We start from the raw sequence: 72,089 nt of genomic DNA on the forward strand, positions 1-72,089 counted from the left end.
AATCTGGCCTTTTTCAAATGAGGATAAAATCGCCCATTGCCATTCGTCTAAACTGAGATTTCATAAACCAAATATATTGTATTTCATGAATACACTAATGGTGGGTAACGAATCGTAATCAATGCCTTTCGTTTTCTTTGATAAAGGAAACTAACAATTGGCGAATAAGGGGTTCCAATTACAATTCACCCGAAATCAGCTCTAAATTTACTTATTTCATTGTGGCCCCTCACGCTAGGAGCACATTCCCAGTGGGGCTCACTGTAGTGAGGTACCGAGGTGATCACTGTCACCTAGCTGTGACATTTTCCAAGTATTCTCCTTACAAATCCTATTTAAGGTTGGCTTTCCCGCATCATTCACGTACGTGACCACTCCACGAAAGATCCCGAGTACTATCGACCCCTTAGTATATTGCGAATTCAGCATTCCATTGTAGGATACCATTATCGGAGTAACCTCTTCCTGAAGAGGTATCCTTTTACCAAAAATTCATCACCATACACTTTTCAAGATTGAATTATAAATACCAAGCACTGAACAATTCAATCGTGGCAGCCAGATCCTTCTCCTAATTGCAATGGCCATCAATTTCTCTACATATACAATCACATAATCTGAGAAGAGGTGGATTTAGCTCGTGACCGCGGTGGTAATGTCATTAATGTAAAGTAGGAAAAAAAGAGAACCCATATCACTTCCTTCCGATATAACTGATGCAATATGTACAGTCTCCGAGCTAATTCTATCCATAACAACACTCTGCTAGCGATCGTTTATGATACCCCGGTCCCGGTATAATTTAAACTAATCGTTTATGATATTCTTGAACAAACCAATCACGTGTTTACCTTTACCGTATGCTTCCAACTTTAGAATCGGCTTTGACTGCGGAGCTTAATATATTACCTTTCATAGTCTTTAAATATAGCGTGAAATTGACCATACCTGTCACTCTCGCATAATTTATCATGAACATGGGCATAGTGTTTAATGGTGGCTGGTGTGCTTACTTTCTACTACGTGGACTCGGGTTGTAATGCCATCGGTTGCGGAGAATTATCAGAGACTGCCCGATTACTGCTTGCGTGGGTTGTGAAGGCCAATAGGGTAGTTTCCTTCACCAAAGAAAACGAAAGGCATCGATTGCGATTCGTTACCCACCATCAGTTTATTCATAACATACAATAAGTATATTTGGTATTAGAAATCTCAGTTTAGACGAATGGCAATGGTCAATTTTATCCTCATTTGAAAAAGGCCAGATTGGCGCTCATGCGATGCCACACCACGTGACGTCACAGGGACCTAGTTTCTATACGAGTGGATAGGAGTTTTACATCGTCTGTGATAACCAATGCATGCATGAGGCACAGAGCTCAGGGAAACATCTCTTAATAATCACCTATTAAAACTGCCTGTTGTCGGAAGGTTTCGCTCGTTTAATAAGGTATTAATAATCATAATTAAAGCTAAGCGCTACCCGCTAGCAGGGTACTCTGCTACCTGCTAGCAGCCTGCATCGCAGCAATTCACATACCCTCGCCATAAGGTCACCTCACGCGTCGACTGCGGGAACCAGAATGACGTCACGCGGGGTTTTCCCGGAATTCATACTAAGCCGTCGCGTTTTCGCGCGCATGAAAATTTTCACTTTTCATTTTATCGCGAAAAATAGATTTCGTCATTTAAAATCTAAAGCCGTGAAATACGTACTCCAGGAGTAATAATCTTTCAATTTAGGCATTAAAAAATAATAGGAAACCACCCTATTCCAGCCCAATGCTCCTTCCGTTGAATGGGACGGAATGCCGGCCTCGGTAGCGGTGGGGTTAAGTCCTCGCCTGCCAAACCGTATGTCGTGGGTTCAAATCCCGCCTGGGTAGGTGATCCCTATCCAGGGCATGGATGTTTGTGTTGTAATTTGTTAATATTCTAAATCCTCGTTGTAAAAGGACGTCATGTGCTGTTTATGGGAAATTTGATAATAAATAATAAGCCATGGTTCCCTTGGCGAAATTCAATTTCAATTGCCAATGTCGGATTCTTCTCTATCCCGTATTCCTTACTATTTATTCATGGCACAAATTACCTCGGCTGTCAGTCGCCTCTTTCGAATACAATATACGAAAAAAAAGTATCCTGAGTTTCACAACACCTCTCTTTTCTAAATTCGAGTTGTTCTTTCACCAAAACACTTTGGCTACCTAAATGACCCATTATATAGATCGAACTGAAAATAATATTTAGCAGAAAATGAAAATGATTGATGTAGGCCTGCAATCACTAGGCTTATTCGATAAGAATATTTTATATGTTTTGTTTTCGTAGTAGTTTCAAGGAAAAATTCACTAAATATATAATAGAGCCGTAATATACTATAAAATTTAATGAGCAATAGAATTCTCATTCTTCATAGAATTTATTACTACGAAATTTATATTTTTATTTACTTTTATCAGGTATTTTATGAGCCCAAACGTCGTCGAAATCCATTTCCGGGAATGAAATTTCCTAAATTTTTTCTGAAGAGGCCCCCTGAACTTCGTAGTTGTGAGCTGATCATCATGAGATCCAGCCGAGGGCCCCTAATTATCCCAGACCCTGGGTGGCATAATAATTTTTAATCCGTACACAATAGAAATCGGAAGAATTGTAACACCATATTTATTTTTCTTCCTCGTGTTACCTTTCAAAGTAATACACATAGCATGCATTACGTTTTGAAATGAAAATGGAATCATTTTAGATTAATATGTATTTCAAAGATAAAAAACTTGTTAAACCCAATTTGCAAACTGTAGGATTTACAAAAATACTATCAATATAAAAATGTATGTGGTTTTTGAATGTAAACAATCTCAGGATTGATTTTTTCATTGGTCCCATGGGCTTCTTTCGAACTTTTCTCTTTCCTTTGATCACAGTGGTTGTAGATCTGCTATCTCGTAGAAAAGCCTACAACGCTTCACTTTTCGGAAGTATTTAACGTCCATATATAAGTAAGACAGTTGTTAATTTTCGCAATATATAAAGTGGGCAATTTGAAAAATGTGTTGCTTAATAATAGACTCTGCATTCCCGAGCTGCTTCAGGTGGAATTGTAGCATATTGTAAACGAAAACGTACTGTCAAATTTCCACGAATAATAGTAGTTCAGTGTCATAAAGTTTCAATTTGTATTATATGGTGATGTACATAAAATGTGAACAGAAAGAAAGGATTCTTAATTGACTTACGTAAGAACTTTTACCGTCTCGAGACGACATTTCAACTGTATTTTAATGTATTTATTTATTTGTGATACTAAGAGTCCTTTTCGGGCCACACATTGAATATATTTCGTCGTCCGACTAACTCCTCGACTCCTTGAGGACAAACTCCTTGAGGGATCCTCCTTCCGGAATCGGAGATTTTTCTACTTTTTATTGCTTGTAGCTGCTAAGTTATCCCATCGCGTTCGATAGGTTTTTCTTCCATCGGTCCCTAAGTGAATAGGATGTCTAAATTACATTCAGTATCGTCTATAGTGCGTATATTTATGAGGTGGGGATTTAGTACGTTGGCTCTGTCAATATTTTCGGCGTCAATAGCACCGCCTTTTCCAAATTGCGTATCTGCCGTTGAACACTTTCCCTGAATCCCTCTCGTAAACAAGCAAAAAGATTTCGGATTTTTTTCGAGACGAAAAGCCAACGAAAGGAAAAATTTTTTAGAACTTTTGGCAGTCAGCCATTCTAAGATGATCCAAAAAAAATGGATATACATCACGGTGTTATGGTCCCAGAGTAATTTATGCAATGTTAATAATGGAAGTAAAGTCAGCTGTAAAACAAGAAGGCAGCATTTACGTTTTTGATATATAGAAATTCGTATTTCGCCTTTTTACGAATCATTCACTATCTCACCAAATGTAATGAATTTCTATTTATCAAATATGTAAATGCTGCGTCCTTGTTTTACAGCTGACTTTACTTAAATTATTAACGCACAAAGGTTAAGAAAAAGACTTCGCTGTTTCACAAAATAAAATATATTTGCGACCGGTTTCGATACAGCGTATCATCATCTGGCCATATGATGATACGCTGTATTGAAACCGGTCGCAAATATATTTTATTCTCTGAAAAAGCGAAGTCTTTTTCTTAACCTTTGTGCATCATGAAGGAGTTTCACCATGTTACGCCAACAACCATCGCATTTATCAATTATTAACAATGCAAAAATTACTCGGGGATCATTTACACCGTGAATAACATCAATTTGTTTGATCATCATAGGATGGCTAACTGCCGAAAGGTCTAAAAATGTTTTCCTTTCGCTGGCTTGTCAACTACTAGGGCAAATGATTGAGTTTGCAAGTGCGTTGGGTAAGATGTCGCCGATTTCTCTGTTCCTAGAATTCGCCTTTAACGTGTAAGTATCTCAATTTTTAGAATTGGAGATTAAGGTTTCCCCCAATAACTTTCACACTTCTACTGTCTCTCAGAGTAAATGCGGAAATATATTATCCAGTTGGTAAATAATATCAACTTAGGAGGATCGAGGTCTAAAATGAGCAAATATGAATACTCCTCTTGTTTCGTTGTTCAATGGTACACCTTACGCTTATATTTCAATGTCGGTTATGTCGTGGGTGGACGTGCTATAAGATTTTTGTGCGATAAAAACTCTAATAATTACACCAAATCCGATTTTTATGGCTATAAAAACCCCGCCAGTTGCCCTATCGCGTCGATCGCATCTGTAGATTTATATCCTGAAGAAAAACTTCGCAGTCGCTTCCCATACAGCACAGGGAGAAATTTACTCGTGTATATTGAGTCGAAATTTGGTGTAAGGGGGGTCACTCCTGGGCAATAGAGCCCGACCCTCGCACTCGTTTATCACTGCAGAATTCCGATGCATAGTAGTTACGTTTTCAATAGATTTTTCAATAATGTGTTATTGCATACTACTATGGTTTTATATTTTGAAATGAATTCTTTGTTTTGTTCTGTGCCCAAGAAATTTTTAAACGGAATTTTAGCGTTAAAAATAACATTCTCCGGGACTTATAGTCTTGCTACCTTATATTTTGTAACTTTGTTGTTATTAACGCTAGAAACCCGTTTAAAATTCCACAATACTTAAAAAAACGTTAGTAATTCTTTCAGAAGAGTAAGTCACTTAAAATCAACTACAAAGTTTGGTTGAAAAAAACCCTGGGAATGCAAAAAGTTGATCGTGGATTCGTGCTATGATAGGGTTAGAGGGTGAAGTCCAGTGGCCGGGGTAAGGTACGTTGAGCTTGGCCCCACATCTGAGGGACGAAAACACCCAGGCAACTCACCCCCAAAAAAGAGCTCCGTACAGGGAGGTTTAAAGTGTACAATACGTATTCGCTTGCGAAAAAAATTTGCTTTAAAATTGTTTAAATTGACGCGCCTTAATGACAAGAATCCTCGTCATCCATCCGGAATGTTCGAAAAAAAAATGATGAGAATTCTCTGCATCCATATGCAAAGCGTTAAGAATATGTGACTTTTTCTTTGTGTTTGTATAAAATACCTCTTGGAAAATAGCTCAATTTGCCATTTTACTATATTTCGAGCATTTACTATGATCAGTTAAATGTCATAAAATGGAAAATTATTGTAATAATTTATATTGTATTTAATGTAATGTGCTAGCAAATTTCAACTTATATTTATGTAATTTAATAATACTTTTGTACTTATAGAATTTTTCTGCAAAATAAATATTTTTCTATCTATCTTTCTAACTACCCCTGAAGTTTTTTTATCTCACTCACCCTGAGTAGCACGACCTCATTCGTTTTCCTCTTCATCCATCTCACCTAACTCCGTTCTCATCCACACACACATGACAACCACCGTCAGTCCTCCCTCGTCCTCTTTCCTCATGACCATAAAGCCCAACACTCAATGTATGCAATGAACCATACAATGGGATGGATGGACTCTTACACACTTGTCCGACTGCCCGAAATGCCGCCCGGCAGTGACGAGCAGCCTCACCCGACCAATTAAGGTGAGTGGCCGTAAATGTGCACGGTGCGGGAAAACACCGCAGCACGCTTTCGCACGACGTCAATCTGCGTGCGCTCTTTGTAAAATGAAAGGACATTCGGCAGCAGTTTGCAGAACGAAGGCGGTTGCTCAAATTGAAAAGCAGCTACCGCTTGAAAACGACCACAGCTATTGGGACGAAAGCAGAGAATAATTTTGCCATTTCATCCCTGGAAGTTGAATCCCAAATGGCCCAGCCTTACGGCCCTACGGAATCAGAATAAGGTCATCTTGGAGATAGAAGAGACGAACTACGACCGACGACACCCGTCAAAAGAACTACCCCTATTGCCTGCGGGAGCCACCGTTCGGGTGAGAGATCGTCGGGAGCATGGCCCGTATGCATAAGGGCCCTGGTCGGGAGTATGGGACGGTTGCCGGGAGTCGGGCCATCCCCGGTCCTATCTCATTGAGACGGAGTCATCAGGAGGAATAGGGTGGCGATGACCTTAGCAGAGCGTCAGCCGCGAACTTCGGTTTATTGCGAGTCAATGTTCTCAGACATCGATACCACATCGGAGAGCCACAACCCACCGGAGACGGGATTAGTCAGGACGAGATACGGAAGACTTGTGCGTCTCTCGAAGAGATCATGATCCCTTAGACCTGTTTCCCCTTCCCTGTTTCATTTGGCCATTTTTTTGGGAAGGTGAGGTATGGCGGGTTCGCGCGGAGGCCCTATTTAACTACAATCACAGAAAAGCAGCGGTCGCCGAGGACGCGGAGCTGCGAGAGCGACACCGAATCGTGTATAGAAGGCATCGCGTCTTGCGGCATGTGGGGAGTTATTGCTGACTGTACGGTCGGTTGCGCACTTTACAATGAAGAGGCCAAACCTGGAAATCGTCGGCATTGTTTATTTTACGGCGACAACGCCTTTAAGGCAGCATTAGTTATTTTACGAGATTCAGATCCCATTAAGTTGTCCCATCCACTTCTGAAGGTTTTCAAAAGACTCTCTCCCCCTATTCTCATTGTCAGCTGTTGAGGTTCCGTAATGAAAGATCGACTTATCTCAACATGAATTTATTTGCTGCTTCTTCGCAGCGCAGAACAAGACTAGACTCATACAGGGAATAATCACGATAAAAACCCAGTCAGCCAAAAAAACAAAAGAGCAATGAAAAACGTAAAACAAGTCAAATCAGCAATTGAAAACTTTTACATTTTCTACAACACTCCCCCAAAAAGTTTACATTGCTGTAATAACAAACAAAAGAAATACATCAAATATCAATAACATCTCTTTTGCTCAAAATGACTCTTACTTCATCAGTAGCAAAATTAAAAGAAAACCCTTACATTCCAAATAAATAATTCACATTCAACTTCAAATTAAAGTTCACACATGCCCAATAAAGAACGCAAATTTTCAAATGGTACTCTTGGAACAGGCTTAGTAAAAACATCTGCAACTTGATTTTTACTTGGAACATACTCAATTGATAATTGTCCTTTTTGGAGTTGTTCACGAACAAAATGATAACGTACATCAATGTGCTTAGACCTCTTGTGAAATTCAGGGTTTTTAGCAAGCTTAATAGAACTAATGTTATCACAGAACAACACCGGGGGACACTTTAATGGGGAAATTTCGTCAAAGAGTCTCTTCAACCAGACAGCATCTTTTGCGGCTTCACTAGCAGCAATGTACTCAGCCTCTGTGGTTGAAAGCGTCACACACTGTTGCCGCCTGCTGGCCCAGGTGATGGCACCACCACTATGCATAAACACAATGCCACTGACTGACCGCCGCGTAGTGGGGTCGCTGGCATAATCAGCATCACTGTAACCAACTAGTTCCCCACCATTCTCAGATGAACTGTAGAGAATCCCCTGTGACATTGAACCCTGCAAATACTTCAAAATCCGTTTAACTAAACCCCAATGTCTTACCTCTGGGTTATCAAGGAATTGGGATGCATAGTTCACCGAGAATGCTATATCTGGCCTAGTAGCAACAGCCAGATACAACAGGCAGCCCACAGCCTCTCGATAAGGTGCACTTGTTTTCTCAGCATCCTTCCTTTCCTCTTCTTTCAAATACTGTTCAATTGGTGTAGAAACTGGATTTGCTTCAGCCATATTGAACCGCTGCAGCACCTCTTTCACATAAGAACTTTGGTTTATGAAGATTGAACCATCTGTTTTTTGAGTTATGTGTAAGTTCAAGAAGTATCCCACTGGTTCACTAGTGATTTTAAACTCCATTTCTAAACGTTGCATAAATTCAGTAATTTTATGTTTATTTGATGCTACCACAAGTCCATCATCAACGTAAATGATCACTATCAGTTTGTCATGGCAATTTGTCCCATAAAATAAGCAAGGATCTGCTTCACTCTCACACAGTCCAAAGTCCTTAAGAACTTCCTTAAAGCACTTATTCCAACACCGGGGGGATTGCTTTAGCCCATATAAACTTTTGTGAAGCTTGCAGACTCTGCCAGTGCCATCATCATACCCCTCTGGCTGCTTCATGAATATTTCTTCGTCAAGAACCCCATTGAGAAAAGCAGTTTTAACATCAAATTGTGCCAAATGCATGTGTTCCTTGGCAGCAATACTTAATACAGCTCGTATAGTATCGAGCCGGGCAACAGGGCTAAAAGTTTCACTATAATCTACTCCTTATCGCTGGCTAAACCCTCGCACTACAAGTCGAGCCCTGTATCTATTAATGTGACCATCACCTGCACGTTTTACTTTGTAAACCCATCGATTAGAGATGGATTTGCGATTACCTGGTAGCGTAGTGAGGGTCCAGGTCAAGTTTTCCTTTAAGGCAACCATCTCTTCCTCCATAGCCTTCTCCCAGAGTAATCGCTGATCAGATTTCATTTCCTCCGAGTAGCTGCTTGGCTCATCAACCTCAGCTAACATTGACTCAATGAGGCGTTCAGGTGGTTTGATTTTCAAACGATCCCGTAGGTTTCTCTCACATTTATCAGTGGGTTCAGTAACGCAGTCCTCTTCAGGATCATTTGAAGGCTCCAGCTCATCATGCACGTCAGTTGGAAATAACGTCAGCAGCCCCCCCACAAGTCTCAGGTTCAAATACGACGTCACAACTCCGAACTATCTTGTTTCCAGGTTTTTCCACACTCGAAATCCATCTATATTCTGAGAATACCCCACAAAAACCCCACGCTGGCTCTTTGGGTCCCATTTCTTCCGACGGACTGTTGGTATGTGAATGTAACAGTTGATACCAAAAACCCGAAGTTTGTCTAAATGAAACTCTTTCCTTGTAAAGATCTCATACGGTGTTTTTCCATCCACACTGCTTGGGCCTGTTCGGTTGAGAACATAAACAGCCGTATTAACTGCTTCTGCCCACAATGTTTTAGGCAAATTCTTTGCTAATAGCATAGTGCGAGCGAGTTCAACCACAGTCCTGTTACTACGCTCTGCACAACCATTTTGCTCTGGCGTATATGGATTGCAGACACAGAAATCCACACCCATTGACTTTAACAGTTTTTCTACCTCATGATTGACAAACTCTCGACCACCATCGCATTGAAATACACGCACAGGTCGTCTGCATTGATTCCTCACGATCTGCAACACTTCTGTAATCTTCTGTGCAGTTCATTCACAAGTGCAACCAAGCAAATGTCCAAACGAGAACGTGGCGCGAAAACGTTATTTAACTCGCGAAAAAACACGATTGAAAGCAACGAAGACTATTTAAGCAACCAAGGAACGCAAGGAGCCACGCTCTGCTACCATGTTGAGGTTCCGTAATGAAAGATCGACTTATCTCAACATGAATTTATTTGTTGCTTCTTCGCAGCGCAGAATCAGACTAGACTCATACAGGGAATAATCACGATAAAAACCCAGTCAGCAAAAAAAACAAAAGAGCAATGAAAAACGTAAAACAAATCAAATCAGCAATTGAAAACTTTTACATTTTCTACAACAACAACACCAACTTTTCCCCTCATTACTTACCTGGGCGACCCGTTATATCATCATCATAGATTTAGCCATGCTGATATTTCACGGATAGATAACGGGAGTAAACTTTATTGATTCCTTTTTCGGGGGGAAATAAACACTGCTTAGGTACTTCATGAAATACCTGAATTTCAGTAGGTTCCAGATTACTTCAACAATGTCCTGTTAACTAGTGGCGAATCCAGGATAGGGACAAGGGGGAGGGGGCTGAGATTACTATAGGGTCGTTCCCTATTTTTTTTAATGCCCAAATCGAAAGATTATTATTTGCTAGAGTACGTATTTCACGCTTATAGATTTACGATTACGATATCAATTTTTCGCGATTAAATGAAAAGTGAAAATTTTGAAGCGCAACGAAAACGCGACGGCTAAGTATGAATGATGGGAAAACTCCGTGTGACGTATTTCTGGTTCCCGTTGCCGCAAGCGAAGCGACCATGAGGCGTGGCCTTGAGCGCTAATACGACGACGATGCTAGCAGGTAGCCTTGTACCCTGCTATCTGGTATCGCTTGGCTTAAATAAGGCTTATTAATACCTTATGAAACGAAGAAAACTTTCCGACCTTAGCCAGTTTAAATAGGTGAATATTAAGGCATGTTTTCCTGAGCTCTGTGGCTCATGCATGCACTGGCAATCTCAGACGATGTAAAACTCCTATCTACTCGTATAGAAGCTAGATCCCTGTGACGTCACATGGAGTGGCATCGCCTGGGCGCCAGCCTGCCCTTTTTCAAATGAGGATAAAATTCACCCTTGCCATTCGTCTAAACCGGTATTCCTAGAACCAAATAGTTTGTATATTATGAATACACTAATGGTAGGTAACGAATCGCTATCAATTCCTTTCGTTTTCTTTGATGAAGGAAGATACCCTATTCCATCTAGAGTAAATTGGATACACAAGGGGGGTGGGGCTAAACCCCCCCACAGCCCCTCTCTGGATCTACTACTGGATTATAACATACCAAAAGCGTGTAAAATATGCCCTAAGTTTGGTAATAATAGGGTGGTTTCCTATTCTTTAAATTGCCTAAATCGATACACTATTACACCTGGAGTACGTATTTCACGATTTTAAAATTTTAAATGATAATATCTATTTTTCGCGATTAAAGGAAAGGAGAAAAATTTCAAGCACGCGAAAATGCGACGGCTAAGCATGTATGCTGTGAAAAGCCCGTGTGACTTCATTCTGGATCCGGCTGCCGTCGGGTGAATCCAACTTGGTACGACGCAATGAACGCCGCGACTATAAGGCTTCTGGCAGGTAGTAGAGTACCATTCTAGCAGGTATCGCTTGGCTTAGATAGGAATTATTAATATCCTATCAAACGAAGGAAACTTTCTAAACATAGGGTTAAAATAGGTGATTGTAAAGAGATGTTTCTCTGGGCTCTGTGCCACATGCATGAATTGGTAATCTCAGACGATGTAAAATTCCTGACTACTCGTATAGCATCTCGGACCTTGCGACGTAACGTAAAGTGGCATAGCATGGTCGCAATCTGGCTTTTTTCAAATGAAATTAAAATTGACAATTAACATTCGGCTAAACTGGGAATTCTAAAACCAAATAACATGTATGTGTAATTTAAGTTATTAAACGCCTAAATTTTTGCATGCTTTTTTTTTCTTCCGCGTTATAAATCTTACTTAGACTATTTAAATTGTAAACTAAATTGAGGGTATGGACAAATAAATTAAAAGTTGGTAAATAATTGAAGCCGAATATGCAGCGCACAAAATATATTACGATTAATTTAACAAGGATAAAAAATTAATTCCTTCTAATCCGTGGCATTTTTAGCCAAAAGCATTTTAAAGGAAAAAATCTTCTGCCACCGCTACTCCATGTAGTATGATGCAGTGAAAATACATATACTAACTTAAGAATACAACACTTTATTAATTCTATGCCCTAAAAGTAAATTCGCGATGAAATTCTTCGAATAAAAATGCATAGTCCTAAGCATTACCTCACAACAATGCTCTCAGAAGCCGATAGCCGCGCGTTGCTAGGTATGCAGAATTTACACTGCTATCACCGCTTCATAGAGAAGACGAAAGCAGACGCTTACGAGGATAAAACGAAGGATAAGAAGATAAGACGAGGATAAAATGGGAAACGCTCTACGTAAGTACCAGAACAACTTCTGAACATTATCATACCGTGAAATACGCCTTTGAGAATGAGTATTTTTTTCTATTTTTGATAAAATACATCCTACGGAAAGACCTGCTTAGCAACTCTGGTCTGTTCTCTTAAAAATGCTTTTACGTCGAGGACATTTGCATTTTCCTTGGTATTCGGGACGATTTCTCTTTAGGAATAGATTACTAATGCCACGTATGAAGGTGTCACTTCCTTGCGTCAAATTTTCCTGACGGAATAAATTTACCGTAGTCGTGGCTTATTTAATCGATTTTATTTCCGGTAGGCCTCTAGCAAATCCGTTACATTCAACTATTTCTTCGAAGTCAAAATACGAAGACATGAAGAATTATTTAATATCAATCGAACATGTCCTCTAAGCGATGGATGCAAGTTAATTTTTTGGGCGTTTTCATGGAATTTTTCTCCGTTCGAAGAGAGGTGTGACTAAAACATTCCTCTGCAAACACCTTCCCAATCATTTCAAAATAAAGCCATGATACTGTACGAGACAATATAGCTTGAATAACGGTAACGATTAGTTTTACATTCCCGTATGGCCATATTAGCCCCTCTTTAGGGGAGCAATATAAATTTAATCATCACGGTACTTTGAAATTTATTCTATTATTAAAAAAAATATCATTATTTATTTTTTCCTTATTTTGACTTCATTTAATACTTGTTAAAGTAATTCTTGAAGTGTAGGTCAACGTGTGCTATGCGAAAAAGTTATAGCCAATGTTTGTGTTTATTTAAAACCATATTCAGAACTTAATTGTGTACATATTTATTGATAATGATATATTATTGATATTATATTATTATTATATTTATAGATATATTATATTATGCACACAGTTATGCCCTGATGATGGTTTCAAGTAAAAAGAAACGTTGGCTATTACTTTTTTGCATAACATAAGTTGACCTACACTCCAAGAAATATTTTAACATAAATAACATTGTGAGGGGAATAAATTTTATAATTTAGATAATTTTTTATAGCCTGCATTCAGGGGCGAAGCTCGGAATTAAGGCTAGGGGGGGTTTTAGGCGCAACTAACACTTACGGGTGTGGAGGTATTGCAAACCCAATAGTGTAAGCAGGAGTTGCAGGGGAGATGCGGGGGCCCTCCTCCAGAAAATAATTAAGAATAATGGTTCAAAATGGCGAGTTTTACGGTTTTCTGAGCGATATTTGATTAATCCTAACACTATTTGGTAAGAAATACCGATTCAAATAAGTAAAATGGATCAAACTTCAATATTCCTCTGAGTTCTGGGGGGGATTTTATCCCCCGAAACCCCCCCCCCCCCCTCGCTGCGCCGCTGCCTGGAATAGTCATAAGTCTGATTCACATGTGACGCAGGTATAAGGTACTTCGCATCCCAAGGGTACAAGAGAGATTAAGTATACCAGGACTTACACGGAGATAACTTGATGGGAGTCACTCGCAATACAAAAATTGTGCGAAAAATCCATGGAGAAAAAAATCGTTCGCCTCGGCTAGGATTCAAAGCAGGATTTCCGATCGAATAATGCGTTGTTCATAATTGCTCGTTGTTCAAATAATGCTACCAAGGCGTCATATTTGTGGACAAAGGCGGACAAGGACTCCTTAGCATATGAAATCACAAGAGGACCAAAGTGTGCGCCTCAACCGGAGAGGAAGGCCCCGTGCGGACGATTTGGACTGCTTGTGGCATATCGAATGCTCAGCAGTCCATACCACCTTGCCCGGTAGAGTATAAGGAAATATCCAAAAGTGGGAATAACACGTCGGTAGCTCAACCGGCTAAATCATGTACTGGAACGGATATCGGGGGATCCTGGCTCGAAACCCGGTCAAGCGGTGAATGACGGTTTTTGTGTCTCATTGGATTTTTCGCACAATTGGTGTGATAGAGACTTGAGAACCTTACTAGATGCCCTGTTTGCTGGAAGCTCTGGGCGATTCATGACTTGGAATGCTTCCCTTTCTGAGATCGCAATGCCTCCAAAGCATCTAAAAACAGGGCAAACTGATGACTATACAGAGCAGTGAGGCAGCGAGGGGGGAGGGGTTTTGAGGGATAAACGCCCCCCCCCCCAATAGCTCACAGAAATTTTTAAGTTTAATACGTTTTACTAAATTGTATTGATACTAGCTGACCCGGCGAACTTCGTACCGCCTAACAATCAATGAACTTACAGTTTACTTACACCATTTATAAATCAAGAGCGGCTGTATCGTTTTTAATCATGTTTAATTTATTATAATAAAATAAGGATACAAATTCAATAAAACTACGTAAATGAGTACCAAAATTGCTTGTCAGAAAGACATTTTCTTTATTGAATCTACATGGGGTGGATCGAAGGACGTTTACGCGGATTTTTTTCAACAAATTTTCTTACGTTTTGGCTTAAGAAATTTTGGGCATTGTGGTTTAATAAAGCAGTTCATGAAATAAAAATTATACGCATTCAGTTGTTGGCTATTTGCGTTATTAGCTGTAAAAAAATGTTTTTAGGTCCAATTCTGTTGCATACACTTGGCCCTTTCAGAGGGCAGGTTGACACAACCCCAGACCGATGCTTGACTGATGCTCAAAATCGTGCAAGAAAAGCCCCTATGAAGCAGCATTCGCATTAAATGACTTAAGGCGCGCCAGTTTTAGTATCTCTATTTGGAAAAAATGCACTGCGTAAACGTACTGCATGCGTAAACGCACCACGGTGAGCCCTACACATTCGGGTTTAATGTCTTGCGTCAAGCACCTTCTGAGAAACAACAGTTTTTGTTTTGTTATCAGGCGCAAGATGAAGCGGATGAAGCTAAATAAATATAGCGAAGCAAAGCAGTGACGCAGCGAGGGGAGGTTTTGGGGGATAAACCCCCCCCAAGAGCTTAGAGAATTTTTTTATGAAAGATTTTGTTATTAATATTTGGGGGACGGATGACTAACAAACAAAACATATTTAACTATTCACACAGCCACAAAACCCACTATTTTGAACCATTTATCTTAAAAAATGTCTGGGGGAAGTGCCCCCACACTTCCCGCTTACCTTAGCGAGTTTTCTATACCCTAAGGACCCGTGGTATTAGCTGCGCCCAAAACCCCCTATCCTAGCTACGCACTTGAAGCGAAGGAAGAAATACAGAGGATGGTTTATCGACTCGTGAACATAGCACGCTAAATTGACCATGAGAAAATCATGGGTTTTCATTAGCACATGATCACAAACAACACAAAAACTGAAAGAATGACCATGCAATTTTTTAATCGTTATCACGAATGCATAACGAATTTGAAATTGGATACGTTTTAGCTCAAAAGGGCATATGAGTTGAGATCATGGAATCTACGGAATGAGGACTTCCTAACCTTTGAATTTTCCTTTGAGTAAAGTTGCGTGAATCACATTCATCACCAATTTTTTAATGATCACACACGTTCCGTTGGATAGTTATGGTTGGTTTAGGCTTCGAAAGATCATGAGCACAGAAACTAAATTTTTCTGTAAATCGTGCCTTGGTAAGCCAGGTTACGTCCAAGGACTTAAAATATTCAGATAGATAGTTGGTGATTTCGTCTTCGTTTGTTACACATTTAAAAGATTCGAATCCATGCAGAGTACGAACTATATGAATTTACCTCGTTTTAGTCATCCACATCTTCGTTCTTGCTCGCTAAATCAACCATCTTTGATTCGGAACACGGACATTACCGTTTGTCAACAATTGCTTGGAGATTTGTTTACAAACACGGTAGTGAAGTGTCAACTCGAGCTGGGCCACGGCTGGGCTTACAATCAGCTCGAATTAAATTTTTTAAATGTAATTTCAATTTAATTAATATTTTGAATATATTTAGTAATTAAAATGTTATATTGTTACTAAATTCAGTTATTAAAGTGGTGAAAACAAAACAAATTATTTAATTTGTAGTTTTGACCGACTTATCAATTGTTGTGTTACTATAACTCCTAAAAGCATGTCCATAGGAAAGAGATGAATTTTTTTTGTGAAATTATCCTTTTTTTAATGGCTTATATGTTAACCCCGCCTGAGACGAATCCAAAGAAACAAATCTCATTGAAATCGGTGCAGCCGTTCTCGAGTTATAAGTGTTCTAACTAACACGATTTTCGACTTTCTTTTATATATATAAGATAGATTACCAATAGAATAGCGTAGAGATTAATAGACTACCCCTCAGAAAGCCGTATAACTCACCATTTTAAACCATTTATTATTAAATTTTGCAATTTATTAATCTCGCACTTACCGCTTATCCTGGTGGGTATACCATACCCAACACACCCTGGTATTAGTTGCACCTTAACCTCCCCCAGCTTTAATTCATAGCTGCACCCCTGATAGGGAGCGCTTGCCTCCAAGCCTCTGTATTAAAAATTGGTTCGTTTTCGACCGAAACGTAATCAGTATTCTGTAGGTTCAAATAAACATCAGATAGCCGTGCTTAAAATTTTGTGAATAATCGTTTTCCAACCTCATTAGAGTGAAATTGCATACTTTTTATAGACAGTGTGCTGAATTACTACAGTAAACACTTGGTACCGCAATATACTTTTTCCGCTTAAAATTCAGTTTATTCACTAGAATATTAATCCCAAGAGTCTCCCGACTTTCGCGGGCTAAAATATACCGCTCCCACTAATCTTACGCCGTGACGTCATAATTCAGTAGGAGTCCAAGCTCAGTAACGTCGTAACTTCAGGTTTGGAAGAGCCACGTTGCGTTTAAAGGACAACATGGCTGAAAGAAGGAAAAATTACATGTGGTGCATTGTTCCTCTGCGCAATAACACCCCAGAAAAATTTTCGTCTGCATTCCCACGGAGGATATTAGAAGAAAATCCTCGATGCATGCCGTCTGTCGGGATGAGCGTTACGGAAAAATAAGAGTATAACAAACCTTGTGCTATGTGAGCGAACTGGTAACTGGTATAGCGAACATAGACTAGGTATCTGTCTATGATTTTCTTTCCTCTTTTCCGTGATAGGATGTTGCTGCCGAAGGACACAGCGGCGGGATGAGGAGGAGGGTCCGGCCGCCGAGGGCCCTTGCCCGGAGGAGACGGTGACTCCGGGGGCGGGCGTGGAAGCAGTGGACAACACAAGTGAACCACCAACATCCACGTCCCCTGTGCCCCCGGAGGCGGGCACACCACCTTTGCCCGCCTCACCTCCTCCTCCGGGAGAAGAACAAGATCAAGATGAGGGCCCTGCCAGGGGGAGTAGTGAGGTGCAGGACCATCCAGGGCCAAACGATCGCCTCCACCGGTCAATGCTCCGAGAAATGGAGATATTGAGGCGAGATATCGAGGACCTCGTAGCGGAGATTGACCGGCTGAAGGCGATCATTGAACATCTGCTAATACACCTAGACCTCCAGGCCCTGGAGCAGAGACCGCCGCGGGTCGGTCCTGGAGGTGACCGGTAAAAACATCACCACCCATGGCCCGCGGTGAAGTCCGAAGTCCCACCTCATGAGGTAAGTGAAGGAGGGGGTCAAGAACCCTCCCCCAAATACTTGCATAAAATTTTACTATCCATATTGCCTTTCGGCTACGTATTTTTTCTCCGTTGTTGCAATGGTGCAGGGGCGCAGCTAGGACTTAAGGCTAGAGGGGGTTTATGGGCACAACTAATACTGGGGTTTCTGGGGCTGTGGAATACCCGCCTGGGTAAGGTATGAGGTGCGGGGCACTCATTCAGAAAATTTTCGATATAAATGGTTCAAAATGGTGAGTTTTACGGTTTTCGGAGGGATGTTTTATTAATATTGACACTATTCTGTAAGTAATGGTAATCCATTTAAGTAAAATGGATTAAACTTTTAAAAAATTTCTGAGCCCTGGGGCGTTTTATTCCCCAAAACCCACCCCCTCGCTGCGCCACTGCAATGGTGGATATATTTTAGATCCTTTGTGACTATAGCCCGCCACCCTCAGGTCGACACATACACTAGATAAAATGAAAACTTTTGAAAATAACCTCTTTCTAAGAAATTATTTAGTTATCTTTCCTGCTAATTTAACCTGCTAAAATGAATTAATACACAAAAAAACATATTTTTAATGGCAAGAACGTATATCTGTGAACAGCCTATGAAAATCCTTAATGACAAATGTAATTACAGTCAACGCACATATTATTAGTTTTTGAGTGACATTTTCTTTAATGTTAATATATGATAGAGTTTTAACTTAAATCAGTAAATGAGGTCTATCTTCAATCATGTATATTCACTACTTCAGGGCTAACACCTGGGCCAACTCCCTGCTACATGGGCGGCCAACCACCCAAAGGTAAGGGAACCTTACTCTCTTCTCATTTTTAATTGTTGCAGCTTTTTTCTAACAAAAAGTATTCATCCCTCTCTTTTAGAGCACTACAAGACTAAGATATGTACTTTCAGCTATTATAATAAGGATTATACCACCCCAATTAAACAGTGTAACCTACTTTTTTTGCCGCCTCCCCTCCCCTCTCTCACTTGTACTGACGAAAGGGCCTCGACCAGCATAACCAAGAGCAAAGTGGAAGGGCATGCGACAAAAGAGGACATTATTTCTAAATGTCCCTGCTCATTCCTCAATATCTATTTTGGCATGCATTCTGCTGTAATCCTAACTTAGTACATTTAAAACCCTAGCAAAGATGACAACTGCAGGCAGACGGAACCCACATAGTATTATGTGTAGGGATGGTCGAATCAGATACAAATATCCGCAGATATGGCCCTTCATCGGATACATCGGATCCGAAGTCGCAGAAGACATAGGATCTAGATGCAAAATATTAAATAATAGCTTCAGTGAATTCAACTCCCAACAAGGCTTGAAAGAGTTCCGAATCTCTCTTCGACTGCAACGTCGCATGCAATTCTTGTGTTACTCATGAACCGTTTTGCTTGAAAACTCTCGCAGAGGCTACGTAGGAGAATTTCAGCCATGGAAAATAAAAAAGGAAAGATACGAATGGCACATATTGTGACTCTTCCCAAGAGATCAAACATTCATCGGGGGAATCTCAGCGTAGGTAATTTGAAAACGCATCTGGATTCGAAAATTTCCGATCAGAAAGTTCCAGCTCCGAAAATCAAGGATCCGAAAAAAATCCTGGATTGGCCCATCCCTAATTATGTGGGTTCCATAATGCTGTTTACTGTTAATATGGGGTATTAATAATCCTGCTCACGGCAGTGCCCTGCGAGGTGCCTCCAGTATACATCTATGCTTCTTGCCTGAGAGAAGGCTTTGCCGCTTTGACTGCGATGCCCCTAAGCACGTGCCTATATATGTATCCTAAGGGTTGAACAGCCCCAGGATGCAAAAAACATTCACTCAAAGTGCCTATCAATTTCCAAGGGTATATATGTCTTATCATCATTAAAAAGGCCAATATGACATGCATTTTATCATTCTACTTGAAGAAATAACCAGGAGCAATAGCATGTGTTATAAGTAGAGCAGTTCATCTTAAGCTGACTCATGATGAATATCATTTAAATTGTTTTTTTTTTCAGCCATAACACCTGCGGCCACTCATCCCGCTGCGACATTAGGGGAATGACACCTGCCCCAGGCCTGCAGCACATCATCAAAACGGTATGAGATTTGTTCGTATTGTCATTTTTCCACATACACATATAGGTATATATTCCATATTCCAAAATCCCAAAAACTATACACTGGCTCAGGGACTATAATTTGGAACTCACTCCAGATTAACTTAAGCCTTTGCATCAGCACTCAACGTGTTCAAGCACAGGCATTCGAATATGTATTCAAAGACTAACTAATCCAGGACTATGTGGATGGAATCAAAGAATTACACAGTCTAAGGTATATTTTCATCACTGATGGACCCATTCAGTTTTTCAATCTCAGTCCTAACAGTTCCTTCCTCACAATGAGAACTTTTATGTTGAATGGGCATACCCAGTGGAGGGCAAGGAGGCAACTGCCCCCCTCCCCACCCCAGAAGCGAAAATTTAGTTTAAAAAAAAGTTATGAACAAATTTTCCTTTTGAAGAAAAATAATATTAGCTGGAGTCATGAAAATAAAATAAACATCATTATTCTTTCTAACAAATAAGTATAAAAACTAATCAATTGCTGTCATAATTTCCTTAAAACTTTGGCTTCATTAGCCTTTTCTCTTCACAAAAGTTACAACTTGAATAACCAAAGCTAGTCCCCCCCCCCCCCCCCCCACCTAGATTTGATTCTGGGTACAAGCATGGAAAGTTGTAATAATTTGGTACCAAAGTAATTACGAAAGGAATACAATAAGGAACATTTACATCTGGAAGAAAGTTTTGTGTCAAATAGTTCAATACCCACACCAATGTTCATGGCAGATGATGTGGTATACTTTTTTTTCTCCCTGTAGCCTTGCTGTTTCCTGCTGAGAACAATTTCCTCATGTGATACGTGTATGTACCCACTACAGATGAACTTTGCCTCTGATTTCCTTCATGCATTTTACCACCTTCTGATGGAAATAGCAAGTAATTATCCATCCCCAAGAAGGAAATGGAGTGGTTATTGATTTTTTCATATTTTTTAATTCCATCGTGCGCATGATCATATCAAATTTCCAAAATATTATGACACCGGTGGTAAAAGTGCCATGCCAAAAATGTTTACCCTTCTGCAGGGACCTATCGCCTACCCTCTGGGAATCTACCTGTGTCACATGCCGCAATAGCACTGAGCACACGGCAGGGAAAGAAAAGAATGAAATGAAACTCCCTTTCTCAGCTCAGCTCACATGTTTTACTGAAAATCTTCTCTGCTACCAGCGTTTGAGATAGCCAATATATGTAAAGCCATCTAATAGTCATTGCTTATTTTGGGGTAATCTGCTGATGACATCTTAGTCATTGATAGTTAAATACGGATAACATCCTTACGGAATTATGTATTTCGTTCAAAAGAATTAACAAGTAAATAGAAGAAATAGCAAAAGAGGAATAACCTCTTGAAATTTGATGTATCTTTCCAGACACTGGATCACGTCTATCGTGGAAAACTGAAGTTCAAAAGTCAATACTTAATTGTCCATTTGAAAATTTGGTTGATAAGGTAATCTTGACCGGACCAATTAATTTCCCTAATTTTATGATTCTTGATGTATAATGAATTTCAATAATACATTACGCATGTTATCCTTTTTTCTCATTGCATGTGCAAGGCACGTAGCCAGGTAATATATTATCAAAATGACCTACTGAATCTAAATATGACATCTGTTTCCTATCATCAACCACCATTTTTGGGGGAAGTCCTTCCTCCAACTTTCATCATTTTGCTATCATTTGGTGGAATGAAAAGGATTCTTTAGCATTTATATTTCTTATTAGGGTTTTGAGAGGTACAAAGTTCTAAAACATGATCATTTATGCTAAGGAGATAGAATTGGGGGGGATTAGTAAACAGTCTCCATTTTTCAGGGTCACATGGCATCATTAGTTCTATCAACATCTAGTTCTATGCATTTAATTACAGTAAAAAACCAAGCCTTCATCTTCTGTAAAAATTTCAGTGTTGACTGTCATGTACTTGTAGGAAAAAATTTTTATGCCCTTTACAAAGAGATTGGCACCCATTCACATGTAACTTTGTGCCATATGTTACAGCAGTTTGACCAAATACCAAATGTTGGTCAAACTACTGTAACAAGTGGTGCAGCAAACACTTGGAGCCCAATCCTAGAGCTCACGGCCAACTTGGCAGCCAGAGTAAAATTTATAAGCAGTTTGAAGAATTAAACGCTTAATTTGCAAGTCATTTCACCAAAAATGCATAACAAAAAATAACAACAATGAATCTTCACAAACTTCAGACCATCTCGGTGGGAGTGGGTTAAAGTCCTCGCCTGCCAAACCAAAGGTCGTGGGTTTGAGTCCTGCCCGGGTAGGTTGCCCCTACCCTGGGCATGGTTGCATGTGAAAGTCATCGTTTCATGTTACGAATTTCCCCCGTTGTGAAAGGCCTAAAATGAGCTGTTTTTTGGACGATGTAAACAAATAAAATAAATTAATATAACAACCTTTGTCATATTGTTTTGAGAAACTTTATATGCAAAAAATCTTAGGCTCAAAAATAGTAATTCATCAAAACTTGAGGAAGTAGAACAATTTTACTATCGGGCAAAAACTATAAAGAAATACAGATTCAGCTGTAACAATGTCAGGGAAGGAATAGAATTTGCAAATGAGAATATTATATCCTTCTTTCACTTCCGTCTCGTAGCAACCATTACAATGTTGTCTTACTTCTAAAACTCTCTCTTCTTTTTTTCTCTTAGTTTGGGGCGGGATCTATTTTATTTTTCTTGTTACTTCCATTTTTTAATAAGCTTCATACTCAATTTCAGGTCCCATATATTCTGTTTGATAGAAGTACCTATTGTTGTAAATCATCCATTCAAAATTGTTTGTATTTGTTTTTTTTACATTCAATCTGTTTTTTTTGCATTGAAAGCAATGGTATATTATTTCTCCATTACATTTTCTCTTAGATTGGTAGACATCCGAAGGAATGATCCATTTTCTCCATTGATAATGGATCATACGCCTGTGAACCAGTTGGATGTATTCCTGCCTGAATCAATGAAGATTGCCTCTACTTGCAATAATTTACATCCAACGAGAATGATTTTTGTGAATGACATTGCCGCTTTTTTCTTCTGAAGGTCAAGGTGAAGATGATGAGTTGCAAGTAGCCTCCATCCCAGGCTCCCGTCTGGCACAGAAAAATATTGTTCATGGTGGTTTATCAACCGTTGATCTCAGAGGTATTAATACCTACGTTTCATATTATTCAACCTGTGCCATCTCTAGTACTGTACGTTATTTTTATTAGAGTAGTATGTTCATGATTTCTTCAATATTCAAGCACATCATTTTTTACTTTCATTCAGGGGTGTACTTAACGATATTGAATCGAACCATTGCCACCTCTTAATATGAAATAATTTGTTCAGCTACCATTAATTTATGAATGATCACTGCCTTTTAAGCAACAATTACCTGAACAAAATATTTTGCAAAAACATATACTTTATCTCTAGTACCAAATAGGGTAGTTTCCGATTTTTATTTTATTGCCCAAATGGAAAGATTATTACTCCTGGAGTACGAATTTCACACTTTTAGATTTTTAAATGACGATATCTATTTTTCGAGATAAAATGAAGAGTGAAAATTTTCAAGTGCGCGAAAATGCGACAGCTAAGCAGGAATGATAGGAAAAAGTCCGTGTGACGTATTTCTGGTTCCCCTGCTGCCTTGTTTAGTGACCTTGGGGTGAGGCTTGAGCGCTGATACGACGCAGGCTGCTAGCAGGTAGCCGAGTACCCTGCTAGCTGGTAGCACTTGGCTTAAATAAGGATTATTATTCCCCTATCAAACGACAGAAATTTTCCGAACTTAGGTATTTTTAATGTGTGATTATTAAGAGATGTTTCCCTGAGCTCTGTGCCTCATCCATGCATTAATAATCTCAGACGATGTAAAACTCCTATCTACTCGTATAGAAACTAGGTCCCTGTGACGTCACGTGGAACAGAATCGCATTGGCACCAATCTGGCCTTTTCCAAATGAGGATAAAATTGACCGTTTCCATTGGTCTGAATTGGGATTTCTAAAACCAAATAATTTGTACATTATGAATACACTAATGGTGGGCAAGGAATCACAATCGATGCATTTCGTTTTCTTTGATGAAGGAAACTACCCTATTGACGCAAATAAAAATTTAATTATTGTAAACAGATATAATAGGTACTTATCACGCCTTTCAATGATACTTTAGGTCATCATAATAATTTACACTGCTGTTCTTCCCTGTCGCCTGTTCATTTCCTTGCAGTACATCAGACTAAACATGTATATGTTGTGTAATGAGACACATAATTTCTTGCTGTGTTGAAAGAGTTGAATACAAAATTATTTTTCTATTTAAAGAGCTACAAGCTAGATATACTAGCTATAGCAAAATTACTACTTACATGATACTGCTACTGGGACTTGATTCCTGGTAACAGGTTTCATGGAACAGGTAATTCATTGGTTCACCATTTCCTCCTGAAAAACTTTAATACATATGAGTCACGGTTTTTGGGCATTCCTCCGCGTTGTGTTGTTCAAGACAGTTTATCCAGTCATCTAGCTGTCGTCTTCAGATCGGAATTAGTGATGCGTAAATTTCGCCGTCTTATATAGGAAATTTAGGGATATTAGGTCGGTTCTGATTGGTTGGATCTCAGGTGGGCTCTGATTGGTCATTGATGTAGAAGACCCTTTTCCATGTGTTGGCTAATGTGTAGCCGTCTTCTCTGTTGCAGTTATCAGGATGCTTAGTTATCTTTATAGCTTCTGGGATTAACCTAGGTAACAGCTTTCATTACACAGGATTTAAGCTCATCGAAATCCACAGTGTGGCAGGGTTCTGACCACACGTGCTCCGAGACGGCGCGGCGGAACTGCTTGTTCTCCGTGGCGTGTTCATGTTCCCTTTCTACTGGTTTAGATAGATTGGCACCTCTGACCCGAAGGCGCCAGCAGGATGGCTGGAGAAACTGTTGTCCCCTATGTAAAACCCATCATGGAGGAACGTCTGAAAGCTGAGACTGATATGACGAAATGCCATGCAAACCTCACACATAAATGGAATACACGTGTCTAAAATGCACATATAGAAAAGCAAGTACAGAGTGTTCGGATAGCAATATCCTCATACATACTTGAATGAATCGATGATTGAGTGTGAAATAGTTTGTAGGTCAGTAATAACAGGTTTTATCAATTTTGGTACACCATTCCTCTATCAAGTTCTTAAGGATTCTGTCATACTAATATCCTTTTTTCATTTCTCTCTCATGTCATTTTAGATACTCTGCAGGTGTGTGCAGATTCTTATCCTCCTCACTTCTGAAGGACCACCCCCTTGCAGAATTGTTGAAGCTGTCTCCGCTCCAGTAGCAGCTGAATTGTTTTCTTCATCACTCCTTCTCTCGCTGCAATCCCAATGGAAGTAGCTGATTTGGTCACCTGGCTGTAATTTTGTCATTTTTTTGTGTTCCTGAGCAAATCCAAAATCCAATTTCCTAGTAGACTTAGGCGAAAGATTGGAATCATTGCTTCGTCCTCCTCATCGCATCACAGCGGAAGAGAATTGACTTAAATGGCCAAACATTCTATGGTTCATCATGAAAGGCTGTTTTTTGAATGCTAATTAGTTTTCTGGTCAGTAAAAAGATTCATCCAATATGCTGTATTTTTTCTTTCTCTTGCTGCTTCTTTCAACGCAATCTGAAGGAAATAAGTGAATCTGGTGGGCTGGACTCATTGATGGCTGTAATGTTGGCATATACTGACACTCGTAGTGAATCCTAATTCCCATTTGCGAGCAGTCTTAGGAGAAAGATTGGAATGGATACTGCCTCCTACTCGTCAAGTCACCGAAGAAAAGAATCAAGATGAGGTACTTAACAACAATTTTAGTTTCGAGTATTTCAGGCTGTTTTTTGGGCGACCCAACTGCCTCCAGGAATGTTGGCACCATTTTATTTGCAGATAACCTAATACTTTCATTGGTTGTCTTCTCACTATGATAACCTTGATTTGAGAATTTTCTCACACTATTGTTTGCCATGTGAGTTATTCCGAGCTTTTCTTTATTTTTAAATGTAAAAATGTATTTTATATCCAAAAAGATATCTTTTTCTCAGATAGTCTCATGTCGCCTTTGTGCCCTTATTGTGAGTTCTATGTGAAATTCATCAAATTTACTGACAAGTCTACCTAGGATTGATATGTGTTTGCTTTTTATCCTGAAGAAAATTATTAGCTTGAGTACCAACATTTTTCTTATAAAATATGTTGCGCTAATGCCTACATTAGTTTGTGAATAAGAATATGTTTCAAATTAGTCATTTGTTATTTCCCCTAATGGGAACATGATACCAATCTATGTACGTTTGTACGTACATAGACGGCTATGTACATTTGGTAACGTTATGGTCATTTTTTATTACCTATATTTATATGCTGTTATATTTTCATACAATCCTAAGGCTTACCGGATGAGGGAAAGTGATATCCAGAGGTATAGTGAATGTTTCTTCAGTCACAAATATAGAAGGGAGTAAGATGGCCAGCATTCGAGACAAAGCTAATGTCTGCATTCCTTCTTCATAGCGTCTAGTCTTCACTTATATCTCGACGAAAACATAAATCCCATTACTTCGACTCTACCGATACTAATGCCGTCTATCTGTACTTCATCAAGAGGTTTGGGAAAATAACTCAGACTCCTTAATCCAGAGAAATCTCCGTGTACTGATCTAATTACAATCTGAGTATTTAAGGAATCAGCATGAGAGATGGCAGATGAGGAATCAGCCTTACTTGAGGATTCTCTTTGAAAAAGTATTACATAACACATTGTTCCTAAAGATCGGAAAACAGCGAACGTCACACCTATATTTCTAGGTGGAGATAGGCAAAAGCCTAGTGATTGCAGGCCTACATCAGTCATTTTGATTTTCTGCAAAATATTATTTCCAGCTCGATCTATATAATGGGCCATTTAGGTAGCCAAAGTTTGTTGACGAAAGATCAGGTCGGATTAAGAAAAGAGAGGTCTTGTGAAACCTAGGAAACTATTTTTTCGTAATTTGTGCCATGAAGAAAGAGTATGGAAAGCGGGACCGAGATGAACCTGACGCTGGCACTTGAAATTGAATGGAACCAAGGGGACCATGGCTTATCGTCCCATTCAACGGAAGCAGGATTGGGCTGAAATTGATCTTTATAATCCAAGCAAGCAGGAATCGGGCAGTCTCTGATAATTCTCCGCACCAATGGGATTCCAAATCCTGTCCACGGAGTAGAAAGTAAACACACAAGCCACCGTAAAACCCTATGCCCATGTTCATAATAAATTAGCTTCGCAATCAAAGCAGTCTCTAAAGTTGGAAGCATACGGTATAGGAAAACACGTGATTGGTTTGTTCAAGAATGTCATAACAGATCGCGAGCAGAGTGTTGTAATGGATACAATTAGCTATGACACTGTACAAATTGCATCAGTTATATCGGAAGGAAGTGATATGATGTAGGGCAGCGAGGGGAGGGGTTGGGGGATAAAACCCCTCCCCCGAGCTCGTAGAATATTTACGTTTAATCCATTTCAATTAAATATTTGGATATTGCGAATAACAAATGTAAGGATTAATAAAATATCCCTCAGAAAGCCGCAAAACTCACCATTTTGAATAATTTATCTTTAAAATTCCGCAATTTATTAATCTCGCGCCTACCGCTTATCCTGGTAGGTATACCATACCTCCACACACCCCGGAGTTAGTTGCACCTAAACCCTTAACCCTTGGTGGCCTTAGTTGTAATTCCTAGCTGCGCCCCTGGTGATATGGGTTCTCTTTTGTTCCTTCTTTACATTAATGACATTACCACCGCGGTGACGAGCAAAATCCACCTCTTCGCAGATTATGTGATTATATTTGCAGAGAAGTTGATGGACAATGGTATTGGGAGATGGATTTGGCTGCCACGATTGAATGGCTCAGTGCTTGGAATTTATAATTAAGTCTTGAAAAGTGTATGGTGTTGAATTTTTGGGAGAAGGATACCTCTTCAGGAAGAGGTTACTCCGATAATGATATCCTAAAATGGAATGCTTAATTGGCAATATATTAAGGGGTCACAATTACTCGGGAACTTTCGTGGAGTGGTCACGTACGTGAATGCCAACCTTAAATAGGATATATAAGAATACTTGGAAATGTCACAGATAGGTGACAGTGATCAGCTACGTACCTCACTACAGTGAGACCCCACTGGGAATGTGCTCTTGGCGTGAGGGGCGATAATGAAATAAGTAAATTTAGAGCTTATATAGGGTGAATTGTAGTCGGAACCCTTTATTCAGCAATTGGGTAGTTTCCTTCATCAAAGAAAACGAAAGGCATTGATTGCGATTCGTTACCCACCATTAGTGTATTCATAATATACACATTATTTGGTTTAAGAAATCCCAGTTTATACAAATGGCAATGGTCAATTTTAACCGCATTTGAAAAACGCCAGATTGGCGCCCATGCGATGCCAATCCACATGACGTCACAGGGACCTAGTTCCTATACGAGTAAATGGGAGTTTTACATCGTCTGAGATTACCAATGCATGCATGAGGCACAGCGCTCAGGAAAACGTCTCAACTATCACCTAATCACCAATTATAGCTGCCTATGGTCGGAAAGATTCCTTCGTTTGATAAGGTATTACCAATCCTTATTTGAGCCAAGCGCTACCTGACAGCAGGGTAATCTGCTACCTGCTAGCATCCTGTGTCGTATCACCGCTAAAAGCCTCGCCCCAAGGTCACCTCACGCGGCGACAGCGGGAACCAGAATGTCGTCACACGGCGTTTTCCCAGCATTCAATTTTAGCCGTCGCGTTTTCGTGCGCTTGAATTTTCCACTTTTCATTTAATCGCGGAAAAAAGAACCGTCACCTAAAAATCTAAAGGCGTAAAATACGTACTCCAGGAGAAATAATATTTCGATTTAGGCAATAAAAAAATAGGAAACCACCCTATTGGCGGATTGGCGGCGGTGTCTAGAATTTTTTTCCGAGTTGTTTCTTCTAAGTGATTGGCTAATTTTAAAGCTTCGGATTCCGCGCGTTACCGTCACTTCATTTCTGCTTTTCGGTTCACGATGACATCACCTGTTCAAGCCCATCATCTGATGTTCAAGCCGACTATTTTGATTCGTACCCTTTCGAATATGTGTGGCGAAAATACCACGGTCACTCGGTGGGTCCGGACGCTTTTGAAGGCTTCAAGAACGACATCATTGAAGTTTATACCGCTTGGGACAGAGATGGTGAAGTGGATGAAGACAGTCGTCCAAAATCGAAGGCAAATTAATTGTTTTTTCGGCGATTATTTTGTTGTAATTACAAATAAAAATCTGTATTAAAACTGCATTTTTTCAGTATTAATTTTATTTATTTTTTCAAAAAGGTTATCGTGAGCCGACCACGGTGACCAACCACGATCGCACCCAGATTTTTTCTCAGAAATGTGTAAAATAATCTTCGTCTACCGTAGTATTAGTTTAGACGTGATCACGAGAATAAGAAAAGGAAATCAACCTCAAAAATGAGGTATTAAGAATGTCATGCTTACCTCGAACCAGAAGTATACCAACGCTGTCTCGATGATGAAATGAATGGCACCACTTGCAAGGACGACTCATTGGATGCTTTTATTTTCCATTCTTCTAACCTCGAGACATTTTTATGAGCTAAGGATTTGCATGTCGGGAGATTTTTGCAAGCCGGTTATTGGTCACCATCTGCAAAAACCCTAGAGGTGGGTGGCGAGGTATTATAGAGATATTGATATAGCTGACTGAATGGAAGTAATTAAGTCGGACATTAAAAATTAAAAATTCAATTTTTAACCGATATCTAATGCAACCAGCAAATATAATCATTGTGGATGAAAGTAATAGATGTAAATCTATAACGAATATGTTTACAGACGGAATGAGATTGAAAGAAGTAACAGTTAATTTACTCGGGCAGATCAACTGCAGCGATCAAACTAATCTCTCAAAACGGATTTGTCCAATTAATCGGTGGTCTGAAAAAGAAAACTTGTTGACTTTATACCCTAATATGAATGCCAAGCCTAAAGGCACTAAAGATCTCGCCACTTACAACAGGACACACCTTTCTTTCTTCATTGCGATAGGTCAAGCGCATTTTTAAGTATTTCAATCCCATACGAGTACAAAATTGTATTTAGTCATTGTTGCTCTCATAAATTTTGTAAAACAATCTTAATTCTTCTTTTCGATAAGCAAATCAACAAGCGGAATTCTTATTATTCCCATTAGCAATCTAAAATATTCCTCGCTTGAGGTAATTTTTTGAAAAAATAACTGTACAACCTGGGATTAGAACCCGGGTGCAGGTAATAAAAAATCGCGCATACAATGTCACTGCATTAATTCAATTGAACGCTAATGTAAGATTGGACAATGATTTCCGAGTGATAACCACGAAAACGAAAATCGTTGAACTGTTAGCCATGGCAAGCGCATAAAAGAAAAGCATCTGAAAAGGCACATTAAAATATTCATTGTCGCTGGTATACCTTTAACTTGTATTCATTTATTAGCATAAAAACATTAACACTCTGTATAAACCATGCGTAAGTACCTACTGTATAAAAATTATGAAAATAATACGTAAGTAAGTCGTAGATTTCCATTAACAAAAAAAACTGAGACTTCATCACAGCAATGTAATGCTCTTACCACTTATCCATGTCACGCATTGCTTGTACGTGAAAATAGAAGATTGCCATAGTTTTGAAGCGGTAATCATGGGTAAAGACCATAAACAATGGACCTCCGAGCTTAAGGAAAATATATGGTTCATAAACAACCACATCGATAATTCAGATCCTGTCCTCTGAGCTTAGGGAGAGCAAAGGAGCTCGCGGTTGAGTCCAGCCGTAAGTGGACAGCCGTAGTAGACATGGCGGAGGCTGACAAAAGAGTTGTCGGAATATCTGGGCTGCCATATTCGTCCCGGAATACTGTTTATTTCTGGGTAAGGAGTTTCGAGGAAGGCGATGAGTCGCTGATAGAAGGAGCGGCACACTTCGAGCCACGCAAAATTTCGAGAACATCAGGATTTGATCGTGCATAATCATTTGTGTCGGTAGAAATAGTTGCCTTATCCAGGGAGGCGCAATTTGGATGCAGCTACGCAAACGTTAGAAGGCGGGTTATGGAGCGTAGTATTCAACTCCAGAAACCCCTCAAACCATTCCGAACATACCATACGAACAGCAGCATATATAATAAGGAAGAAAAGAATTGTGGAGTATGAGGAATGCATGCCATGAAAGAAATTCTTTCAAGTCGTAAATTGCGAAGAATTTTGTCCGTTATTTTGTCAGTTTTTATTCAAATTGATTCATAAGTGCATCAGAGCGCATTGGATTTATCTTCTGTAAATGACAGCCGGTGAATGAATACATAGAAAAATTGAATGATATTATATATTTTAGATTATCAAATTAGGTGATCATCTTACCTGTTAAATTATTACTCTTTGAAATTCATTTATAAGGCACAGCTAAATAAAAGAATGTGTAAGCTTTATTTATATTTTTAAGTTACCCAGAAAATAATGAAATGAATAATGAAATGTGGTTAATAATGAAAGGAAAAGAGTAACTCTTTCATCAGTACATTACGCCGAGGCCAGGTTATTACTCCAATCTTTACCACCGGTTAGACCTCTGTGAGCATGGTGCTCAATGTAGAAAATCTTATAAACCAACAGCAATCGAAACCAATTTATAAATGTGCTATAATCAACTGATATGAATGACCCTTTGCCGCCAGTCTTAAACAATAGTGTTGTCACCAAAGCTGTGTCTTTATGCGCCCCTCACCGCTAAGCTATGGTGACCTTCAAAATTTCCAAGTCATTCATAGAAATTATACGTCTTACCCTATCCGTTTCCTAACTTTTATAGGACTTATTATCGTTAAAAAACAATAGTGTTGTCACCAAAGCTGTGTCTTTATGCGCCCCTCACCGCTAAGCAGTTGATGCGAATTAAAAATTATTTGAAATATATTATATAAAGATATGCCAAACAAGAGAAGGACCTGAACAAAAATGTTCACTCAAAATATGTTCAATTAATTACACGATGGGGACCCACAGTCATACCATCACAGTCACACTCTCACTCCACTAGGCCATCGCATCAGTTATCATGAAGGATTTTATAATACGCACAATTAAAACCAACAGTCAAAGCGAAAACTTTCGTTCAAGTAACAAGAGTCTTTTTTATTACACATTTCGTATAGGCTTCACGATTGACGCGACTGCTGTCGGGGTTCCCTATGATAGGGGCCCCGGCCATTGCATACCTGACCGCAGCGTCCCAGATTCCACCCCTCTGCTAGTAATTCACGGGATCAATTCCAAACACTTATTAATGACTGAATAAAAAGTATTCCAACAAGGAGTAAGAATTATACCCAATGTACTTATCATTTTGTTGACACAATAAACTGTGAATTCATTGAGAAGTTAGTATTTTCATCATTTAATTCCACTGTATTCATACAATATTTTACAAATTAATTCGGATGACAGTAATTTATTTTAGTGCTGTTACGGTTATCCCAAATTAATATAAAATTTCCATTATATTCATTGCAAGTAGGAACAAAATATAAATTTACTACGCAGAGTTACTCGATAAATTCCACATCCTCCTTCAGAAGTTTTAATCGAAACTTCAGACGCTTAAGGGACGAACATTTGTAGCATGCATGTAGAATGACCCATATTTGTAAGGCTGAGTAGATTTATGATGATTTTAGGTATGCGCCTGGGATAGCCAGAGAATTGCCCACCGTAAGTGCAATCACATGTGTCCACTGTTGGCGCTTACATGGTTATTCTAGCTATTCTAAAACGGAATTCATCGTACGAAGCAGTAGGCGATTAAACTTCGATTTTTTAGCTTTTGAAGATTTAGATTTCAATTTTATCGGAAGATATGGGCAACTTTTTCGGTAAGTGGAAATTTACAACAGATGCAATTATACGAATGAGAGGGCATTCGAAATACGATTCTGAAGATTTGCACTTTAATTTTAATTGAAACAATGGGTAATATATTCGGTAAGTTGAACTTTCGAGCTTGATTTAAATACTGCTACGATGAGATATAATTTATTGCTCATGGTTAATTTTAAAAGTTATATCGAAATATACTCGGAATTGATTGAGTATAAAGGCGGATTTTTTCAGATTATTAGAATCGGAAGCATAAAATGGTTTATTTTAAGTACTCATTTGGAATAAAACAGAAATTGACACGGAATTATGCAAACTATAGGTTCTCAAACAGGTCATCGGTCAAAATATTTTAGAATTTTTTCAGAGACTACGAGGAACGTTTTCAGCGAGTTCCTAGCTGCGAAATTTTGGTGTTAATATTACAAATTAATTAAATATAAATCGAAGCAGAGAATTATTGCTATAGGTAAAAAAAATCAGTTAGGTACGTGAAAATAGAATTATCGCTGAGTTTATTTTTTGCCGCTCATTGCTTTCATGTATGACGCGGTTTTTTTCCCAAAGAGAATGTACCATATAGGCAGTGGTTGCATGTCTTTAAAAAAATTTGCTTTCTCTCGTGAGCTATATAAATCAAGGGAATATAAATATCATAAACACATCATCAGTCATCAGCCGTAAGATTAGTTTGACACAAGTCTAAGTTCAATCTTCCCAACGGCTGACACGTACTTTCTTAATTCTTCCGTTATTCCCTTCTTACAAGCCTTCAAAAAGAATTTTCATTACATCATCGGTTCTCGTCATATGAACGATCAAACAGTTGCGCCTTCTACCCGATTATTCAAAAGATGTTACTTTTTACTGATTTAAGTATACCGGGAATAGCCACAGAGAAAACTTAACGTATAGCCACCCGTAATGCACATATAATGCGAATATTCCTCGAAGTAAAACTCATTCGCTTTGACCGGGATTCGAAGCCGGAACCCCCGAGTTTTGGTCGATTGCTTAGGTCAGTGAAGCCACGGGGGCGTCTATTCACCCTCTGGAAATCTGTGGACTTAACCAGACGAAACTGCTGTGGACGGCTTAGCATATGATGCTTCCGCAATTACAGCCAACGAATTTCCACAACGGGATTTGAAGACGCCTTTGCAGCTAAACTAACTGAAGCAGAGGACCAGAATGCATCAGCAGGGCTATTCAGTAACTGTTTACGCGGTCGCGAAGACGAAAGATTTCGTGACGGGATCGCGAAAATCACATTGTTGCTATTCTGTAAGCCATTTCGAACATTCCGCCACGTAAGTTTCGTGCTTCAGTTTACGCGACGAGAGTTGTCAACGAAAACTCAAGTTTCCGCCGCGTAAACAGCAGACCGCGGTAGACGACGGGGCCACATGCTGTTAATATATGTCATGTATTTGCTTTGCCATGTAAACAGCGGTGTTCATTGTAGTTGTGGACGTAATTTCATTTCGTGCAAGTAATATTTTTGCATATTTAACTGTTAATTTCATGAATTTTAAATTATTCTTGTCTTGTATATGCTTCTCATATTCTCTTTTCGGAATACATACCTATTGGAGTTGGAGGTGTTGATATCTGTCATTGAGGAAATGTTTTATATTTTTCATATTTATAGTTATCGCCCGCTTAATTGCATATCTCAATAGTACTCTATTTATTTTCAACCGTTTATCAAGGTGAATACTTAATTTGAAAATGTGTCGTCGCATCTTGTTTTTAAGCCGTGTTTACAAGACATTTTCCCGTCGTCTGTTTCACTATGAGTGTAGATGATGTATGAGCGTAGATATTTTAAATGCTTTGTTCTACTTTTCCCCGGGACGGTTACAAAGTTAGGAAGATATTTGTTGGTTAAGAGGAAACGTATGTGTTCCATTCATGAATTTGCTGCTGTGAGTCATCTTTGTGGCGTTAGTCAGTGCTTTCCCACTTCGGAATGCAGTGTTACTCTATGAATACTAGTGTGTATGCAAAAGGAGTATGTAGCGGGATTCAAGAACTTAGGATAAAGTACAAATGCTACTTATAATATCCACTAAGAAGGTAAACAACTCGTAGTATGATCATAAGATTATTTTGTTTCTTCTGGTTCGAAAGGGCTCATGTTAAACATCAATGCTAAAATAACATGAATGAATACTGCGCTCTGCAGTCTGTATATAGTTGCATAAGATATTTTTGGATGATGAGGTTGGAGGGACATAACTAGCAGAAAGACAGCTCCTCTGCTGAACAATATTTTTACTCAGGCTGGCGATGTATAAATATTTACAATTATTGCCGAATAGTGGATGTATATTTTTTTTCTCTACGTTGTGATGGCTATTGTTTTAACTAATCAAATACAAGATATTTGGCACTGAAAGGATATAACTGATAGGTGAATCGACTTTGTGTGTTTATATTAGGTCCTTTTCGCAAATGAAATGTGCAGCTGTTGTGGCTGGATCCATGTCTAAACTGTGGATAGATAGATGCTTGTATGACAGATAGACATTTGTAGGCATGTTATTTATGTACTTAGCATAGAGGGTACAACTTAATTTATTTTACCAAGTAGTCATTATTGAGTATACTACTGTTTTCAGTGTCATCTGTCTTGCGACAAAAGATGACTGTAAGTATTTCTTGGCATAAGAGATTTGTTTTGTTCAAAATGGTTAGTATATACATTGGGGACAAGTGTCGTTTCTGTGATATCTATCATACACCCATACAGCACAAACGGTCTCAAGCTGGCATATAGGTCGTGTATTTCACGTGTTTTATCTCGTGTAAAAACCGTTATTACCCGAGTAACAGCGGAATAAATCTGGTGTATATATGGTCTTATGTCCGCCACAAACCGGATAATACACGTGTATGCACAAGGTACCCAATAACGGGACCGTTGTAGTTATTCCTTTCTCCACCAGGGTTAGGGTTTCTTGTTGGTGACCGGAAGATGGCAGTGATCACGCAAACGGTGGCACATTACTTAATACTAGTAATGGTAGTAAGACAAAGTCAACATATTCGTTCAAAAATTTCATTTATTGTGTCAATAAAGGGTTCCTCTGTATGAAATAATTCATCAGGAAATACGTACAGGACAAAACACTAGTGGTGATGATGTTACAAAAAAGTGGTGATGATGTGAAAAATAATGTGAGTGACATAATGGATACAGCGAATACGATATGATGGATGGATCTTAAAAGTACGGCCAAATAGTTTAAAAAGACACAAAACCTTGGTAAAACCGCAAGTAGTTTCACTGAGCACAAGCACACCAGGATAAAGAAAATTAGCGAATTGTTGATGTCGTCGTTGTCGTCTCGTGCTTCCAGTTCGAGTCACTCAAGTTATATCGTTACGTGATTGTTTTCCCAGCGTTCAATTCGCGTGATGCGAGGCATTGACGGAAGTAATTAGAAATTACTGAGAATTTTAAATTAACAAGCAGCATCATTCTAGTTGCAATTAATGGTTAACTCGTTTGTATTTCGACTGGAGCAAATATGTAATCGTAATAAAATATACACCTATAAAATATATGCCGCAAGATGATTCGTTAAATGATTTAACTAGATTTCGTTGGGAAAATTTTGCTGGTACTAAGGTGGACGACTTTATTGAATCATCTGTCCTGAAACTTCAATGATGTTCGGATTGCTGCTCATCTTAGCATCTGCTCCCACACTTTGCTTCATATTTTTTGTATATAAGGGTCAAGGGAGTTGGACCAAATTTACACAGCATTTACACGTGTAAAAATGGGCGAATTCTCGACTTATTCCTTACACCGAATTTCGACTCAATATACACGAGTAAATTTCTCCCTGTGCTGTGTGGGCAGGATGTTTCCTTTCGATTAAGCCTATGAGTCCATCGCATGACTATGATTATTATGGAAGAGAGAGAGAGAGTACTTATTCAATGGCCATTAGTGTGATGGTCCCTATTAAAGAATTGAGGCAAGTCAATCATCTTATTTGTATTGATTGTGGATAGTGGTGAGAGGATATTGTCTGAGAGCCAGATACCTGTTTGTGCCTGCTGCAGTATCATGATTGTATAAAGGAATTGACTCCCACATTCTAGCCACTCAGAACCCTAGCTAAGGGATTTATGCTTTTATGTGAAATGACTCATTGTAAATCTATGAAATAAGACAGCCAATTTTTTCTTAATGTGCTATAGATATATATTGTTCCATTTAACATTTTGAGACCATTTATTGTTTCTGAGATTACAATTTTAATGTTCTCATAAGGTGAGGTGAGGCTATCCTATTTTCATTTGAATGTGTATCGTTAATTTATGTAACGATCGAATCTGATTGAAAATTATATGTGTGAGAGACCTAGAAATACTTAGGAGGAGGAGAGAGATGAAAGAGTCAGTCTTGTGTGAGGGAACTAATGAATGTATATGACCCTTTTGTATTAACATAAGAAGTATTTCTGGGAAAATATTGGATAAAGATTTAGCTTGGAAGCTAATAAATATTTTATGTCCCCACATGATTCCAGCTCAAAGAGCTCTTGTAGTACGAATGCGTTTGAAGGTATATTACTAAACCACATCATCCACTATCCCTATGTAAGTTAGTGAAAATTGTACATGAAATACCTACCTAAATCTAGATATATTGTGCACTGCAATTTTATGGGCGTGGCAGCTACTGGTAGTGACAATAATTTGGGACTTGGCCATCCCTCTGTCAGCAGAGAAGTTGAAGAGGTTACAGAAGCATAGAATTCTCCTCCCATATTGACCAAAGATATATAATTCCCATCAATAGAAAATGAGCAGAGTAGAGTAATATAAAATTAAGCATGAATTGATGCTGACCCACACAGCACACGGACACCTTTCGGACATCCGGTGATTGTCCGCCAAGTGGCCTATGGACATCCTACGGACAGCCGAATTCATACAAAATGATGTCCGCTGCAAGTCCGCATGTCAGTAAAAAAGGTGGCCTATGGACGACCTGAAATTGTCCGCTCTGGACACCTTCAGGACACGTTTAGGTTAGGATTGCATTTTGTTCGATACTAATAAATAATAGGTCCAGACAAGAATTTAAATAAATAAGGCATCAATTTCATGCACAATATTTATTTGGCTTCTTAAAACAGTACAATGCCAGAAACTACATACGATTTATTTAACTTTCTTCTTCCCCTGTAACCTCTCCTTGGCGTGCCTTAGCCAGCTTTGGATGGCAACCTCCACATCCTTTTCAGGGGCTGTCTTGCTCTCCTGCACTGCTCCTGTAATAATGAAGTATATAAACATTTCATTGTAGCAAGAAATTGTATCTTGTACGTAACAAGCAGATTACATAAGACAGGACGCTACAGTCTTATTAGTCACATGTTTAACATTCTTAAGGTTTCAAAATTAGGAAACCTGTCCATTACAGGCTGAATACATTTTACAAACTTTTCTTTGACTTTTTCTTGTTCTTAAATAAGAAAAGAATTTGAGTAAAATTATTAATGTGTTAGTAATGTATATATTATGATTAAGAACATTTTTCATAGAACAATTGTTGAACTAGATTTTAATCCCAAATATGAGAAGACTGTTGCCTGTTAGACCCTGGTGCACCATCTAGAAAAAAATTCTTTGATCCATCCTTGCCAGACAGCTTAGTAGAGGTCTCGAAAAAGATATTGGAAAAAGCATTCAAATGGAGGATAATATTTCTGAACAATTGGTCTCCCCTTGAAGATTATGACTACACTAGAGTGAATTGTGGAGGTGAAGAAAAGTGTTACATAAGCTGGAGCTAAGGAAGACTAATGCAGAAGAGCTGAATATGATATAGGAGTAAAGGAAACTAGAAAATTTAAAGGAGGAAGTTTAAGTGAACTAGATCTCTTGGGATTAGTGTGAAAACAGCCACACTGATTTGGCACACAAACCACTTAGCTGCATTGGCCGAGATGCAACTTAAAAAAATAGAAACTTTGAAAAACTAGCAAAAACTTGCTGTAGTTAAGGCCATTCCATGATTTAGATCTCCGAATTCTTCCAATCTTAATAATTAAAATAGATCTTCTAATGTAGTCTGGTATCAAGGCAAAAGTGACAACCTAGCTCACTGGCAATATTCACATTTCGACAGAGACATAACAGGGGAATAGCAGCTAAGGCCTGCTGTGAGCTACTGAAATTTCTATAGCTCCTACAAAAACACCTACTTCAAAACATCTTAGTTAGCTAGAGCTACTAGAAAATAGTAGCTTCTGTAGTACTGTGCAACTACCATCCCTGTTGAATAAGTTATCCCATTCTTAAGTTCTACAGGTGCTATACATCGAACTTTTAAAGAGCATGAGATCCTTTTCAACCACGTTTTTGGTAATTATACCTCCCATATGCAGAACAAAAATTGTTTTCAAATGTTTGAATTACTTGGTAGTGGAATCTGCATCTGAAAATAATACATAACAATACTATTTTCTCTACCTTTAGCATGGAAGGGTGAACCTTGTATTACAAGATGTTTAATAATTATTTAAATTTACTTTATATGAGCTCCCTTTAGAGGAGCAACTTGTCAAAAAAGTATCCAGACCAAAATTATTCCTCCTTGCTCAAACCTATATAATAATCAAACGAATACTTACACCTCTCTCACATGCCTCGCTTTAGCATGTTCCAGCCAACTCTTCACTGTAACTTCCACACTAGAATTGGTGGCTGTATCGTCCTGGTTAAATGCAACATCTGTAAAGAATGAAGACAAATAAGTATACAGACAATTATAAGAAGAGAGACATACAAACTTATAAATAGAGATAGGAAATAAATAAAAATACAGATGAACTATTTTTATTCAACTCCACTACATGAAAGCTATAGTCAGTAAATGCCTCCAGGTAAATATATCAGGTTCACGATACTCTACACCAAAATGTGTACCGATGGCTGTACGAAAAGATGCACAAGTTCTATTTTCTGGGTATAAGATTTCATGCAGCAGTTTGAGCAAATAAATGAACCATGAAACATAGCCTTAAGGTTTGTTTACACAATATATCACTTACAATTAGACCTTGTTTAGATTCATCCCGAGTTTCTTACAGTCGTCCTATAGTTTCCACTAAATTAAATGCATGGATGACTAATAGCACAGTTACTTAGTTTGTAGTTAAATTAGTTTATATTTTATTAGGTTAGCAAAGTTTGGCAGAAAAAATATAATAAACGCTATAAAAGTTACGTCGGCATTGTAATTTTTCAATCCCTAAGCCTTATCTTTACTGACATAATAGATCATTTATTTATTTAGGACCTAAAATTTTTAATTATTAACCTAGTTCCATCAAACAGATAAAGAGTATAAAAACTTTTTGTAAAAAGGCTAAACATTGGTGGTTATCCTATCATAACATTATTGTTCTTTTTCGATGCGTGCGTAACTATACATATCGAAAGAAATCACACGGTGTAGTCCGATTTCAAAGAATTAATAATTTACGTGAAACCTATTAATCATACATGCGTGTTGCAAAATCCCCCGGTTACACGTAAGTACAATTCCTAGTTATATTTATTGCCAAGAACCCTACTTGATTTGATTTAGGAACGGAACCAAACGGACCGTTGGGACTTCCAACAAATTCAGCCGTAACCTACGCTATCAAAACAACAGGTTCTATTTTATGCGCTAGCACTTACATTATTTCCTATACGTTCTCGCGTACAGAGACTATAGTACAAGAACTTCCACTTTAAATTATATCATGTAAACAAGGAACAAAAGCGAAAATTTCACCATGAACAACGGAAAAAGACGCTACCTTTAGTTGCCAAGTAACGGTTTTACCAAGACGGTAATGTTGTTCCAAGCAGAGCCATATTTTTCCTCGAGATGTTACAGGCTGAGTTATAAGAAATATAAGGAGCATGCGGAAACACTATACTGCCGCCAGTGAACGCCAAGAAAAAATTATTTAGAAGTCACATCAAACTTACTTGCAGCAGCATCTTTGTAACCGCCAAACCACCATGCTGTCTCCGGTGTTCCGTTCCGGTTCCTCTGTTGGAAAGGAGGAACGGAGGAATGTGGAGAACCATGGTAGAACACCTGAATCGCGGAGTAGCGGTAGATTCAAAATTCGTTCGCCACCAAAAAAACTAGAATTTCGATATAAAGTAAAGGTACGGCAGTACTTACCTTCTATCTTCTACTACTTCTTCTACTTGCCTATCCTTAAATTGGACAATTACAATTTCTAATCTGGGAATGAGGCCATCGATGCCGTGATAATTTTAGGAGAATTCTTACCATTAAAATTAAAATGAATTTAAAGCGTTATGTTTCATTAAAATACTTTCCAATCAATCGCCTCTGAGATTTTTTAATCCCTAGAGAGTAAATATTAATTAATCAATAAGTTGAAAGAGTTCATTTAACCTGTAGGAATGGAATGTCCCCGAGACGCGAACGTCCGCAGGACATTGGTACATAATATAAAATTTCAGTAAAAATCGATAAATTCCATTATTCCTGTTGTTAATTTTTGTAAAAGTTGCTAAATTTGTTTAAATTTAAGTAATTTTTATAATCATGAAAAGTACGGGTTTATTGTTCATCCAACGCTTCTCAACCGTACAACATGCGGAAATTTTTAATTTTTTGAAAGTTTCTAAAATTGTTGCTAAATTTATTTAAACTTTAAAAATTGTTATAAATAATGTAGAGAGTAGTAAAGAATGTAAGTTCGTTCAATTGTTGTTGTTTAACCCGTGAGGCATGTAGAAATTTTTAACGCTCGTAAATGTTACTTAAATTGTTGCTAACTTTGTTTAAACTTGATTAATTGTTATAAACAATATAAAACTTAAAAATAGCGTACATTTGTTGTTCTTAAACTATAGAAGCGGTAAAAATGTCAATTTTTTTTTCGTTAAATAGTTTATAATTTCCTCCGAGTCCACACTCCAACAAGAGGATTACATTTGGTTACCTAAAATAATCCTCAAAATATCTCTTCCTCCACGAAAAATTTCCTCTTCCTCGATCGGGAGGAAGTATTCTGGCTTCAGAAACGAGAGAGAGTTTTTTTTCTTTCTCCCTTCTCCTATACTCCCTACTCGGAGGAGGATCACGAGACTTTCTCTCGGAGTTCCTCCTTGAGGAGGTGAGTGTTTTAAGAGGAAACCAAAACTCCCAAACCCTGCGTAATGGGACACTAGCTGGACGTCCGCTGGACATCCGAGATAGGACAGTGTGCGGACGGATGGCCAGGACAGCCAGCGGATGTCCTCTGGCTGTCCTGAAAATCCGCGGACACTGAGAGGACGCGACGGACGCGCAGCGGACGTCCTCTGGCAACGATGTGCTGTGTGGGGATGTAGATGCCCATGAATTTTTGGAACAAATTGTGACGAGCCCATTACTGTCTACATAGCATTTTCCAACAAATTTATACTGTTGGAGAATAATCAAACCAACATTGTAATTTATTTTAATAATTTATCATGGATTAGACCTTGACTCTGAAAATTATTCTCTTGAGTGTTTCTAAATCATCATTACCTTACATGCCAGTCCTTCTCAAGTTAATTGGTGATGGTCGAGGTATTCCTACAAATAGGCCTAACACAGCTAATAGGTATTTATGCATTCACAATAAAGGATCCAGTTCCTATCGTTAAATTTCCTGCATTATAATATGGCACGATGTAAGTTTGGAGATGTTGGATGGATGTTCATCAAATTTACCTAGGCTGTTTCCATTAGTATGGGATCAGAAACGTAGCATTGAAAAGAATTTGGTGATAATGCCACTCTTCCATTCATATTACAATTTTTTACCAAATTACAGCTCCCCACCCCCTGTAATTTAATGATTCATATTCGCTATATCATGAAACCCATTCTACATCCACAGCTTAAGTCTCTTGTAACTACTCTCATTCCATATGCTATGAAAACCCACTCAGAAGCATATTAATAACATGCTTGTGAAACAAGCTCTTAAACAATTTGAAACATGATGGTAACTGATACCACCTCCAGAACAACGGTTGCATTTCGTTATTCTTTATACCTGAAGTTACTAAATAATTACAGGTAAGCTCAAAGGAAATAAAGTAAGAGAGTATCATTTCTAAGTCATTCCTATTTTATTTAACAGTAATTTGCAAGCATCAATTTTTCCAGATTATCAGTTATGTCGATACATATATGGAATCAATCAGCCATGCATAGGGAAATGAAATGTACTTGGGAGAGTGGATATCAGTGTTCGTTGTTTGGTATAAATTTGGAAAAATAATCATCTGGTACATAATTTAGCATACATTATATGATACTAATAATATATTGGAAGTAATGACCTTGATTTTTAAAAAGTAAACTCCTTGCATCGAAAAGAAAGAATAATTTTTATATCATATCTGTATCCTTGAGCACCGAATATATTAAAAACAGTGTAATGAATGATAGGTGGCTGAGGTAACCCACACCACCACTGGCCCCAGACTGGAATACTATGTGGCAGGCCAAGTACCCCTGAAACTTATTAAACTGAAGCCAATGTGCGGGTTATGAAGTCTATTGAGAGGTGCATGGGGGTTCTTAACTCTAGGTTCAGATGATTGCTGAGACATTGAGTGCTGGAGTGTGCACCAATAAAATCAGGATTGATAGTTAATTCTTGTGTTGTACTTCATAATATGTGTGTAGGGGCTGGTTTTCCCTTTCAGACGAGGCTTATTATTATGGAGATCCCAGCTCTTGCAGAGTCCCTCATTGGAAGAGGCATATTAAACAAGTCCAGAACTATTAGACAAGCGATTATTAACAGGTTACCTAATGCATTGGTAAATTACCAATTTATACACTACCATTGCTTTTGTTGGTGGTCAAACTACGGTTTTCCACCTTAAAATTAATCATGGGATCCCTCGTAGAAGGGATACCCTGTAGTTGCCACCAACCTCATCAGAATGGTCTAAAATGAGAAAAGAAATATTACGAATGGGTCATGTTTCATCCATTATTTTTTCATGCATTTTTCTGTTACTTGCATAAGACATATAATTTCTTTCACTAGGTAGAAATTTCCCTTAACAATTATCTCTGCTTGGGTCTCTTAACCTTCTTGATTGTGAGGTACTTCAGGATAAAAGTAGAACAGAACTATAGCTCAGTTTATATCAATTGCCACCCATTCAGGCTGTGCTTCCTTTTTCTTAGGAACGGTAGTAAGAAAGTGATATTTTTAGGTGTGCTGATGACTTTAGATGCTGCAAATTTGCTACCTATATAATATTATAGCGTGATTGATTTTTAAGAATCCAAAATTATGAGGTAGAAACTCCTTCACTTGACTTTGTACATAATTTAAAAATTCCAAGGTATCTCTTAAATTGAAACTACTACAAAATGAAGAAGATTTGAATTTATTCAATAAAAATATGAACTTAATGTCACTTCTATTCTAAAAAGTTAGGTGTACTTATATACGTTAGCGACAAATGTTGAGGCGCATTTCGTCAGTACCATAACTCTTAAATATTAATGCCAGGATACAAATTGTGAACATTGAAGTCAGGGTTGCAACGTAATGATAGGCAGTCCGTTGTAAATAGATTCTTATTTTTATCAATTTTGAGGGGTTTAGTTCACCTTATTTTCCGTCTTCTTAGCACCCTGTTACCAGCTCTTACTCCATAAAATTATCCTTTCTTATCTACAGTCTTCCAATAATTAAGCAAAATATTCTTAGGACATCGCTTGCGGTTGATAAAATATTTCAAAACATTTTACCACACTCATGAGGACTGTTTACATTACTATTTTCATTGCCTATAACTAATTATCCGGCCAATTCTGCGATAAACGATATGACGAAACTGACTACTTCAATTCAAATACTTGATTTATCATTAAAATGGGTCCATCAAAGCAAAGGCATAGGTAACCAAATCTGGCATAAGCAAATGCATAATAACGCCAAATTCCTCTCATTTACAAGTTTTTATCCCAATTACTCACTGTAATCTTAGGTGGCTAATCGCATGCATATTTCCAACGCACTCACCTTCAATATTAATATACACGTTGAGCTCTCACTTGTATTTAAAAGTGTACAACATACTTTTCATTAATCAACGTTATAATTCATAATAGCATTGCACTTACCAGCTGAATCTCACTCTATTTTTGTTTGTCGAGGACAATTGCATGCCGATTTTCTCTGATTGGCTCGCAGTGACGTATTGCAGGAAAACTTCGGGTATCTTCGACTTCCCCACTACCGCGGAGGGGAAGGCACGAAAATGTTTTCGTGAAGCCTACTGAATAGCAAATTACGCGTCTTCGAATGTTTACGCGGCGTAACCACGTAAACGGAATCTTTCGTCTTCGCGACCGCGTAAAGAGTTACTGAATAGCCCTGCTGATCTGAACACCAGTGGCGCAGCGAGTGGGGGGGTTTTGGGGGGATAAAAATCCCCCCCTCCAGAGATGAGGAAAACTTCTAGGTTTCAACTATTTGGTTAATTTGATAGATATATTTATAGAATAGAGTAAGGATTAATAAAATATCCCACAGAAAGCCATATAACTCACCATTTTAGAGGACTCATCTTAAAATTTTTCTTGGTGAGGGCAACCATATCTCCTGCTTATCCTGGCGGGTATACCAAACACCCAAGGCCTAGTTACGCCTAAACCCCCCCCCCCCCTTGCAGCTAGCTACTAGCTGTGCCACTGCTGAACGGATTTTCTAACCATTTTAACCCTGCACGATATGTGATCCAGACCAGTGGGGTATCCAGGAATTATGTTCGGGTAGGGGAGTATAAAAACAGAGGGGTTAATTTTGAAAAACAGAGTACATAATAATTAGAGGATTTACAACTAGTTTTAACACTTTTCTTTTTAAAAAACTTAATTTTTGAAATAAATCTTTTGTAAATTCATAAATTTTCAATCTTTTGCTATCTTAGGCAAAGTCAGGGGTGCCGATTTACAAAAATATTGGGGGGACCAAACTAGGGATCTTGCTCGGGGAAATTTGATAAGTATTGAGATTTAAGTTTTTTAAGCAATTCAAAAGAGTAATACGATCAAAATTAGAATCCTGATAACTCAAATGTCAACATCTGGACACTCCGGGAAAAATCGACAAGCCTGACACATTTTTTCTCATACCCATAACGAATTTTAGAGGGGGCTCGGGCCCCCTCAGGCCCCATGGAGTCGGCGCCACTGGGCAAAGTAATTATGTTTTTATATTTTGGGGGTGGGGAGGCGACCCCCCACAAATTCCTCCTTGCTATGCGACTCATCCATACAATTTCCTGACATCAACAATTTTTAATGTATTGGTCCAGCGTGCTGCTGCTGCCCGCAGCCTGAGGAGGAGGAGGAGAAGGTGGAGAAGGAGCAAGTGCACTCCATGGAGGTTAGAACGGAGGGGTCCTTGAGATGCCATCTCGTGCGGTGGGAGACGACCCGGGGGCCTAGGATAAGAATACCATCTATCCCCCTTCACCCTCGCATGCCGCCCATTCGTGAGGAAGGCGTTGACGAATTGGGCCGGTTGTGCGAGGGTGAAGGAGAAGACCCCGACGGTGCCAGATGGCTGAGGGCCATAGGGAGGTTGTACGAGGGAGACCAGCCAGAAATTCCTGGCTGGTTATTCTCTAGGTAATTAGTTGTTTCTATTTCTTTAGAGCCTTACTTAAAACTTTCATTCTGAATATTGGCCTTTGGTCATGATCATTTTATTACACAATAACTTAAGGCAACTTATTCACTCTACTTATCCACGAAAACACATTGCCTTAAACTTTTTCTTGGTGAGGGACCCCACATCTCCTGCTTATGCTGGCGGGTATACTACACACACATGGTCTAATTGCAACTAAAACCCAAACCGAGACATGATTCCTAGCTGTGCCCCTGCTGAAAACACTTTCTAACAATTTTAACTCTGCACGATTTGTGATCCAGACCAGTGGGGTATCCAGGAAATATGTTCAGGTAGGGGAGCATAAAAACAGAAAGGTTAATTTTGAAAAACAGAGTACTTAATTAGTAGAGGATTTAAAACTCGTTTTAATACTTTTCTTTTTAAAAAACTTAATTTTTGAAATAAATCTTTTGTAAATTCATGAATTTTCAATTTTTTGCTATCTTTAATTTAGGAAAGTAATTGTGTTTTTATGTTTTGGGTGTCGGAGGCATACCCCCACAAATTCCTCCTCACTATGTGACTCATCCATTCAATTTCCTGGCATCGACAAATTAAATATAAACATTCTCCTCTACTATGGTCCAGGCTGCTGCATTTGCCAACAGCGGGAGGAGGAGGAGGAGGAGAAGGTGGAGAAGGAGGAAGTAGAGGTTCAAATGGAGGGGTCCTTGGGATCTTATCCCATGAGGTGGGAAAAGATCAGGGGGCCTAGGATAAGAATACCATCTATTCCCCTTCACCCTCGCATGCCGCCCATTCGTGAGGAAGGCGTTGACGAATTGGGCCGCTTGTGCAAGGGTGAAGGTGAAGACCCCGACGGTGCCAGATGGCTGAGGGCCATAGAGAGGTCGTACGAGGGAGACCAGCCAGAAATTCCTGGCTGGTTATTCTCGAGGTAATTAGTTGTTTCTATTTCTTTAGAGCCTTACTTAAAACTTTCATTCTGAATATTGGCCTTTGCTCATGATCATTTTATTACACGATAACTTAAGGCAACTTATTCACTCCACTTATCCACGAAAACACATGGTGTAATGGAATTGCACACTGAAGTAGCAACAGTGATGTGTCAAGTTCTTAGGTAAGGGAATGTATTTTTTATATATTAATCAACCATTTAAATATTCATTGGAGGGCAACGTGAAAGATTATCATTTTATCAATTCTCAGTGAAAATAACTGATAGGAAAGAGGTGGCTTCCTTCCTCCGCCAATACTTGTGTTATGCTGAATATATTCATTACAAGAGAGAGAATCCTTGAAAAATTTAGGAAATTCAACCAATTAACAATTGCATATCCAATGTACATATCAGTTAACCCTTTCACGCCGAATGTCAGCAGCAGCCAAATCTTATATTAAATTGGAGATGCTCTAATGTTGGCTGTAGCTAACGAGAGCTTTACAATGCAAACGACAATGGCAATGTCCGACCCGAGAAATGGGAATCCATAATTGATGAATCAACAGTCACTAGTTTTCAGGGCTGAGATCAACTTAGCGAGACCTTGGTGCCATTCCTCGGCAATTTGATCCTATCTTCCTAATCATTTATGATACTCCTCACAGACAGGGACGCCGACTTACAGAAAATATTGGGGGAGCCCAAACCGGGGATCTTGCCCTGGGAAATTTTATAAGTAGCGAGTTTTAAGTTTTTTAAGCATTTTAGAAAAGTCATATGATCAACATTAGAACCCTGATAACTCGAATCTGGATATCTGGACACTGCGGCGAAGATCGACAAGCATGACAAATTTTTTTTCCTCACACCCATAACGAATTTTTGAGGGGGCTCGGGCCCCTGAGGCCCAATGGAGTCGGCGCCACTGCTCACAGCAGGAATCAACTCCTGAACTGATACAACTATCAACGCTTTTTTAGTACTTCCAATACTTTATGCCTTGAAATGAATTCTTTGTTTTGTTCTGCACCTTTGCAATTTTTAAGTGGAATTTTAATATTATAATTTTAACATTCATGTAACTTAAAATTCATTTAACTTTTGCATGAAAGTTTGAGTACCCTATGTGTTCACTTCTGATGAAAAATGCATGTTGAGAGAAATATTTTCCTCCAAATTTGTTATTATCAATTCTGAGAATCAATTAAAAATTCAGTAAAATATTTGTTATTTTTTTAATGTGTACATTAGTCATTATCATAAAAAATCATTTTATAATAATATGTATTACCAATGAAATGAGTTAACCGTTAAGTCGTGCTAAGAGCGGGTTGGAGTCGAGTCTAGTGGCAGGAGTATTGGCTGGGAACGCCATTGTATTTGGTCCCAAATCGGAGGGACAAAGGAATTCGTAGGAGAGAAGTCTAAAATATTATCATGCTAATCATTCCACTGAAACATCTTCCATTCCCAGGTACCAGCAAGGAAAGTGTTACAATATTGAAGGGTTTCAATGAAATATACTTAAATTTTGCAGTTTTTTTTTAAGATTTTATGAATAGAATACATATATAGCATATTTATTAAAATATATATACATTGTTTTCCATTGCATACAATATTTGGGCATTTTTCCATTGCATGCAACATTCAGATTAAGCAAACATTCTTATTGTGAATTTCTGGCCATATGCTTGATTGAACAATCTAAAGTACTAATTGAATGGAGGGATCAAGCAGAAGTACACCATCTCTTAACAGGAGTGAGTCATTACTGCCAGAATGGAACCATGCCAAACAGCTTTCCAGAATGTATATCACATATGTTATTGTCCTACTGCATACGTGTCCATCAATCCTACATGATATGAGTGATGATGTCTCTTTGGCTATTACTCTGCATTAGAATCACACTCATGTGTGAACATTAATATTTTCATTTCAGAACCAGAACACCCGGTTCCCCCTCCCTAAGGCAGTTCCTGGCACCGAGGGCAGGCCCCCACCCACCAGGACCCCTCCGAACATCGAACGCCAGAACATCCGCCACCTCTAACGCTACCTCCTCCTCACCCAGCAGGTTTGTTGAAATCACTCTCAGAAATTCTATTTTCTATTAGCTTCGATATTATAAATAAAATATAAGGGATTTAAAATGTAAAAGCACTGTCAATTTAAAAATAGGCAATATCCATTTCACCTTTCATTTTGGGTTCAATGTTATAGGTATTAGGGATAGTGATTATTACTGGAGTGTTAGGTACAGGTTAATGGCTTTGTGGAGTGAAAAGTCAACATGGGGTATTTAATGGGAAGCTGGGTTGTTGTGGAAGGTATAGATAAGGTAAGCAGCATGATTCTGATGGTGGAAAACGAGATGCCACCCACCGCCCATGTTGTGGATAATGTCCAGGTCAAATGAAACAAAAAATAGGGGATAATTGTTTCCATAGCTTAGCCATATGGCCTTGTTCTCCATACCCTTTTAGTTTGTCATGAAAAAGAAAGGGGACATCCGTATTGAAGAATTTATTCATATTACACATGCAATTATGTTGAGAGGCATCATAGTCACGCATATTTTGGAAAAGATAGCCCCAGAAAAGTTTCGAATAGCTTACTCTCAAAAATGGTAATTTTGGAGAAAAAATTGTAGGAAAAAATTAGTATGTAGATAATTACGTGATCTTCAATTTAGGACTGAGCTATTTTTTATAGTTTAACTATGTAACTGTTGTTAATGAAGCAAACTTTTTTTTAACCTTTGACCTTGAATAATTTTTAGCTTGTTGGAAATTCTTGCCAGGGTCAATGTCTATTTTGACCAGGCTATATTGTCAGTATAGCAACCATGGATAGGAAGAAGTAGATGAGATTTAAAACAGCTCAAGGTAGAAATTTGGGAAATCCTGGGTAGGAAAAATCTAGCAGTGATGGGGAACTACAATGCATAAGTTTTAAGGAAGGGAAGGAAATGAAATCGGGGAAAGATGATCTTGAAAATGGAGCAATAGCAGGGAGGAGTCAGGAGCATTTTGCAGGAGGGACAAATTATACATTTCTGACATAGAAGGATTTTGAACACTATAAAATAGACTAAATTTTTTTACTATGATATCATTACTTTCATATATGTAATGTTCAATTATTGGGCCTCAATCATTCAATTTCATATTCTTTATCCCAACCCACAAAAAAATCCTGGGTCCGCCCCTGATTACAAATGTATTCCACCGTCATAGGGAGGTGATTCAGTCCATGGTATCTCATGAACTATATCCATGAAATATGTAAACATATCAGATAGGTGACATAAAAATAAGCCTGAGTTATAGGTTAATCATGAAAAGGTCACACTGGCTTCCTGAAGTTGATGTTGATTCAACCCAAAACCTAGTGCTTATGACATGAAATGTGAGTTTATAGTAACTGACCTGGTAATTCAAAAAAGTGAGGAAAAGGAATGTGGTAGCTCTGTAGTGAACTAGGAGGAGAGAATTTCAGGAACTTATGAAATATATATGTATTATATCCCAGATATTGGAGAAAAGTAGACTATAGAGAAGTGTGGTGTGAAATTGAAAGTGGAATTATCAAAGCAATCAAGATGTTAACTGAATATGGTGACAGTTTGGTGATAAAAACCCATGGATAACAGATTATGTAAATAATATCAAAAATAGAGGACCTAAGAATGTGAGAGGACGTTGAGAGAGTGCACATAGAAAAGGCATTTAGGGAAACTAATGAACAATTACAACCAGCAAAATAATATGGCATGGTGGAATGATGGAAAAAAACAGAGTACATAATGTAATGGAAATGTTCAGAAGGAAGGAGAGGTATGTGCATTATATACCAAGGTTTTGTCACTTTTGGCCATCAAAGGAGGGCAACTCAAATCAAATATTAAGGCTAGTGATGGAAGAATGCTAACTGAGCCCCACAATGTTCAAAGTACGTAATTGGAGAGAGTTTTCAAAGGATTTTCCCAACAACAGGAAGAGGCTGAAAAAATTGAACAGAGGAGTTAAGTGTTGGGGGGATGATAACATTGGACATGGATGATAAACATTGATATCGAGAGAGCCCTTCACAGAATGAAGACTGGGAAATAAGCAGGCCTTGACAAGCTTGCACGTCATCCAGTGTAAGCTTCTGAAGAATCAAGCCTCAGTAATATCTGTGATCCATACCTAATGACGAATTTCTTGCTAAAATATTTCCTAATAATTTTAGTTTAAGGTTTGAGTTAAAATGTTTACACTAAATTATCTATTTAGTTTTCACAATTAACACATCTACACATAATATGGAAGACTTTTTCATTGCCCATTTCACATTTTTCACCTAAACATTTTTGGGACAAATTTTATCAATTACAAAGTCCATTAAAAATAATTAACAGCATTTACAGCAATAAGTAGTCATTTGCAAAAAACTAAAAATAATTATGTTTTTTTATAAGCATTATTGAGGAACTCAGAAAATGGAATTCAATTGACTAAAGCATAAAACCCATTGCTCACTTCCTTTTCAGTGGCAGCTCAAATGATTCCGAAGGGCAGACATTTGCGCAGCCTAGAATTTATCCAAGAGGCTTCTTCCCTCCATAAGGTGAATTACATTGTCTACAGTCCAGGGTGACATGATGATCAGCCAAAATAGGTGTTGGCCTATGGTGAAATTTTTATAGCAAATATCCTGTTGCTCACATTGTGCTATTTCACGCATTTAAAAAAGAGAACCAAATTCCTGTCCATTGACGACTGCACTGCACAGTGGTCTACTGAAACATTAGTTGGAATAACGAAGAAAGATGCACTTGGTGTGAATTTATGTGCATATTGGGCAAGAGAGAGGGGAGAATCAACGGGGTATGGCACGAGAGCGGCCTCCATCCAAAATCCATTTTGTCACAGCTCTTGGGCATTACCAGAAGAGAAGCACGTCTAAATGTTCGTACACCTCTCTAGCCACTTGAGAGGCCTCTTCATGGATCATAGGCTCCTTACCTGCGTTCTCGGATCTAAAAATATCGCGAGCAATACGAAAATATGTCATTACTACTCTAAAAGTTGGAAACATCAATTTGTTTTATCCTTTCACTGCTGTTTAATCTTCGAAAACTTTCTCCTCGCATGCAGTGAAAAAGTTAAAATGCATTTCGTGGGGCCATGGAGCAGGTACTTCCAGGGTGGGTGTGGTACACCCTCCGAAGGGTCGCAAATTCAGGACCCTTTCCTTTGACGACCTCACCCTTGCTGGCCCCTCTCTTTTACCACGCTAACCGGAGGCCTCCCTCCCCAAAAGTGACCGCTCTGACTGCATTTTGAAATGTTTACATTTTATAGCACAAGAAATAAGTACGTCTTATCCTTAAACCAGTGTCGATTAACGAAAACCAAATCTTCCCTTCCTATTCTAGGCACTAGGTTAGTTAACCACCTACCCATTACAGCCAGAATTACCAGTTTGTCTACATTTAAGAGGGTGACTCGCAATTGGCTTGTCTCTCATCCTTTATATTCTGTCTATGATTTTTTACACATTGTACTGATGACATTGTATTTTGATGTAACCTATATATTTGACTGTATGTGATTTCTCTAGTATATTTTTGTACAACATATTTATTTGTACTTCTGACGAGGACTCTGTATTTCTGAATACTATTAACCAATAAAATTATTATTATTATTATTATTGCTGAATGGCCATTTTCCAGTGGTCCACAGCCACGTTTTCAGCAATTAACAAAATCATTTTTTTTCATAGCAGAAACATGGTTCAAAGATGTACTTGATTGGCAGGAGTGAGAGCAAATAATCATATGTTGATAATCAGATTAATTGATAGATTTACAAAATGCACTCAGAGTGGTCACTTTTGGGGAGAGAACCCCCCCACCTGCAGGGTCGAAAAGACGTGCCAGCAAGGGTGAGCTCGTTGAGGAAAGGCTCACGGATTTGGGACCCTACGGAGTGATTTGGCAAAAGTGCTGAGGGCATGGAAGGGGGGAAGATAGAGCACGATCACAGTATCTTGCCATGCAGAGGAATGAGAAAGGGACAGGTTGTCTCACAACGCATTCCTTTTTATGTACCTTCTACCATCTGCCGATTTATATTATCAAAGAAAAGTGCCCTCCTAGCAGCATATGCAGGAATAATTTTGGTGTGTCTCGATTTGGCCATGAGCAAGCATAAGAAATTTGAATTTTGTCTTGCAAATCCTCAGTCTGTCCCACTGTGCCCTGGTCCGTATAATAATGCACCTGTGTTATTTTCTCAAAAAGATACTGGTGGCACTACTCTCTGTGATATTCATGAACTTTTTTCATGCTCTGAATCTTTGTGAGCATTTATCACTTAATGTTGTCTTGTTGCAAATGAGATTGAATTATGGATTGTTTCATCAATATGATTTGGTAGCAGACGTAAAGAAATGTTACAATGTGTACTGAAAGTGGAGTATCAGGGAATCGCTCTCAAGTGGTATCTTCAGGAGATGTATAGAAGGGAGAAGGGAACAAAACATTCTGCAGAAATTTGGTCACACGTCCTTATCGGACTCATGCCTGACCTGCGGCGGTGGCAAATTTTCCACTTTCAATGGCTACAGAAGAGCGTGAAAATTTTTTTGGACAAATATTGCATTTATTTTTAAATTTAGTACCTCTTCCAACAATTGGGGTAAAAATAATGGTGGTGGAAACATTATTTGCCTTACATTGGAGCAACATTCAGATTAGGAAATTCAATGCCTGGGCCGGGCGTCTGCCTTGACTTCTTTTACTTATACTATGCCTATTTAAACGAAAAGGAGCAATTTGGATCAAGATTTTTCTTTTGAAACATAAGTTAAGATTCAGGTCTTCCTTGCTATATGCAATTTCAATCGAGTCTCGTCTCCTTCATAAGGATTTTAACCACTTTATGTTGTAAAATAGTCCAAAAACAATATTCTTTTAAATGTTTAGTTATAAAATGAAAAATTGTTAAAGGAATAAATATTTCCATATAATTATTGGGAAACATTTACACATTCAGAAAATATGCTTTAAAATGCCCCCAAAACAAGCTTAACGACTAAAAGGGAAGGTAAAAACTCAATATTTGCTGAAATTTCAAATTGAAAAAATTTCACTATTTTCTTATTTTTAACAGCTTCTCGTGACTTTATTGATAAAAGTAATATTTCAACAGTTGCATTTCCTTAATACTCAGACATCACACCACCAGACTACACCGTTTTTATTTTCCAAAAAATAGTGAAAATTCATGGTTTTGTCAAGCTTTTTTCCATTTCAGCCTTCTTTGCATCGGTGGTGCAATAATAACACCAATAAGGGTTGAATCCTTTCGCATAGATTCAATAGCTCCACTTTATCTCATTTTTCAGTTATTCCTGAGTGGAGGATGGTTTCCCTCGACCCATTGTTCGTGACTCAGCTGATCATCTCCACGGGTGATGGACCTGTGAACCTCACGCTGTAATTCGACAACGCCACTCACACCGGAGTCCAGGACAAATGATACCCGCCAAGTACATATCAATCCTATTAATTATACGTTGATCAGTGTCTTGAAGAGTAAATCAATAGGAATAGGGTGGTTACCTTTAATTTTTTTATTGCAAAATCAAAAGATTATTACTCCTGGAGTAGGTAATTCACGATTTAAAAATTTTAAATGATAATATCTATTTTTCACGATTAAAAGAAAAGTGAAAAATTACAAGCACGCGAAAACGCAATGTCTAAGCATGAATGCTGGGAAAAGCCCTTGTGACTTCATTCCGGTTCCAGCTGCTGTCATGCGAGTCCACCTTGGTACAAGGCTATGAATGCCGCAACGACAAGGCAGCTTGCAGGTAGCAGATTACTCTGCTAGCTGGTAGCGCTTGGCTTAAATAAGGATTATTAATACCCTATCAAAGGAATGAAACTTTCCGACCATATGCAATTTTAATAGGTGGTTATTAAGAAATGTTTCCCTAAGCTCTGAACCACATGCATTGGTAATCTTGGCCAAAACTTTCGAATTTTACTTCTGAAGACCTACACTACAAGACACTAATCAACACAGGTTCAAGTGAAAGAAAAAAAAACTCATTTGTTAAAGACATTATATTCACCTAAAATTCAACCTGTCATTGTAAAATCGCAGGCATAAATATCCAGGGTCTACCAAAGATTCACGATTTCAAGATCCCTTACTCTTTGTTGTGTTACAATCCCCCATTATTGTGATTCCCCCACTGTTATTAATCCTGGGTATGAAATGGGGATTATAGGGGTCAAGATAGAAGTTAGTGGGAGTTATTTAAAAAAATAACTACAGGCTAGTTCAGCGGCACAGCTAGGAATTAAGACTAGGGGGCGTTTTAGGCACAGCTTATAATGAGAGTAGCCTGTCTATTTTTGCAAAGCACAAAAATTCATAAGATGAAATATTATTTCACCTGCGCAGAATTTGAATCGTGATCCTCCAAATTCACACCAGGTACTGAACCACTTTAGAGAACATTATATAACCAGCCTTTTTTATGTGAAGCTACTCCCTTAATATGTAATTTATCACCTTGACATTATGAGGGTGTACAGATTAGGCTCTAGTCAACATTTGCCTGTATCCCATTTCACATATATGTATTTTGTACGCCATTTCACATTAACATCCTCTAATTTTAGGAATGAACCAGTTAATGATTTGGTCAAATTCTTGAACATGTGTTTATTTACTTTTGAAAAATTAGGGAGCAGCAATATACCATCTTATTGACGTTAAAATTTTTTTAGATGAAATTAGGCAAAATTTTGAAATCACAAATATATACATATTGAAAAATTAGTGATTAAAGTACTGAGTATGATTGCCATAAAAAAATTTTTGTTTTACTGTTATATGTGTACCCGTAAAGTCCGGCACATGTATATATTTGAGGACATTTTTATTATTTTTTAGAGTATGTACTCCTTTGGTGAATGTAGGATTACATGTAAGTTTTGGTGAACACCTCTGGTCAGTCAATCCTTTGCACTGGCAAGTAGGCATGGGGACTTCGGCACCCTGTGTAATTTTTCTGCCTTCTGTTGACTGTGCACTGAATACACCTGATAAGTTGTGATATTTTGCTGAACAGATAGGAGTGAAGATTCTTTTTTCCCATCGCACTTTAAAAGACTTAAGTAAATGCGGGGCATGATTTTGTTAGAGTATATTATTTTTCTGTGTAAACCGGAGGTGTACTAACACCCCCCTGAGTAACCACCCCTTACGGGCATTGAGGCGGCTTGTGGGGAAGTATGGAGATGTAGATGTCCTGATTTTCTCTACTACTTGTTGTGGTGGATATTGCACCACACCAATCCCCCTCCCACCCCTGAGCGAGTGGTAATATCTGGTGATGGCATTGATGGAGTAGGCAGAGAGTCCTCCTCAAGAAGATGGGCTGGCTTGAAATTGTCCATGGAAACAGTGGAAGGTTTTCCATTGATTTTTAGGGTATAAGTCTTCTTACTGCGGCTGAGAACAGGGTATGGTCCCATGTACGGTGGTTGTATGGCTGGCCGTAAAGCGTCTTGGCAGACAAAGACATGGGAAGAAGTGGCCAAGTCCTTGTGGTTAAGACACACTGTGAGTAAATCTGCCATGATGCAGGTGTCGGATGCAGCTGACTCATATGGTCACGCAGCTGAGAGACTAGATGACAAGATCCGTTGAAGCCAAATGCTGGTCAGAGTCTATAAAGAAGTGGCCGCGAAGATGCAGTTGCTCCCCGAAGAGAAGTTTGGCAGGGATGTCCGCAGGTTGGCTCTCCAAGTTGTGTGGAGGCCGAGAAGAACTGTGGGTAGTACGTCCATCAATGAGTTGAAAGAAGAGCACATTAGGGCAACCTTCAGAACGCAATGTAGACATTCTACGAGTCCGTTGGCCTGAGGACGGTAGTTCCTGGTGTAGTGTAGCATTGCACCCTGAGTGGATCAAAGTCGCTGGAAAATATAAGACACAAACTGTCGTCCACGGTCGCAAGTGATATGTTTGTGTCTGCAATAGTGAGCGACCCTTCCAAGAAGAAAGGCGCGAGAGATGCTGTCCGTGGTGATGTCTACCAGGGGTTCTGCAACAGGCCAGCAGGAGAATCAGTCGATAATTGTGAGGAGGTAGCAGTAGCCGTAGCGAGGGGGAAGAGGTCCCACAATGTCCATGTGTATGTGTTCAAAATGCCTGGTTGGTGGAACGAAATCTCCGAGTGGCGTTGTGATGTGACGAGATACCTTGCAACGCTGGCAGGGGAGGCAGCTGCGAGCCCATGCGCAACAGTCCTTATGCATGGATGGCAAAACATATCGACGGGAAACGATTTTTATGGTGGAGTTTGCACCAGCATGACTAAGGGAGTGGTTGTTGTCAAAGATTTGCCGACCATATGGTGGAGTAAGGTAGGGGCATGGAGTTGGCATGGAAAAGTCGCACCAAAGTGAAATGATCGTTCCGGATACAGGTCTCTTGTGAAGCTGAAGAGCTGTACCACTGTGGAGTAGTATGTGTAGTTCTTCCTCGTCATCTTGGGAGCGAGAGAGAGAGCAATGAAGTCATTCGGAGCCATTGTGGATATGGATTCTACCCTGGAGAGAAAGTCCGTGACAACATTGTCCTGTCCGGAGATATGCCTCACGTCTGTGGTGAACTGTGAGATAAATTGCTGGTGATTAAATTGTCGTGGTGAGCAGGTGTTGTCACTCCTAATTCTAGGGCCAAAGGCATAAGATAGGAGTTTGTGATTGGTGAAGATGGCGAAATCTTGGGCTTCTACCATTCGTCGAAGGTCCTCACTGCTGGTAGGCAGCGTAGAGTTCACGGTCGTAAGTGCTCCACTTCTGCTGGGAAAGCATCAGCTTACGAGAGAAGAAACTGAGTGGTTGCCAAGAGTTCTCAGAAAATAGTTGTAGGACGGCGCCAATTGTGGTTTGGCTGGCATCAACGACGAGAGTCAGAGGTGCTGAGTTGATTGGATGTGACAGGGTTGCAGCCTGGGCGAGTCCAGCTTTAGAGGCATCAAAACTCTGCTGAAGTTCAGGTGTCCAGCAAATTGGAGTGGAGGTTTTGACATCAGGACCTTGAAGCAGTGCATTGAGAGGGTCTTGAGTAGATGTAGCATATGGTAAATACTGGCGATAGAAATTCAGCATCCAAAGGAATCTCCAAAGGTCCTTAATGGTCTTCGGAGGAGGGAAGTCGTTGATTGTAGCTACCTTGTCAGGTAATGCCATGCATACATCATAGAATACACTTAGCTGAGTTGATGATGACACCGTAGTCAGAAAGGCCTTGGAATAAGATCCGTAGGTATTGATGATTCTCTTCCTGCGAACAGGAAAATACCAATACAACATCTATGCAAGGAATGCAAAAATTTAGGCCTTCGAGAGCTTCGTTGATGAAGCGCTTCCAGGGTTGGGTGTAATTACGAAGTCCAAATGGCATATATAGGAATTCAAAAAGGCCGAAGGGTGTAATTATGGCTGTCTTTTCTATGTCTTTGGGAGCCATTGGAATGTGTGTGAAACCCTTGGCACAGTCAATAATGCTGAAAATGGTGCATCCCTGAAGAGCGTGGGAGAAATCCTTTAGATGGTGGACGGGGTAGTGGTCCGGTATGGTACATGCATTGAGGGTCCTGTTGTCACCACAAGGTCGCCAGCTACTATCCTTCTTGCGAACCATGTGAAGTGGTGAGGCGTAAGAGCTATGGGATCCACGAACAGTGCCTTTACGTATTACTAGCTCAAATTCTGCCTGTGCATCTCGAAGTCTATCCGGGGCTAGACGGCGGGCAAGGTGCTAAATCATCAGTCCAGGTTGTAGGCATATACGGTGCTTTATATGATGGTAGATATCCTGAGGAGACCCTCGTGGCCGTTTGATACCAAGAAACTCGGCCAGGAGGTCGTGGTAGGATGAAGAGCCCGGCAGAGCGCGAACGTTGTCTAGGGAAGATCGACCCCTATTGCCCGATGTAGAATGGGCAGTGATTGTGTCGATGAGCTGAGCGGTGGCCATGTTAGGAACGAATTGAAAGTGGGTTAGGAAATCTGCTCCGATGATTGGCTCAGATGTTGGCAACGATGAATCTCCAAAGGAAGTCACTAGGGAGGCCAAACTGAAGGCGTAGAAGTTAAGTACCGTATGTACGGATCTGACTGTCATTGACTGCGGAGAGCTTGTAGTCAGTGCAGGTTCGTTGATCGGGACATAATTTTACTGGGTAGATTGAGAGATCCGATCCATTATCTACGACGAAACGCCATTTGGAGTGGCGGTCGGTGACAAAGAGGCGGCAGACTGTGAGAGAACGGGTCGTAGCCACCTTTACGAGTCGCTTTTGGAGTTCACCGGAATCACTGCATTTGCGGTGCATGGCTGGATGCAACGTCTTGCTGTGACCCCAAATTTGCGATGGTAGTAACATATTACAGGTTGAGCGGGGCTCTGCGAAATATCTGTGGGGCGAGCAGAATACGGTAGAGGGCTGCTCCGTGTCCAAGTTCGTGGTTGGAGATGTTTTCTTAGACGAGCTTCTATATCTTGCAGCTGCTTCGAGAGTTCCTCAACCCGTTGAGTCAATACCGAATTTTCAGTGGTATGGCGTACTGCATGGATGGCAGGTGAAGTTGGAGGAGGAACGACGGCGACGATGCTGTCAGCCATATCTGCAAGTTCATCAAGGGAGAATGTAGTAACTTGCGATTGCAGGATGGTTTGAGCGTTGACCGGAAGGCGTTGCAACCATAATGTGCGGAGGAAAGAGTCCTCCACATTTGTGGTGCCGATGAAGGACCACATGAGTCGTAAGATTTGCTAAGACTTGGTACCTCCAAGCCCATCCGCTGTGAGGAGTTGCCGCACTCGTTGGTCCACGGAGACGCCCTAGTATCGCCCTAGTAGTTAGTATCAATAGATTTTTCAGTGTCTGATAACGATTTTTGGCCGGTGGAATCACTATAAGATCGCTAATTTCACTGACAGAACGATGGTCTAGATTTCTTACGACGAAATTTTATTTAGTCTTGTTCAAGGTGATGTTGGCCAAAGAAAATTGTGCTCTTACCAGAGCGAACCATATTTCAGGCTGAGCTGGCCAGAAAGGAGGCAGTTTCGGAGTGACGCAGTTGATGGCAGCGATGTCGACGCCGGAGGCGGTGAGACCTGCTGCGATGAGAGTGTTGCTTTCTGCTATTGGTGCTGTTCTTGGATAAGTACCAGCTGCTGGCTGTGGTTTGTTTGCTGTGCGGCGAGTTGATGCTGGAGTTCCGCGATTTGTGCCTGCAGTTTTGCGAGTTGCTCTTCGTCTGCCAAGGCCGTTTGTCGTCGGTGTCACCAATGTAGCGATTTACCAAGCTGAATAATACTTTTGTACGCTAAATAACACACTTGCGTCTTCACTGCGGTGAATCGCTTATTTTCACTTCGAATTATAGACTGAACTGGCAGAATCATTGTTGGACAAGATCGCTTGTTTATTTAGTAACGGCGAATACGAGCGCCTCGCTGGAATTTCTTGGAACATTCCCGATTTTCTCTATTGCGTGTTGTGGCGGATATTGTGCCACAATTCCAAGATAATAGTATTCCATTTTCACTGCATTGCAATTAATGTTTACTTTTTTGCAAAAGGTCTTTTTGTTATGATGATTGAAAAATTGAATTTACTTCACGTAATTTCGGATTGTGCTATTAGTTCTGTTTCTCTCATTAACATTTCCTGATTCGTACAGCATCTTTTCCATCTTGTATCGTATATATTTTTATAAATTTATACGTTTAAACTTTAATTTAATAACAATTTCATTAAACACTTAAATTTAGGTTCTGTTTTCAATTTAGTAAAAACTTAGGTATATAGGTATATTTCCAAATGAAATTTCACATTTGCAGCATCAAAAGTATCCAATTTGAAGTATATAAAGCAAACATCTAATGTAAAAAACATTTATGTGAAGAAATGTATAAGGGAGGGAGTAGTGTAGAGAACTGCCATCCAGAGGACTCTATCGACGTTCGACGCCATCCACTTTTTTTTCCAACATTTTGTAGAATAATTGGTATAATTTTTTTCGTTGTGAGAAGTAGCATTGAAGAGTTATAAATTTGATACATCATGTCATCAATAGTACAAATTTCGAGTTTATCCCCCTAATTATATCTTCTTTCCTCGTGAAACTCGGATCAATTTGTCCGTCAGCGAAGCGGGTGGCGATTTTTGAAAATCTCTTTAATTGCGGGTGACAACACATTTAGAGGCCGACCCGAGGATCCTCTTTTGTAATATTCGTGAGACAAAGGGTGCAGGTTTTTTCATGTGCCAACCTTACAACCCTTTCCCTTGGACTGCAACCTTGTCGCGGTGGAAAGGCTTGCGCGTTTTTATGACCCCTAGAGCTGCAATGGCGGTATTAATTCTAAATTATTCCCAGTACGGCCACCCATGCCAGATTGGTCGAAGGGTAGGAGCCAGACGAAAGGTAGTCCACGTGATGGTGACACGTGAAAAACACTGTTCGAATAGAAGTGGGAAACCCTACCAACTATCTCTTCCCTGAAAGCATGGAGGACAACCAAACGAGCCTCGGAATCTCATCGACCGGGACCCGTCCGTCACGGCAGCGAGGTCGGCAAGGTCCTCGGGGTCGTCAGCATGCGAAATCCTTGCAGAGACTTATGATCATCATCAGCAGCAGCAATGAAGAAAGAAGAAAAGAAGTCCAGGAAGATGGAGAAGAAGAAGTCGGCTATAAATGTGTAGGGACGGGGAATGAGAGGACTATGATGAGGGCGGGGAAGTTAGAAAACATCAAAAGGGAAATGGATTAAGGGAGGATAGATATCTTAGGATTATGCGAGGTGAGGTGGAGGGATGGGGGGGACTATTGGAGTGATGGGTAAAGGGTTATATATAGTGGTGGGGAGGAAAGCCAGCGAGGAGTAGCTTTAGTATTAGACGGGAAGATGGGTAAGCGTGTGGTAGGTATAGACCAGATAAGTGATAGGATTCTGGTGGTAGAAATTGAGGCGCGGCCCACCATCCTTGTGGTGGTTCAAGTTCATATTCCCACTAGCAATCATAGAGAGGAAGAAGTAGATGAGGTGTATGAACAGCTCGAGGAAATAGTTAGAGCCACACCGGGTAATAAAAATCTGGTAGTGATGAGGGACTGGGGCGCCTCAGTCGGGGAAGGGAGGGATGGACTCGAAGTGGAGGATTTTGGACTAGGAATGCGGAACGACAGAGGAGAGAAAGCAGCAGAATTTCGCCGGAGAAACAAATTATTCATCACAAACACGTGGATCAATTGTATAAAAGAGCGAAGGTACACATGGGAAAGTCCAGGGGATGTGGGGAGACATCAAATAAACTACATTATGGTAAGACAGAGTTTTAGGAATAATGTGAAAAACTCGCGCAGCTTCCCTGCAGCGGATGCGGATTCGGACCACAACCTAGTGCTCATAAAATGCAACGTAAGATTCAAAAGACTCATGAAATGCAAGAGGGCGAGGAAGTGGAACGTAGAAGCCCTGAAGGAGAGTATGAGGAGAGAATATCAGGAACTATTGGACTATTGTATCCGGGAGAATGGAAGTACACAGACTGTAGAGGAAGGGTGGGATAATATTAAAACGGGAATAGTCAATGCGGCGGAGAAGTCAATTGGCTACGTTGTCAGCAGAAGGAGAAAGAAGCCTTGGGTTGTGGAGGCAATGTTATGAGAAATGGAGGAGAGAAGGAAGTGGAAGAACGTGGACACAGAGCAGGGCAAAAAAATGTATAGGGAAGTAAATAACCGATTACGACGCGAAACTAAGAGGACAAGGGAGGCTTGGTGGAAAAGACAGTGAGAGGAAATGGAAAAGTTCCAGAAGGATGGAGAAGTACGTCAAAGTCAAGTCGCTATCCGGCGACAAAAGAGGGCAAGTCATATCTAAAATTAAGGCTAAAGATGGAAGGATGCTAAGCAAGCGAGAAGAGGTACAGACTAGATTGAAGGAATACGTGGAGGACCTGTATGACGGAATGAACAGTCCGGAGAGATTGACTCTAGAGGAGGAAAGTACAGTGGAGGAAGATAATCTTGGGCCGGGTATATAAGATTCGGAAATAGAAGGAGCACTTCGTGATATGAAGGCTAGGAAAGCAGTAGGCGTGGATAATATTCCGTGTGAACTTCTGCAGAATCTAGGGAGGGATAGTAAGAAAATATTTTCGAACTAGTATGCAGGATCTTTGAGGAGGGATGCTGGCCGGAGGATTTCGTGAAGACGGTTTTCATTCCGCTTCCGAAAAAGAAGAAAGCTGTGGAATGCGGAGATTATAGGACTATCAGCATAATATCGCATGCGGCGAAAGTGGTACTGAGGATATTGAATAGACGAATAGAAGCAAGGGCAAACGTCTGTTTGGGCGAAGGTCAGTTTGGTTTTAGAAAAGGGAAGTCAACTCGTGTTGCTATAGCAATAATGAAGTCCCTCGTGGAGAGGACCCTAGAATATGACAGGACGGATATGCCTGTTTCGTGGATTTTTAAAAAGCGTTTGATAGGGTGAACTGGGTAAAGTTAATGGATATTCTCAAGAGAATAGGAGTAGATTGGAGGGATAGACGACTGATTCGTAATCTGTATGAAGCCCAGAATGCGCAAGTGAGGGTAGCGGATGGAGAATCTGGGTGGGAAAGCATTGGCCGAGGAGTGAGACAATGCTGTCCTCTATCGCCGCTGCTTTTTAACGTATACGCTGAGGAGATGTTAAGAGAAGCGTGGGACGAGTTGGAAGCTTGAGTGAAATTGGGAGGAATGATGTTGAAATCAGTAAGGTACGCGGATGTTCAGGCACTGATTAGCCAGTCAGCGAGGGGCCTGCGGGATCTAGTGGATGCGTTAGACGAGCAGTGCGAGGAGTATGGGATGAGGATTAATCACAAGAAGACTAAGGTAATCCGGTTTTTTAAAGCATCGCGAGCGAGGAATGTGAGACTCAAGGTAAAAGTAGGTGGGGAAAATCTTGAATGGGTTGAGCAGTTTAACTATTTGGGCACCACATTAGAGGAGAACGGACACAGTAGCAAGGACATCAGGAAGCGATTTGCACTAGCAAAGGAGGCATTCATGAACAGGAATAAGGTTCTGAGAGGATCGTTATGTAAGAGTTTAAAGAAAAGGTTAGTGAAGAGTTTGATTTGGAGTGTAGCTCTCTACGGTGCGGAAACGTGGACACTGATGAAAGAAGACGAGAGAATATTGGAGGCATTCGAGATGTGGGTATGGAGAAGAATGGAGAGGGTGAAATGGACGGAGAGGAAAAGGAATGACGAAGTTCTGGATACGATTGGCGAAGAGAGTCTTAGACTGGGAAACGGAGGAGACAGAAGGTACGGAGCGAGCGAGTACGAGAGGAGCGGGGAGAGGGTGTTGAAAATGGTGTTGGAGGGTAGAATGTTAGGGAAACGAGGGAGGGGAAGGAAAAGAATAGGATTTTCAGATATTTTGAAAGGGAGTAGGCCTCACAGTAAATTGAAGAAGGCGGTGCTGGAAGGGAAGCTCCCAGATCACTTCTATAGTACTCCATGGAAACCTACCTTAATCGGTAGAATACTTTAATAAATAATAAGAAAAATCACAACTTTTCACCGACCTGGCCCTCTCAGCAAAATGGGACACGTGGATGTCTATATACATACTATTGGAAACGATAGTACCTTGTCTATTTTACCAACGCCAAGAGACCTAGGCATCGTGTCCGAGAAAAATAAACCCTTGTAAGATCCCCGATGCTCGGAGGGGTGTCGACGATCAATTGGCAGGGATTTTTGGAAGGAAACTTATAGACTCCGGAGAGATGATTTTATTCACCTTTCCACTGCACAGCCCAACGTAACTCTCATGGTAACATAAGATTAAGGTACACAATGTAAAACCATCACCAAAATGTGTTTCCACCCAGGTACAATCGAATAAACTTGACACTAATCCATGCCCTGACGCAGTGATTCCCATATTGAGATTTCTTCTTGCTCCACGTTCACCGATGCACTTTTTTCAACGCGCAACGAACATTTAATATGATTCAGATCCAAAAATTATTTCCTTCATGTTACTGTAAATTGGAAACAAGCATTTCGTAAGAGGGAAAAGTTGCATCACTAAGAAATTATATTCAACATTCACATCACACGGTTATCCATCGATTGAGACTATTCTGAGTGACTTCGCACGATTCGTACCGATCCGAAATTTTCTCCACCCCCAACTCAGAAATGTTTAAACGCACGACCATACAACCTACTGATAGTACATGACCACAGTTCACAACTCTTGTATTACCTAAACAGTAAATCGAATACGACCGGATGAGAAGTAATGCGTCGTGTTGACCGCACGTTTAAATACAGTAGATTCCGGTTAATAGGGACATATCTGTGCACTTTGCCCCAATTAAGCGGCTGCCCCAATTAGGCGAACTATCCTGTATATAGGCATGAACAAAGGTTGAAATGATAGAAGGAAGACAAAAAATGTTTATAATGCAACATAAGTTTATTGAAATATTAATTTGATTAATAAATCAACGAGTTTATGTAATTTATTATAATTTTTAGGATTTATAACAATTTAGTTAAAAATATTTTTCACAGCCTCGGGCGACGCTGAATGAATTTCTTTTAATAAGTCCTATTAAAGAAAAGTAATATCCTCTAGCGGGTGGTATAACAACAAGAGCTATCACAATAGGGCAAGAATGTAAGAGATACAGTGTGGCGGGTTCGCGCGGAGGCCCCATTTAACTACAACCCCATAAAGGCAGCGGGCGCCGAGGACGCGGAGCTGCAAGAGCGACATCGGATCGTGTTTAGAAGGCATCGTGTCTTGCGGAATGTGGGGAGTTATTGCTGTTGAGACGTACTTGGAGCCCCAGGGGGATGCGTAGGAGTTTAAAGCTCAAAATAAAGGCACGATGAAAAAGAGCACCAAAAATTGAATAACAAACAAAAGCTATCGAATAACAAAAAAATCACCTTACTGTAGCGTGTTAGCGACGATACAAATTAATGACTCGGGGAAAAGGCGAGGTAGGAAACAGGGATTGGTTACCTTGGCAGCAAGAGGTAGCGGTGGTCAAAAAAGAAGGTGACTTCGGTCGCCTCCCGGGAGCAGCTCTCCTCACGGCCAAATACTCGACAACAGCTCTTGCAAAATAACCGCGAACAAGCATTCCTTTATATAGGTTTGGGCCAATTTGCCACCACCATTGATAGGCCCCTGCTGACCGAGGGCATTTCCTTTTGGCGGAGGATTTCACCGCCCGCCAAGCTGCTCGACCGATAGCGTAGAGTGGGGCACGGCTCACTGTTAAACCGCCTAACTGTCGCTATTAAACCACCTACCTAACTGGCGAGGCAGGCAGAAGACGTGCACAGGCAGCAGACGCTGGTAAGGAGAGTAGCTCGGGGGAAGAAGATAAAACCGTCCACTCGCAAGCACGAGCATCGGAGGTGGACGCGGTGCGGAAGAATTAGGCTCCACGGCACCAGAGGGCAGCGATTTCAACAGCAGCAGAACCGCAGTGACCCAGTAAAAAGTTCTTCTTGATCTTCGTCAAGGCAAAGCTTTAGGACAACGTTTGTGGCGCCACTTCTGCTTCTTCCCGGGGAATTTTAGCTCTCCTTGGTTTCACACCGGAAACATTTCTTTTGCGGGTGAACATATATTCACTTGGAGGGAGATGCTACTTGCAAATTTATAATTCTGTTTCGATATATGTCGGATTTAATGATTATTTCGTGTGCATTTATTCCATACTTTCCCCGCGTATTTCACGTATTATAAACCTTTATGTGAAATCTGTTGTGGTGATATAGTGGAATGAAGGTGTGTCTGCGACTGTGAAGGTGATTGTTTCTACTCCGGGTCCTCGACGCGGAAATTTTGCTTGAAATTAATTTTTTATTTGTTTAAAAGTTTTTTGTTTCTTTATAGATTTTAAATCATTTTAAATCGTTTCAAAGGCTTCACTCGCTATTTGTTTTTACTGCAATGAGCCACATAAAAGTTAAAAATAGGGTTAGGTTGATCTTATCATTTTTGAGAATGGCTGCATTTAAAAGGCAAGGGATTCGGAAAAGAGGGTCAGCCAGTGGTTTAGGCCGGATAAAAACTCGGATGTAGCGTTATTGAACGGTTCAAAGACTGGTTTATGGAGTCACATATTTCATTTTATTGTACTAGAAATATAATATTAATTTTCGATTAATATCGATATTAATTATACTTGCTAGAATTCATTTACTTCGAACTCTCCTCGGTTACCTTGGTTTCGCTGTCATATTTGAAAACTCATTTGCACCTTTAAGGCGTATTTTGATCATCGATATTCGTTAGTTTACATTTTTGTGCGTCATTATATGATGTCTGAGTTGAGTTCGATAAAATAGCCTTCATAATTATAATTCACAATATGCCGTAAATTCCTTTCATAATCATCACATAGTACTTTACTAGGATTTCGCATTGAATGTGTCCTCTGGTACTCAATAAATGCAGTTATCCAACTAATCTATCAAAACGGATTCGTCCAATTAATCGCCGGACTGAAAAAGGAAACTTGTCGATGTTATACCCTACTGTGAATGCCAACCGAAAAGGCCTGAAGATCTCGCCACTTATTGCAGTGACATATTTTATATCGTCATTGCGTTACGTCGAGCGCATTTTTAAGTAGTTCAATCCTATCAGTGGCGGATACAGAAAGCACTCAAGGGGGTGGAGCGCAAAAGATATATTGAGTTGCCTTAACTTTTATCGTGATAAAAAATGATCAAGTCACAGGCAGAGTAAAATAAAATTTTAATTAAAGTAATTATACACATATATACGACAATGCCATCTTAAGATATAAAAAAGTCACAATTGTGGTTCTGCAATATTTGGCAATACGGCCGGACCCGGCAGGGAGGGTCGCGCGCCCCCCCGCTCCCCACGTATGTATCCGCCACTGAATCCTATAGGAGAACGAAATTGTTTTTTGTCGTAGTTGCTAGCATATATTTTGTAAAACGGTCTTAATTCTTCTTCTCGATGAGCAAATTAATAAGCAAAATTCTTATTGGTAATTATTCTCTTTAGCAATCTAAAATATTCTTCGCATGAGGTAATTTTTCTTGAAAAAATAATTGGCATTAGAACCCGGGCGAAGGTAGTAAATCACGCGCATTTTCGAGTGATAACTACGAACATTTGAATCGTGGAACTGTTAACCATTGTAAAGCGGGCAAAGGAAAAGCATATATGAAAAGGCAATTTAAAATATTCATTGCCACCAGTCTACTTGAATTCATATGTTGGCATAAAAAGACATAAAATCTCTGTATAAACTATGCGTAAGTACTGTATAATAATTATGACAATAATACATATAAAGCATAGATTTCCATGAGCAAAAGAATAAGCAAAAAACCCTGAGACTTCATCACAGCAATCTAATGCTCTTACCACTTCTCCATGTCACGCATTACCAGTACGAGAAAATTAAAGATTGCCATAGTTTTTAATTGGTAAGGATGGGTAAAGGATGTGGGAACCACGAACAATGGAATAGCAAATGAATCTGTATTAGAAGCACGTTTTCCCTGCCAAACACAAGGAGTTGAAAGGATGGTACAAATGATAACGCTGGCATCAAAATCAGTGTGCAGTACAGAACGCAGGCATGGATGGGCATTATCGTGCATAAGACAAAGAGAAATTAAGCCGAAATTCGACAAAAAATCACAACATATTTCGTCAGAGTAATTCATGTACTGACACAATCTTGTCCTTTGAAAGGTTAGCTGGGGGGAATCGGGTGGAACGCGATGGTAGCCACTTTCTTGTGGTGAGTTCTGGGTATTTTCTTCACGAAACTAATAGAGAGCTTACTTAGTGAAATGCTTTGTGTTCAGGTTCGGTTCTTTCTCAGCCTCGGCTTAATTTCTAATTGAAAATAACAGGTACGTCATTCGTCATTACGATTGATGTTAATTTAAAATAATTTACCTTATTATTATCTACTTTTTGTGTGATTACTTTCTACCATATGATGGCTAATTAACAAAAAAATTATATTCGATAGAAATAAATGTTATTTTACCTGCGATGGAATTGGTCCCCTAAATGGAATTTTGGAAACGTAGGCAAAAATGAGTTGTGCTGTGCGGGTGGTCTATACTCTAATTTGTTTGTTAATTCATAGGCATTGTTTGAACTATAGATTTTGTCAAATAAACTTTAAATTTCATATTTATAAACTATAAACCTGTATCCATTCTTTAATATTATCCATTATCCCATGTTTACATTAAGTTGGTTTCATAGCCGTTTTATTCTGAAATCAGCCTGATTTTTCGCAAAATTTTAAACTTTAGAGCTCGGGCGGCAGTGGTTAATATCATCCGATTTGAAAGAAAATTTGTGTGCGTGATCCTTATACCACTTCCCAACTTTCCCGCATAGGGCAAATTTGATCAGGAAAAATAAACCTTTTTTCGGCCCACCCTATTGCATATATCTTCTGTTACGACAGCCGGTGAACGAATGCAAAGGGAAATTGAATAATATTTTATATTATCAAATTAGGCCATCACCTTTTCTGTTTCATTATTACTCGTTTGAATTCATTTACAAGACACGGCTAAATAAAAATAGTGTAAGCTTTATTTATATTTTTAAGTTACCCAGAAAATAATGTGGAAAATAATGAAAGGAAAAGAGTGACTCTTTCCCATTGGTCTTTCATCAGTACGTAAACGCCGAGGCCAGGTTTTTATACCCCGATCTTTACCACCAGTTAGACCTCTGAGCTCAGTACAGATAATCTTAAAAACCAACAGCAATCGAAACCAATTTATAAATGTGCAATAATCAGCTGATATGAATAACCCTTAGCCGCCAGTCGTAAACAATTGTGTTAACGCCAAAGCTGAGTTTTTATGCGACCCTCACCGCTGAGCTATGGTAACCATCTTTTGCAAATCCATGACCTTCAAAATGTGCTAGCTATTTGTAGAAACTATGTAATTTACCCTACCCAATTCCTGACTTTTATATGACTTATTATCGTTAAAAAAGTGTATAAAGCGTATGCTGCGAGTTAAAAATGATTTGAAATATTTTATATAAAGATATACCAAACAAGAGAAGGACCTAAACAAACACGTTCACTCAGTTACGCGATGGGGACTCGATCCCACCACCTTCAGCATCAAAGTCGCACTCTCACTTCACTAGGCCACCGCATGAGTTATCATTACGGGTTTTATAATACGTAAAATAAAAACCAACAGTCAAAATCGGAGAAGTACGCAGTAAATTCACACGAAATAATCACAAAATCCGGCATAAATCGAACAGAATGATCGATTTGCAAGTAACATCTCCCTCAAAGGCTATACTTTCATCCGCAAACGAAATATTATCGGTGAGTAATCACGGAAAAATTAGAGTAGGGAAACTAAAACTTCAAAAAAAAGAAGAAAAAGTTGCGCCACAAACTTAGTCTTAAAACTATGGAAAGTGATTGTGTATTTTCACACGTGGTACGTCAAGGCCCGGAACTAGGACGGTGCTGATGGATCACGCACCCCTGGCGGCAGATTTCATGGGGCGACTAAATTTGAAAAGTTTATTTTATAAAGTTATTTTATTTTTATAATTAACTTGGATGTAGTTAACTGCAAATAATTATTGATTATTAAACAATAATATTAATTATACATCATAATACCTAACGTACAATGTGTAATTTCAATTGCCGCATCTCAAAAAAATAGCTGACGGATGTATTAAATTTTAGTGGTGGGGAAAGTGGAGGGAGGGAACGAGGGGGGAATCACGGGAGGGGGGGGCAGCAAACTGATTTTCGCTCCCCCCCCTGCTTGAAAAAGCCCCTAGTTCTGTCCTGGGTAAGTCCATACATCATTGTAATCGCTAAAGGACTGCTTGGAGAACAGTATCTTGAGCTATAATTTTCGTGGTTCTCCTTGAAAAGTTGTTTTAATTTTTAGGATTATAGGGTGGTTTTCTATTTTTTATTTGCCTAAATCGAAAGATTATTACTCCTGGAGTACGTATTTCACACTTTTAGATTTTTAAAATACGTTATCTATTTTTCGCGATAAAATGAAAAGTGAAAATTTTCAAGCGCGCGAAAACGCGACGGCTAAGCATGAATGCTGGGAAAACCCCGGGTGATGTCTTTCTGGTTCCCGCTGCCGCAAGTGAGGTGACCTTGGGGCGAGGCTTTTAGCGCTGATACGACGCTGGATGCTAGCAGGTAGCAGAGTACCCTGCTAGCAGGTTGCGCTTGGCTTTAATAAGTATTATTAATACCTTACCAAACGAAGGAATCTTTCCGACCAAAGGCAGTTTTAATGGGTGATCATTAAGAGATGCTTCCCTGAGCTCTGTGCCTCACGCATGCATTGGTAATCTCAGACGATGTAAAACTTCTATCTACTCGT

At 39.4% G+C, this 72,089-nt stretch overlaps 1 protein-coding gene and 2 long non-coding RNA genes across 3 annotated transcripts; 2 read left to right on the forward strand and 1 right to left on the reverse strand.

Moving 5' to 3' along the window:
• The first annotated feature begins 19,736 nt into the window (after positions 1-19,736).
• LOC124160258 lies at positions 19,737-25,482 on the forward strand. The gene is made up of 3 exons (XR_006865129.1): positions 19,737-19,820; positions 22,741-23,016; positions 25,115-25,482. It is a non-coding gene; the product is annotated as an uncharacterized LOC124160258 (long non-coding RNA).
• Positions 25,483-43,376: 17,894 nt separating this feature from the next.
• On the reverse strand, positions 43,377-45,174 carry LOC124160257. The gene is made up of 3 exons (XR_006865128.1): positions 44,969-45,174; positions 43,770-43,876; positions 43,377-43,670 (listed from the first exon to the last, which is right to left on the reverse strand). It is a non-coding gene; the product is annotated as an uncharacterized LOC124160257 (long non-coding RNA).
• Positions 45,175-46,286: 1,112 nt separating this feature from the next.
• LOC124160255 lies at positions 46,287-52,250 on the forward strand. The gene is made up of 3 exons (XM_046536071.1): positions 46,287-46,581; positions 49,480-49,614; positions 52,075-52,250. The coding sequence occupies exons 1-3, from the start codon at positions 46,331-46,333 to the stop codon at positions 52,148-52,150; spliced, it is 462 nt and encodes a 153-aa protein (XP_046392027.1). The 5' UTR covers positions 46,287-46,330; the 3' UTR covers positions 52,151-52,250.
• The last annotated feature ends 19,839 nt before the right edge of the window (positions 52,251-72,089 follow it).

The sequence above is a fragment of the Ischnura elegans genome, chromosome 6 (assembly GCF_921293095.1).
Source record: "Ischnura elegans chromosome 6, ioIscEleg1.1, whole genome shotgun sequence".
Lineage (NCBI taxonomy): Eukaryota > Metazoa > Arthropoda > Insecta > Odonata > Coenagrionidae > Ischnura > Ischnura elegans.

Excerpts from the sequence above, each read along its gene's own strand:
- LOC124160255 (XM_046536071.1), top strand. The coding sequence starts at position 46,331 with ATGGAGGTTAGAACGGAGGGGTCCTTGAGATGCCATCTCGTGCGGTGG. Across the intron at positions 46,582-49,479 it reads CCTGGCTGGTTATTCTCTAG|AACCAGAACACCCGGTTCCC; the intron begins GTAATTAGTTGT and ends TTTTCATTTCAG. Across the intron at positions 49,615-52,074 it reads ACCTCCTCCTCACCCAGCAG|TGGCAGCTCAAATGATTCCG; the intron begins GTTTGTTGAAAT and ends CTTCCTTTTCAG.